Below are 59400 nucleotides of genomic sequence, written 5' to 3' on the forward strand. Positions count from 1 at the left end.
GATTCAAATCAATTCAACTCGGTTTGATAGAGCAAAGATAGATCGATAGATTGAGGACTGAACTGTGGGGTCTATTTTGCCTTTTTCTTGTCTACAATACTAGATCCAATTCTGACGCAATACCATCTTTGGTTATGTTATAGTGCCTGTAAAAGCTTTCTTCAGGGTCTAACAAACCATGCCGAGGGTGTTCTGAAATTTCAATCATCAATCCTCGACTACGCTACATAGGAGGGTGAACACCGCTTCCTAGTGCTGACCTACAGACACGCTGTTGCTCCCTACACGTTTAGGAGTTTGAGTCTAAATTTTAAACCATTTTCTCCTTTTTTTTAACCAAGCTCTGCGTAGTCGTTTTAACGAGTGAGTGTAATCATTTTTGGATATATCTTTGGACAGAAGCTCTCTTGACGACTGTGCCCGCGGACTGCCAGTTCTGCAATCGTGCTGGCTGGTGGAAAGATGTATAAGGCATGTGAAGAGGTTGTTCATCGGAAATTTGACACACCCGTTTCACCCGAAACTTGACCTGCTCATCTGTAATGGGTGGAAGTTAATTTTACTAAATTAAATAAATGGTGCCTAGCTGCTTAAATGGTTATGGCCGTCCAAGAAGTTGCGCCAGTCGTTTCTTCATTGTGCTAATTGGCGCCAATTGGTACCACCAAAGGAATTCAAATCGTTTTCAATTTGCTCCTTCCAGCGGAGTGGGCGCCGCTCTTTTCCTCTGCTTCCTTGGGAGGTTCCGATAAGATACATTTATAGCGGGAGCATCATCTTTCGTTCGCATAACTATGTACATATGTTGATGTGTACTTTTAGCTCGTACCATAGTGTACCTATACCAAGTGTGTTCACTAAGCGATAAACGTCAAAACTACAAACAGCCTCGCTCACCTGATGGAAATCTCAGGTCTAGAGTCGCATTTTTGGTCTCAACGACAACATTTTTGACTACCAATCGTATCGACTTTTTCAATTTTTCAATCATTCGGCGCACTCGGTAATGGTATCCATTTTGAATTCGCTGTCATTCCGAATCCAGCGAGTGCCTGTCAGAATGCTTGACAGATAAGTCAACACACTTGTACTTGTACACTATGGCTCGTACAGCTCATGATTAAGTCTTATTCGTTACTCGCCGTCGTCAAAGCGTTGAATTCCGTAAATCTTTCTAAGAAATTTTCTTTCAAGCACTCCAACTTAATCAATGTCAATTTAATCAACTTTGTTTATTTACTGGCTTTGAGTGTTGATTCTTTCGCGCTGCTATCTTCATGAAAGTCATCACACACAATTTATATTTCATGACTGAGGCATACTGGTTTTATAGTATGGCAGGGCCAGAAATTTTCTCTTTAAGCTCCGAGACATCTCTCTGATATCCGTTTTTATTTTCAAAGTAAATTTTATATCACAAATACCTTGTAATTATTGCCTTCTCATTTCTTCATTTCCACGCGAAGTTATCTTTATCTCCGTTATGTTGTTGGTGTCTTTGAGGAATCGGTAGTAGCATGGCAGAACGGTACAAGGTGGTAGCATCGTAACATACCTACAAACATAAATAAAAATCCCATGTATTCTGTTTTTGTAAATTCGATGGACAAATGTCAAAATCGTACTGAGCCGGAAGTTGATGTATCAAATCAAATAAAAAAGTTTATAATCAGCTGTTCCATGCTGCCACCTTGTGTCGTTCCGCCATGGGTAGTAGTCAAAAAACACTCCAAGCGAGCGAAACATAGATAAATATGTATATACTTTGATATGCATTTTAATATTATTAAGAAGTTTATTTTGTTTTTAAGATGAAGTTCAGATTTTATTTTTGTTTTTCTATTAAGAAAAATATCTCTAATTTTAAGAATGATTTGTGATAGACTGAAAGTCTGGAAAATAATTAGTAAATGACGTACTATGCACACTATTTTGTTTCATTATGCCCTATGTTAGGTTAGGTTGAACTGGCCGGTCCACGAGGACCTCACATAGACTGATTGAGTTCGTAGTGTTCTAGAAGTTTGTTTTAACGACCAAACTGAAAAACTCTATCAAAAACCAGTACTTATGTTATAAAATAACTCCGTCCTCTTGGTAAATACTAGAAGCTTCCTAGGACTTAAGACACTTGCCGCTTCTAGATCTGACAGCTGTATCACTCCTAATAGCTGGAGTCTTAGCATGGCAAGTGCAGGGCACGAGCACAGAACTTGCTCGATCGTTTCCTCCTCCAACCCGCACATCCTACATAAAGGCATGTGACGCCAAAAGGCAGTGTCCAGTCAAAATACCCGTCATGAGTCATTATGCCCTAAATTTTAAAATAATTATAATATTAAAAAAAAAAGTATGTAAAAAAATATACTGTGAGGGGTATCAACTGTCTGTCTATGAAACCGTGCGCGCGAGTACAGATGTTACAATAATTGGCGCGAGTATATGAAGGTTAAGCAACTCACTCAAACTCGCAATTGCCTCATGACCATGGAAACCTCTCAAATAAAACGATTTTTCATATAAGTTTGGAGGTTTACACGGCTTACGAGCTTTTGGAGCATTAATGTGTTGCCCTTTTATAAAAACGTTGGATTATGGTGAACGTGAAATAAAATTTCAATAAAGTTTATCCAAAATGTATGTATATTAGTTCATTTAATCATAGCGGACAAAATATGTTAGGTTTCGGATTCTAAGTCCTGGCTGCGACTTTCAATACCTTGCTAAAAAAAAGTAGGCCTGGATTTAAGGGCGCTTCATAAACAGCACAATTACCCTACATTTCTTACTTTTATTTTAAATGCACAGACAACTTCTGTTTTTGAAGAAGACTCAGAAGTTGTTGAGTAATCGATAGCTCGATACTGTACCTAAACAGTTACTTGTACGAGGTAATAGACTACAAAAACTCCTACGCCGATGACTGCACAATAATGGCCACAGGCCCAGGCCCAAAGATCGATGCGCTATGCAATAAAATAAACGGCTACCTCCCTGATCTCTCCAGTTTTTTCGCCTCGCGAAACCTGGCATTATCACCGACTAAATCTTCCGCGACCTTATTTACAACATGGACGCCCCAAATGTCGACCATTTTGAACATCCACGTCGATGGCACTACGCTACCGACTGTCCGACACCCCAAAATCTTGGGTGTGACGTTTGATCAGGATCTACATTTTGGTGAGCACGCAGCCGTAATTGTTCCGAGAATTCACAGCCGTAACAAAATCCTCAAATCCCTCGCTGGCAGTACTTGGGGAAAAGATAAAGAAACGCTCATGACTACATACAAAGCAATTAGCCAGCCGATTACGTGCTACGCGTCACCCATATGGTCGCCAAGCCTAAAAATCACCCACTGGAAGAAACTACAGGCCTGCCAAAATACTGCTCTCAGAATCGCCACGGGCTGTCTTCTTATGTCCCCAGAACACCATCTGCATAATGAGGCGAGAATACTCCCCATCAGGGAGAGAAATGAGATGCTGACCAAACAGTTCCTGTTGAATAGAAACCTGGGCATCCCAACAGACATCTGATTGATGAACCAGCACCGCCTAGGGGCTTAAGGAGTCATCTCCGTAAGCATTTTGAGGAAATACGGCACCTGAGAACCCAGCCGTATGAAGTGAAAAACACAAGCAGGTCCTTGGTGAACTCCATAAACAGGCGTCGGACCTTTATGCCGGGAATTGCCCGGTGAATCCAGTACTTAACGAAAATTATCCAAAACTTGCGGAAGAGGAACGTATACTCCCCAGGGAAACGCGTGTCACTCTTGCTCAACTTCGTTCTGGATACTGTAACAGGTTAAACTCTTACCTATCCAGAATCAACCCCGACATACAAAATGTATGCCCCGCTTGCAATGTGTCCCCACATGACACCAACCATCTCTTCAATTGTAATGTGGAACCAACGCCTCTAACACCCCTTTCCTTATGGTCCACCCCTGTTGAAACGGCAAGTTTGCTTGGACTCCCGTTAGAGGATATTGATGACAATTTGTGGTCGGTCGCGGCTATTAGGTGGGGCGAGCATTGCTACAACAACAACAACAACAAAAACTGCTCGGTACTTGAGCACAGTACTCGAGTATGTACTCGTAGTTACTCGTATCGGAACAACGTTAGGTTTGTGAGAGTAACAAGTTACACCAGTTATCCCTGTTTCATGAAAACTGATGGCAATTGCGAGCTCTAAAATAGATCAAGCCTTCTTTCACCTGTCTCTCCCAACTTAGCGGAGGGCTCCTCCTTCCTCTCTTTCCAAATACGGGTGCCGATAGGAGTAATTTTTGTGCTTCCTTCGAAAGGCGTCGTCAACATCATGTACAGACCCTACATCGTACAGAGAGCATTCCGTTATCTCGTCGTCTGTTGACACCGTCCATGATTCTAAGCCATACATCAGAACAAGTGTGATGAGACATTTAAACAGTGTGGTTTTTCCTCGTCGGGTGATTTTCAATTGCCTACTAAATCCAAAGCAGCACATGTTGGCGAGAGTTATTATCCCTTTCATTTGCAAGCTGACATTGTTTTCGCTGCAAATTCTGGTTCCCAGACAGACAAAGCCCTTCAAAGTCTCGTATTGGTATTCGTCGAAAGTAAAGTGGCTGTCAAGGCGCGTATGCGTCGATTCACTCACCCACTTCTTCCTGTACTCATCCACCGTAATTCACATTTTTTACCTGTATTCAACCCTGAGAAGGCTGAAATTACTGCGTACACAAATTGGAATATTTTTGAGATTTTTTATCTACCTGGTTTGTTATATTTACTTTTTGGTATGCTGACTCGAGGTCAATAAAAGACAGGATTTAAATTTAAAACAAGTAAGGAAGTCTAAGCTCGGGTGAAACCGAACATTACATACTCAGCTGCCGAATTACAGCTTGCAAAACTTGTAAATTACCTCCTGTTAAAAGTGGGCGGTGCCACGCCCATTGTCCAAAATTTTACTAATTGACTAATCTGCGTCATAAGGTCAACCCACCTGCCAAGTTTCATCGCTTTATTCGTCTTTGGTAATGAATTATCGCACTTTTTCGGTTTTTCGAAATTTTCGATATCGAAAAAGTGGGCGTGGTTATAGTCCGATTTCGTTCATTTTAAATAGCTATCTGAGATGAGAGGAACTTACATACCAAATTTCATTAATATACCTCAAAATTTACTCAAGTTATCGTGTTCACAGACAGACAGACGGACGGACATGGCTAAATGAATTTCTGTTTTCGCCCAGATCATTTTGATATATAGAAGTCTATATCTATCTCGATTAGTTTATGCCGTTACGGGGTACCGTTATGCGAACAAAATTAATATACTCTGTGAGCTCTGCTCAGCTGAGTATAACAAGTAAAGGTGTCTAAGTTCGGGTGTAACCGAACATTATATACTCAGCGTGAGCTTCAATTGTACATTTCATTTCAGATAAATTACTTTTCTACATAACATGTGGCACCGCCCGTTTAAAAGAAAAATGTCTCCTCATTTTCTCTTACAGTAAAACTTGATAAGTGAAATATCATTGATTCAAAACTATTTTTTGCTAAGTTATAGCTTATTATTCTAGTATACGACCCTTTTAAACTTGTTTTATATCTAAGTTGCCGTGGTCTTTAACCTATCCCGTCCATTTTTACTAGAAATATTTCCTGCTATAAGGAAAATATGTGTATACAATTTCATTACGATATGTAAATTTATCTTCGAGTTATGGCTCCCGAAACATAGAAAATTGCTTAGTCATAAAAGGGGATGTGCCACACCCTTTTTCAAAAAAATTTGTGTTTTCAAATTTAATGTTATAATTCAGTTTAGAAAGTAAAATTCTATTGATACAAAGCTCTTTTTTGCTAAGATATAGCTTATTATATTCGTCCACGACCCTTTTAAAAATCTTTTATATAAAAGTGGGCGTGGTCCTTAACCGATTTCGTTAATTTTTCTTCAGAGCATTCCTTATAGTAAAGGCAACCTCTCGCCGAATTTTGTTACGATAGGTTTAACGATTTTTGATTAATAATATATGTAAAATTTATTTTATCACAAGTGGGCGGTGCCACTCTCATTTAAGAAATTTTTTTCAAATTTTTATATAAAGTCTCAAATCAGCCCACACGTCAAATTTCAACATTCTAGGTGTATTATTTACTAAATAATCAGGTTTTTTGTGTTTTCCAAAATGTTATATATATATAAAAAGTGGGCGTGGTTATTATCCGATTTCGCTAATTTTCAATACCAATCTACTTTGGGTCCAGATAAGCTCGTGTACCAAATTTGGTGAAGATATCTCAATATTTACTCAAGTTATCGTGTTAACGGACAGACGGACAGACGGACGGACGGACGGACATGGCTCAATAAAATTTTGTTTCGATACTGATGATTTTGATATACGGAAGTATATATCTATCTCGATTCCTTTATACCTGTACAACCAACCGTTATCCAATCAAAATTATAATACCCTGTGTACAAGTACAGATGGGTATAAAAAAATGTGTGTACACAAATTTCTCTATGATAAAAAGTATGACATTTTAGAATCGAATACACGTAAGCTCGGAAGAGGCTCGTCTAAACGGCAAGTATCTTTTTAACTCAGAGGAGTTAACAAACAAGTGACAACAGACAAATGCCTTCATATGCGGGGTTATTATTTTTTTGCCACTCATTTTACACTTCTTTTAATAGCCATCTGCTTTAACTTGGTTAATAAAAATGTGTTAATAAGGAGTTTTTGCAATATTTTCAATCATCTCATAGCGAATGCATATGTCAAAGTCAATAAATATTGATAAATATTACTTAATCAACTAACAGTTAAATATTAGCAAACCAAAAAATAGATGTGTTGTTGTTTACCGCTTTGCTGTGTGTAGAGTTGACCGTATTTCAAAATGCCTATGTCGCTGTTCATACACGGGTACAAATTGCCAGCGATTCGTGTGCGAGAGCGCGAGGAGGACGGGAGACGGCTACGAGCAACTTAGTCTCCAAAATTCTAAAGAAAACCCCGCATAATGTTCATGTTTTAGTTGTGATTGATTGTACGAGAAAGTCAATTGACACTGACTCGGCTTCCACTCCGTCGGACGAGGTGGAAAACGATTTAAACTCCCTTAGTGCTAACAATTTGCGTCAGTTAGCCCAACGAAGAAGCGACTGGGGGATTCAAGGGGTTGTGTAGCGCAACATTCTCAAGGGGTTGCAGCGCAATATATAGCTTCTCCAACCCAATTGTCAACCTCACCTACCCGCGACCTGTTCATTAACAGACGAGGCTCTGGCGACCCCAAGCTGCTCATGAAATTAGGGGGCGGGGAGGGAGGGTTGGCCTGAAGGTTTAATGTGGTCATATAAATCGTTCCCGAGAGGGTGGGCTAGTACCTTAATGGTGTTTTGTTACCGGAGCGTACCGGATTATATCCGGCAAAGGACCATCAACATCGATAACGGGGAGTGTTCGGGGAGTGTCTTTATCGTTAATACAACAACAAGCGACTGACGCGCATTTTTGAATGGCCATAGCCGTCTAACGGTTAAGCGCTAACTAAGTAAGTAAGTTATTGTGGCTGGAAACTGAACTGCCCTCGATATTATATACCTTTTATTGGGACAAACTTTGCGTTTCTTTGTCCATTTTGAATGTCTGTTGTTGTTCTTATTGTAGCAGTTTTGAATGTCTATAATATACACTAGTTAATAACATAACATATGCAACAGGTGCTCCTCACATTTCATTGCATAATTTTTTTTGTTATTTATGAATAGTTTTATTTGGTATTCTCATCCTTCAAAAACAATTTAACCTTCTTTCAAGCTACCGTTATTGGTCTGCTTTTATCATTCGAATAAAAGAGTTGCTGTTATTTGCTGTAGTTTGTGTTTGGCCATTGTCATTAGTTGACATTTCTTCAAGTCCATTAAGTACTCAACATTCCGCTTGTCAGATATAAGAGACATCAGCTAATTTATCTTAGTGTCGCCTCATTGAGTGTTGCAGCAATTTGAATTTTTAATGAAGTGACTTAGTTTAGATTTTATTTGCATGAGTTAAATGCTTAAAATAAATTATTGTAAAGATTAATAGACAAACATGTCGCAGCTTCAACCTTGGTGGAACTTCTCCCTTAATTTGTGCGGATTGCTGAAACACTATGTTCTTCCCCACCAGGTCTACAGGTGGAATATGCTGAATGGCAAGGACTCCATAGTATAAGATAGGCTTTACAATCGCTGGCCGACCCATTCGAAAAAATTTTATTTATGTTGCTATTTGATTGAAATTTAGTACAGGGGTGCCTCTTCGACCCTTTCTTTGCAGTAGGTGGTCCAGAAGCCAACCTATTCCAAAAAATAGTATTTAGGCTAATTTATTGTATATAAGTCAAGATCGATTAACTAATTGTAAAAATTGTAGCTGCGTTAGTTTCGCAGGTGCTTTGTAACTGAGCTATAGGTTCCTATGTGATCCCACTTCTGAGATATACACAAAAATGTCGACCAGGAGACCCAGAATGTGTTTTCACAGTAGGGTATCAAGTAAGCTGTTGTAATGAGGACTGTAAGAAGGGGCAGTAGTTATGAAGAAGCGCGAGATGGAAATTGAGAGGTATACGAAAAGCTATAGGCAGAAAAAAGAAAAAGAGAAAAAGGGAATATAGGCAGGAGTGGGAAGAAAGGTGAAGAAAGAGAAGGGGAGAGGAAGAAAAACAGGTTAGGGAGAGGATAGTAAGTGGCAGGTACAAATTGATATTAAAATGTAGTACGAGATGAAGATAGGAAAGAAACGAACAAGAGAAGGGAGGGGATGAAGAAAAATAGTTGGAGAATATGAGAAAATGAATGCAATTTTAAAAATTTTATTAGTTCAAATAGTTTCTAATGGTTCATAAAAATCGGTCGATCAGATGATATTCTATATATGAGGACATTGAGAGGTAGAGGGAGTGAGAGAGGGTGTGGCAGTGGGAGTAGGTTGGAAGTGGGAGTAGCAAAGGGAATGGTAGTGCTAGTGTGAGTACGATTGTGGGAACAGGAATGGGAATGGAAGTGGAAGTGGGTGGGAGATAAATGGAATTAGGTTTTGAGGATTGAGAAGATTAAGAAAAAGCATGGAAGTTAAAGTAAAAGAGAGTTGGATAGAGAGTGAATAGGTACAGCGAGGCTTACTCTTTAAACGTAGGCAAACCAATTTTCGGACAGAACAAAGTCTGCCGGGTACTGTAGTACTAATAGAAACTGGCAGTTCTTAACTTCTTCTACGGTCCAAAATGTTGAATCACGTTTTCATAGTTGGTGAGCCTTAATGAATCCACTTTGCAAGAAATGGTGTCGAACAGTAGGTGAAGTATTCCCGGCAATAGAGTGTGGGCTGAAGCTAGACATCCTGACCTTCCTTTAAAAAGAACAAACTCTGTTTTGGCTGAAAGGGTCAGTCCCAATAAGAGGAGTCGATTCGTCACTTACTTTCAAATTCACAGACTGCGGACTAATTGACTCAGACGATAGTCTGTCAGTAAGCAGTTCTGTTGGAAATAGGCGAACGTTATTCCACCCAACACCTTTGAGGGCATCAATACCGAGCTACTCTTCTAATTTTTAGTGTGCTACTTTTTTCATTTTTGCTTCAAATAAGGGAACCGACAGGCTTTATGCTGACTCATTTGACAACATCTGCTAAAGCAAATGAATTTTGCTGAGAAATGAGCGACCGACCTGTTATACATATTAGAAAACATTCTGAGTATCGTTTGCAGTGGCAGAAGTATCGGAAGTATATATTTGGAAAGCATTGGAACACTTTTTTGGGCGGGGCCAAAATTGTTCAGATGATTAAGCGCGTTATTAAATATTTAAGCGATGCTGCTAATACAAAAGCATTTTTTTGATATAATAAGCCAAAAAAAATCTTAAGCAAAAAAAAAAAACAATTGATGTTAGCTTCAAGTGGGGGTGTGTTTCTTCTTAGAGATACAACAGTGATATGCCAGTTAACCAGTTTCGGTGACAAACGTGTGAAGGCAATTAAGTCATGGAGTTTTGTGTATTTTGTATGAGTGTTTACATTACACAGACTTGTTTGTTTATAAATGAATTAATCTATTTAAAGCGGATGCAATGCTGCTCCAGATATGATTAATGAATAGTGAAGTTGCTTAACTTCTATTAAAGCCATGGATAGGTTAACTATTTTCGTCATGCTCAATTACTTGCCAAATTATTTCATTTAGTTAAAGTAAACGAGTAAACGTAAAAAATAAGAAAATTTTTTTATTAAAAACTAGCAGTAGGCTTACAATTCGTGATTCCTTTACGAAAACGAATTAATTTTGGAAATATTTTAAGACGCCACCACAGAACTTTGGAATAAAAAGTCGCACAATTTGAATGCTCCTGCATTCAGTTGTGCTCTCAGTGATCAGGTGTGCGAATCGAGTTGTGAAATAATTGGGAGTCTGTTGCGATTGCAGCCTTTCAACGTCTAGCTTTCCTAGTGTTTTTTGTTCCTTGGCTTTAGCGGCGCAGAGACTGGCGCGTAATTTGGCTTCGACAAGATATTGATCCGAGTCAATGTTAGGTCCTCGGATCGTGCGCACCTCTAAAACACTGAAGGCATGCTGTCCGTCTATCACAGCGTGGTCGATCGGATTGCGTATATTGCGATCGCTGGACAGCCATGTAGCTTGATGTATATTTCGTGCGGGATATGACCATGTTTCGAGCACCGGTGAAGTCGATCAGCTTCGGTCCATTAGGAGAGGCCTCATTGTGTAGGCTCAATTTTCTTACTGTGGAGCCAAAACATCTTTCTTGCCCACCCTGTCGTTAAAACCACCAAGCATGGCTTATACCACCGTCTTTATCCTCTGTCGATGCATGGGTGCAGATGAATGTTATATTAAACGATATGTTCGTCCACAGGCGTGAATGTCATTACTTGAGGACAAAGTCTCCCACAAATCCGACGCTTTTTTGCATGTCCACTCCAGTAAATATTACAATTTTCAATTTCGTTCCTTACTTGCTTCGTCCATCGCATTTCTTGGCTGACGGTGATGTCGGCATTTGCTTTCACGAAGACACCAACCAGCCGAGAATATGCGGCAATCTCATTAAGGGAACCGAAAGTGTTGTCTTCTTATCCGAGGCCTTAATTGTTTTTTCATTCGAGTGAGGTTTTATGTGACGGGTACCAAGCTCATCGCACAATTCGCTCAGCGGCGATGAAAGTATTACTTGCACGTTTATATAGCGAGTCGCTTGATCCAAGACAGACACTCGCTTGCATCCGCATCTTGTGGTGGACAGACTATGCTGATGACATCCCCAGCCAGCCCTTGAACCGATTATGTCAGAGTGCCATAACCAGGCTGTCTCCTTCTCACATTATCTGACTACTAAACGCATGTTCAGTGGCTGCTCAGAGGATACTTGGCCGCAAGCGACCGGAAGTAGTGAGCTGCTTGAACCCCATGTAAAAGGACATTCCCTGGGTAATGGCTGTCGGAATCTTTCTCCACTTGCATTAATTAAAAAAAACTAGAGCTTACGATTTCTCGAACAAGTTCGATAAGAGATTCCTCGCGAGATTCTCGAATCTCGAATTACTCGTAAGGCTCGTGAGATTCTCGAATCTCGAATTACTCGTAAGGCTCGCGAGCTTCTCGACATTCAACTTAATCGATTCATTGGCTGTTTTATATAGAGCTTACGATTTCTTCTGGAGCACAAGCCAAAATGTCCGGAAAACCACAAGTAAAAAACCCCGAAATGTATAAAATATTGCCAATGCAGCGACTGAATTAAAAGTCGAGAAGATCGCGAGTATTACGAGTAATTCGAGATTCGAGAATCTCACGAAAAATAAAAATCGTTGAAATCGTTGAAAAATAAAATATTGCGTACAAAATTATATGTATTAATTATATATAATTATTATATTATTAATTATATATATTACTTATTATACTCAGTTGAGCAGAGCTCACAGAGTATATTAAGTTTGATTGGATAACGGTTGGTTGTACATATATAAAGGAATCGAGATAGATATCGACTTCCATATATCAAAATAATCAGGATCGAAAAAAAATTTGATTGAGCCATGTCCGTCCGTCCGTTAACACAATAACTTGAAAAAATTTTGAGGAATCTTGATGACATTTGGTATGTAGATTCCTGAGCACTCATCTCAGATCGCTATTTAAAATGAACGATATCGGACTATAACCACGCCCACTTTTTCGATATCGAAAATTTCGAAAAACCGAAAAAGTGCGATAATTCATTACAAAAGACAGATAAAGCGACGAAACTTGGTAGATGAGTTGAACTTATGACGCAGAATAGAAAATTAGTAAAATTTTTGACAATGGGCGTGGCACCGCCCACTTTTAAAAGAAGGTAATTTAGAAGTTTTGCAAGCTGTAATTTGGCAGTCGTTGAAGATATCATGATGAACTTTGGCAGGAACGTTACTGCTATTACTATATGTACGCTTAATAAAAATTAGCAAAATCGGAGAAGGACCACGCCTACTTTTAAAAAAAAATTTTTTTAAAGTAAAATTTTAACAAAAAATTTAATATCTTTACAGTATATAAGTAAATTATGTCAACATTCAACTCCAGTAATGATATGGTGCAACAAAATACAAAAATAAAAGAAAATTCCAATATGGGCGTGGCTCCGCCCTTTTTCATTTAATTTGTCTAGGATACTTTTAACGCCATAATTCGAACAAAAATTAACCAATCCTTTTGAAATTAGGTAGGGACATAGATTTTATGGCGTTAACTGTTTTCTGTGAAAATGGGCGAAATCGGTTGATGCCACCCCAGTTTTTATACACAGTCGTCCGTCTGTCCTTCCGCATGGCCGTTAACACGATAAATTGAGCAAAAATCGGCATATCTTTAATGAACTTAGTTCACGTGCTTACTTGAACTCACTTTATCTTGGTATGAAAAATGAACGAAATCCGGCTATTACCACGCCCACTTTTTCGATATCGAAAATTACGAAAAATTAAAAAAATGCCATAATTCTATACCAAATACGAAAAAAGGGATGAAACATGGTAAGGTAATTTGATTGTTTTATTGACGCGAAATATAACTTTAGAAAAAACTTTATAAAATGGTTGTGACACCTACCATAAAAAGTTCTGCAGGGTGAAATAAAAAACCCTTAAAATCTTGGCAGGTACTACATATATAAATAAATTAGCGGTATCCAACAGATGATGTTCTGGGTCACCCTGGTCAACATTTTGGTCGATATCTGGAAAATGCCTTCACATATACAACTACCACCACTCCCTTTTAAAACTCTCATTAATACCTTTAATTTGATACCCATATCGTACAAACTTATTCTAGAGTCACCCCTGGTCCACCTTTATGGCGATATCTCGAAAAGGCGTCCACCTATAGAACTAAGTCCCACGCCCTTTTAAAATACTCATTAACACCTTTCATTTGATACCCATATCGTACAAACATATTCTAAAGTCACCCCTGGTCCACCTTTATGGCGATATCTCGAAAAGGCGAACACCTATAGAACGAAGGCCCACTCCCTTTTAAAAATACTCATTAACACCTTTAATTTGATACCCATATCGTACAAACTTATTCTAGAGTCACCCCTGGTCCACCTTTATGGCGATATCTCGAAAAGGCGTCCACCTATAGAACTAAGTCCAACGCCCTTTTAAAATACTCATTAACACCTTTCATTTGATACCCATATCGTACAAACATATTCTAAAGTCACCCCTGGTCCACCTTTATGGCGATATCTCGAAAAGGCGAACACCTATAGAACGAAGGCCCACTCCCTTTTAAAAATACTCATTAACACCTTTCATTTGATACCCATATTGTACAAACAAATTCTCGGGTCACCCCTGGTCCACCTTTATGGCGATATCTCGAAACGGCGTCCACCTATGGAACTAAGGATTACTCCCTTTTAAAATACCCATTAACACCTTTCATTTGATACCCATATTGTACAAACAAATTCTCGGGTCACCCCTGGTCCACCTTTATGGCGATATCTCGAAACGGCGTCCACCTATGGAACTAAGGATTACTCCCTTTTAAAATACCCATTAACACCTTTCATTTGATACCCATATCGTACAAACGCATTCTAGAGTCACCCCTGGTCCACCTTTATGGCGATATCTCGAAAAGGCGACCACATATACAACAACCACCACTCCCTTTTAAAACCCTCATTAATACCTTTAATTTGATACCCATATCGTATAAACACATTCTAGAGTCACCCCTGGTCCACCTTTATGGCGATATTTCGAAACGGCATCCACCTATAGAACTAAGGCCCACTCCATTTTAAAATACTCATTAACACCATTCGCTTGATGCCCATATTGAACAAACAAATTCTAGGGTCACCCCTGGTCCACCTTTATGGCGATATCTCGAAACGGCGTCCACCTATGGAACTAAGGATTACTCCCTTTTAAAATACTCATTAACACCTTTCATTTGATACCCATATCGTACAAACGCATTCTAGAGTCACCCCTGGTCCACCTTTATGGCGATATCTCGAAAAGGCGACCACCTATACAACAACCACCACTCCCTTTTAAAACCCTCATTAATACCTATAATTTGATACCCATATCGTACAAACACATTCTAGAGTCACCCCTGGTCCACCTTTGTGGCGATATCTCGAAACGGCGTCCACCTATGGAACTAAGGATTACTCCCTTTTAAAATACTCATTAACACATTTCATTTGATACCCATATCGTACAAATGCATTCTAGAGTCAACCCTGATCCACCTTTATGGCTATATCCCTAAATGGCGTCCACGTATAGAACTATGGCCCACTCCCTCATAAAATACTCTTTAATGCCTTTCATTTGATACACATGTCATACAAACATATTCCAGGGTTTCCCTCGGTTCATTTTCCTACATGGTTATTTTCCCTTATGTTGTCACCATAGCTCTCAACTGAGTATGTAAAGTTCGGTTACACCCGAACTTAACCTTCTTTACTTGTTATATTATTAATTATTATATTATTATATGAGTTAAATGTCATTGTAAAAAAAAAACAAGTGTATAAAAACTGTCCATACAGCGATTCAGTAAGAATGTCGAGAAGCTCTCGAGATTTACGAGGACTTCGAGATACGAGAATCTCGCGAGAAATCGGAAATTCCCCTTCTGAGCATAAATTCAATTCGTTTACACTAAATAATGTGATGGAACCATTATTATGTTATTAAAAAAAATTCTGAGATTTTTTAATCCCGAATTTTCCCCTGCGGCGATTTTTTTTTTTTTAATTTTCAAAATTAATGCTATTAGATATTTTAAAATCGTATCCAATCTCTGATTATAAACAAACAGAGGATCTTTGTTTGAGTAGTTGGAGAGACCTAGTTTTCAAACTGCAACCTGTATCACTGCGATCTTATTATAACAAGATGGCTCCAGTTTGCGAAGATGAAGAATACGAGTATCCAATCTACACTACTGATCGCTGGTATTTTATAACCAGCTAGATGTCTCCCTATTTGTGCAGCTGGGGAGACCTGCCCCCAAATTTCAACAATCGCTAATTCTAAAATTCCATCGCCAAAAATTCTAAAACAGTATCAAGTGCGTAGAACAGTATGCAACTTGTAGAACCATATGGTCATAAGGTATAACCGCCTAAGTCCAATGTAAAAGTATGAGAGTACCTACTTCTCCTTCAAAACAAGAAACCAAGTATAAAGTGATGCGAAAATTCTCTCTAATTATTCTTCATCAAGCTTGTATTGGAGGGATTGCCGGGAGTGTACCATAGGAAAATGTCTTTTCAGGGGCCAGACAGACGCTCACTTGCAGTCGCACCTCATGGCAGCACACATTAGCTGTATTACAAATACCTCGAAAAGGCCTCGCAGTGGTCCTGCCAGATTGTCCTCTTCTCGGTTTAGCTTATGAGCAAACTATCGGCTGGGATTGTTCCCATTAATTTAATTTGGCAGGCCGCATAAAAATTATCCGTTCGTTTCAGCCTTGTACACAAATTATTTAGTTTAGTAACTACTTTGATGTCATTTTCTTTAAATAATTTCTCTAACTTACTTATATAATTCTTTTTGTTTGTTTCGTTGCAGGTTTCATAAGTTCTGATTTTCCATTCATAAACTCGTGACAGCTGAATAGCCAAAGGCAATAAACGATTAGACGCTCCATCTAGCAATGAAACGCGGTAACTGAGCGCGGCGATGTGGACTATTTAGAAAACAAAAATCTAACAAACAGAGCATGGGAAATGAATGAGCAGTAAATGTTACGGAGAAGTAAGAACAAATTACAACGAAAAAAGTACAAAAAAAAAAACAGTAATAGCCCGAGAATAACTTGTCAGCACATTGTGGTAATAAGCAAATAAACATAATTACGACCATAAACCCATACACCACAAGTGTAGCAAACGGTTGGTGGAAGGCATAAAACAAAATACCAAAATCAACTGTATTTAACTTAGCGGTTCATAAAAATCAGTTACAAATGTCGTTTAACATGTTACAGCTGCCGGTAATTTTATTGCTATGCTGTCATCGTGCTTGGGCAAAAGCTGAAAGAGCGGCTGTCAATGTAACTTATGCATTAAAACTGAACGCAACACCAACACCTGTGCCTTTGTTCGTCGTGCCGATAGTTTCATCATCGGAAGCAACACTTTTAACCACACATCGTTTATTTCCGCCGTCCACATTCTCAGCGACGGCATCAATGCGGCAGGAGCGCGCACATTTACGCTATGATGACGAAGTAGCGGATGTAGAACCCGCGCAACCATATTTACCCTACACAAATACCGTTAAAGCACCAATAACAGCGGGCGCTGCTAAAGCTCAAGCTGGACGGACGCAAGATAGCTTGCCAAAGAAACGATATAAAATAATGGCGGTTCATACAAATTGCACGCGCAATCTCTTCTCGATGCGCATTGATTTGAATCGCGAATTCCGCGGTATTGTTTACGCCAAGGATTTTCCATTGGAATGTAGCGCTCACGGCAAAGCAAAACAAAATGTTACACTGAGACTGCCTACATCTGGCTGTGGGGTGCGCGCAGAACCACGTGCAGATGGTGTAATGGAGCTTTCAGTGCGCGTAATGTTACAAATGGAGCAAAAGCTACGTCAGAGTTCGGATATATTGCGTACAGTGCGTTGTAAGTTGCCATCCACAGCGATGGGTATGATGATAGGCCCGATTGGTGAAGGCATAGCTGTAAAGAGAACAAAGGGTAAAACAGGACTAAAACGCAAAGTAGTGCAGAATTATAGGTAAGTTTATTTGGATGAAGGAGGGTAAAGTTTAGTTAGCGATGCTAATGCACAGCTGTGTTTTATTTTTGCTTGCCTTACCAGAAACGGGCGCATGCGCGCAATTAGTAAAAATAATGCCTCCTCATCAACAAATGGAAATGAAGATTTCACTGACGAGCAGCAAACGGATGCGCCTAATGTTGAAATACGCACATTAAAAGAGCAACAAAAAAAACTTGACAAAACGATGTTGGCAGAAGAAGGTAGTGGAGAAGGAGGCCAACAAAAATCGGAAATACTTGCGACCTCTATAACTGGCGAGTCAACTGTAACTACGTTGCCTGAAAATGTCAGCGCTGCTGATAATAACAGTAATACCCTTCACAACGCAGACGCTTCAACAAATGCGGTAAATAATGGCGCAACACCACGCGTGCGCATTTGGCTTGAATTGGGTGGCCTTGATGGTTCCGGTGCCGTTGAAGTTGGTCAAGCTACCACATTAACCGTACGCGCCATAGTACCAGGCACAATGGGTGTGCGTGTAGTGGACTGTGCGGCGCTTGATGGTTTGGGTGAATCAAAGCAGCAGTTATTGGATGAACGCGGTTGCACCATAGATGAACAGGTAAGTCGGGCGTTAATTAATTAAATTTTATTTATTTCTTGCATGGGTACAAGGTTACACTAATCCATACATATTACTCAGTATGCACTCATGCGTTAAAATAAAGGATGCATAGTAATGTAAGTTTTCATGTTGGTCAAGGAAATTTAATCGTTTCCGTTAAAACACTTGGAAATATTATTGTTAAAGCAGTTATCAAAATAAATATAATTTCGTTTTTAAGCGAAACAAAAAGATGCCGTTAAGGTTGAAACGTTAATAATAACGTTAAACTTTAGCAATACCACAGAAAGCGCTAACTGTATGTGTTAGAAACTAATGTCGGCGTCACAATAAACATCTTCATATAGATGCGTCCAACGCAATTTTATGCGTGAGGAGTAGATTGCACGTATTTTTATGTAGAACGTTAGATCGAGCGACAAGAAGAATTCGGCAGTGGCTTTGACTATGGGTGATTTCGCACTCTGCAAGTAAAATTATTTTTCCCACTCTTTGGTACTTTTCCAACGTTTTTCACAATTAACAACTGCATTTTAACAAAAGAATAGAACGTTTATAGCAGCGCTTCCGAAATTTTGTATGCGGCGAAATAAGTTTTGCTAAGTCTGAAGTTCCTTTGTACTCACAAACGCGTGATTGCTGCGATCTTACTGTCATTAATTAGATTGTGTTGAACACATCATTATCGAAAAGTGCATTGTAACTCGGCCATAATTTTAAAAGAGTTGGCTAGTCAGATATCAACTATGATAGTTCCGAGTGCTATTTTAATGAACTTTCATTACTAAAAAGCTTTCAGACGAAAAAAATGTCAATCATTACTTTGCAAAACTTTTTGTACCAGTCCTTATATATTAGCAGTAGCAATTAACGAAATTAGATATACTAAATTACAAAAGCAATATAACTTTCATTATTAATTTCTACCCTTTGGGGTTTGACTTGTTTCTGAATCTTCGATTATCATATGAATAGAAAGAAGTATCGTTTAACCCTGCCCCAACACCGTTATGCCAGTTGTCATTTACCTTAGCAGCGTAAATTAGTGAATTATTTATTTAATGCTTCAGGCTGATTCATTTCGCACCTAATTTTTGTATGCTTGCTTTATATAATTTTTCAATGGAAATGATATTATTAAAAATTATTTTTGTTCGAACTGCGTTTTTATTACATACTAGGGCTCTCAAAACTATTCGAATAATTGGAGTTTTCGATTTTAGATATTTGTATATACGTTTATTAATACAATTTCATTATTCGAATAGTTGATATGTTTTGATTATTCAAACAACACTGTGAGTCATTAAAAAAATATTTCAAGTTTTCCGAATAAATCTTAAAGATCTAAGAATGACTGCATGCACTCCCGGAATCGTGAGTTAAGGGTAAAAAACGGTTCTTCGTACAATTGGACACTTACGAGCCTGTAACATTGTTGGTTATAAACCTATTTCCCGGTTTATGTGGTATATCTGTACGCACTAGGGATGACGATACCGGTCTTTTAAAGTTCCAAAAATCCCGGAATTATTGGTCTTTAATTTTTTAATTTGTAAACAATTGTCATCTCAGGAAACTTTCATTTTAACTCCGATGTCAAACAAATGTTGTTGTTGTAGCGATAAAATCACTCCGCGACTGTTTTGGGAAGTGTTAGCGATGCTGATCGTCCTTTGCCGGACATGGATGCGGTACGTTCCGTAAACAAGCACCAATAAGTACTAGCAACGAAAGGATCAGCCGAACTCATTAATCTAACTTAAAAACTCTCACTGGGTACTATACGGGACACTGTATCACCCAAGCAAGTCAAATCTATCCGATACTCAAATTGGTCGTTCTTCCCTATCTCTGCGAATGCGTCGCTCTGGCAGGCACAAACTCCCATCTAGGTGGTGTGACTCTTAAAAATTCTGAAGAGGTACTTAGATACATTAAAAGCACCCACATACAAAATTATGCTGAAAGGTCATGCACAATAGATCTGCATAAAGGTCGCTGTGCTTACAGGCCTGATAATAAAAATGTTAAAGATACAAGCGCGACCATCTCGGGAACGATTTAATATGACCACATTAAACCTTCTTGGCCAAACCGGCCCCCACCCCTAGTTCCATAAAGAATTTGGGGTAGCCAGAGCCTCACTTGCTTAAGGGACAGGATTTGTATCCAGTAGATTAGGTTGACAATTATGTTGGAGAAGCTAAAAATTGCGCTGGCAACCCGTTGAAAGTGTTGCGCTACACAACCTCTTGGATCATTTAGGTATTTTAGTCGCCTCTTACGACGGGTATACCTGTCTCGGGTATATTCTAAGCCCCTTGGGGGAATTTCAAACAGTCACAACACAGAAGTCTAAATGAAGCAAAAGTTTAAACGTTTTGGAATCATTGTTAAATCTCCATTATATCGATATTGCCCCTCTGGTCCTTTACTTAGTAAGAAAGGTTTATATTTGAGAAATCATAGGTGAATGTATTACAATTCAACCTTCCACGCTATTTACTATTCGCAGTTTACGATAGTATAGGGCGTTCCAGTCTTATTGTTGTTTTAACTCTGCCTAATTATGCTAAACGGTATAACAGTTTTGTAGTCTTTCCTACCCCCCTATGAAGAGGGACATAACAATCATTTTGTTGCTAGCGTTGTATTAGCATTGTCAATGTTGGGGATATGCGGTTACATTGATTCAAAAATTTCGTTGGATTTATACCCCACAATACTGACCTAACTCTTTACCATCACTCGCGCTTAGTCTTTAGGCAGATTATAAATATGATCAGGGAAACAAGCGCCATAAAAGCAGTTTGTTATTGTTTAGTTTCTTGTTGTTTTTCTGTGCTATTTTGTTTCTTTCTTGATTTGCTGGGTAGCAGTGATTCGCATAGTTGAGTAGATTAAGAGGTCACAATAATTAGCCAAGAGTGAAATATTTGCCATTAGCATATTTGGAACGTTTCCCTCCACAAAACCACATACATATCCTCCAGACAAACAACAAAGTTTTAACCATCATTGTGCCACACAATAAGGCATCGTTCCCCCTTGCCTTGATTAAACTCATACGTATGCATATACATATGTACATACATACGCGTACTGAAGAAATGGGCCATAAAAGGTTCTATTGTCATGGCACAGTAACTTGGTAACTGGTCGGTTTGCTAGCGTTTGCTTGATGAGCTTATGAGCGCGCGCTCATTTACATTTGCATTGCCGCTTTATCGTCGCACAGTGGGCGAATTAGTAAATCTTCCACTTTTTCCTCGTTGAGCTTACCAGTGCGGATGTTTTTTGGCAAATCCAACAAACCTGGCCAGCCGTTTCTTCTGCTTCATAGCTGATGCTAGTGGGATAACAAATACTTAAAAAAGTAACACTAACCTTGCTATGGACCTGATGTTCAGAATGCACCAAAATCAACCGATTGTTGCCAACAACTCCTTCTTCTCTTGCCAAGGTACTGCCGACATTAACTTGAATATCTTCTAGGGGCCTGCATTCTATGGCCGTGATTGTGAACAGCAATTTTGAAGCACGTCTCTTCTCGGTTTTGATGCCCGATCGCGAAACACAGCCTACGACAAACACTCAATTAGTTGAAAGAATCATGTGGCCACACGAATAGCCTTCCCCCTTTTCAAAGTAATATAGAAGCAAGCAGTAAGATCCCTACTGTTTTCGCTGGCCCTGAATTAAAATAAAAATAAAAAATTATTAAGCACTTCCTTTCTATAAATGGACAAAAGTCAGCGAAAAATTTCTCCTTGTATAAAGACATATTCTTGCTAAACTTTGATTTTTAAATTTCGACATAGAAATTACAAAAATATTTATGAGAAGTAAAAATATAAAAGTGGAGCCCATATTACTTGGATTGAAAAGTTGGTAGGAAAGGAGATATTATTTGTCAATCCCTTGCGCTCCACCTTTATATTTTTACTTCTCATAAATATTTTTGCAATTTCTAAAGTTTAGCAAGAATATGTCTTTATATAAGGAGAAATTTTTCGCTGATTTTTCTCCATTTATATAAAGGAAGTGCCTAAAATTTTTTTATTTTTTTATTTCCTTTTCTTACATTTTCTCGGTGTATTAACCTATCTGTTAGTTTTACGCTTGTAGCTCAATGAGAACTTACATAAAAAACAAATCCCAAAATTCCCTCCGTTCCGTTTGCTTTTTCTAAATATCTTAGTCCGTATTTATTTTTGTATTGTGTCATCGGCTGTCATCGAGTTCTGAATTAAGCTCTAAATTTTTAGCCTCTAGCTCATCGAGAAGTTACTTAAAACGCGGTTTCAAATTTCCAAATTGTTATCTAATTTTTTCAATCCGTGCGCCACCTAACGGATTTTTTTCTCCTTTTGTTCCTTTGTCACGGTGTCTTAACCTGTCTCTGCCGTTTCATGTTTGTAGCTGCATGAGAATTTACTTTAAAATCGATTGCAAGATTTGTATGAAAAGCGGACAAACATTCAACCGACCTAATATAAAGGAAGTAAAAGGACTTGGCGTGATATACATACTTCCGAGGTGACTTTTTTTTTGCTGTGCTGATTTGCGAGAGCTTAACTTCGCGAAGGGACGAAGACGCTCCCGCCAAGAAAGTATTTCACTCGACACTGCAGTCGGGAAACAGAGGAAGTGGACAACTTCACTAAGTTGGGAGAGGCAGGTGAAAGAAGATTTGACTGCTTTTGGTATTTTCAATTGACGTCAGTTATCGCGAAATAGAGATATCTAATTCACCCACTTAACCCACTGTGCGCCATGCGCTAAACACTTACAACAATGATGATTCAGCAGTTAATAACATTAAAAAACAATAAATAAACAATTTTAGACGCGCGTAGATGAACAGATTAAACTCTAGTGAATATACATACATTCATACAAACCTGCAAATGTACATACTACATATATAATGAAATAAAAGTGATTGTGGTTGGCGTATGTACGTTAAATGAGTTCTCATTCTCAGCGCGCGGCGTACACCTTTATTGTTTTGATTTTCGCTTTCATTTTGGTTAGGAGGTCAAACCTGTCAGCTGTCAGTAATATTTTTAATTTAGGGCTTTTCATCTTTATTTATATTCTTGTGGATGTTGTGTTTACTCATCTTGAACTTAAATTTTATTTGTTTCACACATGTGAAATTTTACTTTTCATATTCAACTGCGCAAGTGTCAACCCAGGATACAGATTTGTGATAGTTGTAAATAAAAGTTGACTGCATATAAGAAGATTATTTGACATCAGCAAAGTTAAAAGCGTGTCCGATTCTGATTGCGGCCCAACCGGGCTCTAATGTGCCCGCTTTCATTCACTGTTCTTTTTGAACAGCCCCTTAAGTCAGCCATAATATAAAGGTTACTCTGAGCGCTAAATAAAACCTTCACATAAGTTACTTACTCTAGCTCCTAATGAGGATGCTCGCGATAGCAGTAGATAACATCACAGAATACCTTTTCCAAATGCAGGCCAATGATAACACCGTAAGGACTAACGCTGTTTACATGTATTAATCGAGGAACACACAAATAACAACGTCAGCTTAGAAATCCAGTGAAGAATCAGTCTAGGCAACAAATGCTACTTTCGATTGGTTAGGCTATTAAAAAGTGGAGTCCTCTCTCGGAAAAAGGAATCATGCTCTACAAGTCACTTATCATACCAGTCATATAGCAGGACGCTGACAACATCAGATGAGGCGGCTTCAGGCGTGTTGGACAGAATAGTTTTTCGAAAGATCTACGGATTTAACGATGACCTGTACGAGATTTTTCCAGACGTTATTCTTATCAGAACCCGCCCATGAAAGCAGAGGAAAATGGAGACCTCACTTCGGCGAAGGTTAGGTTAGGTTGAACTGGCCGGTCCATGAGGACCTCACATAGACTGAATAAGTCCGTAGTGTTACCAGAAGTTTGTTTTAACGACCAAACAGAAAAACCCTATCAAAAACGAGGACCTATGTATGTTATAAAATAACTCCGTCCTCTTGGCAAATACTAGAAGCTTCCCAGGATTTAAGCCACTTGCTGCTTCTAGATCTGACAGCTGTATCACTCCTAATAGCTGGAGTCTTAGCCTGACAAGCGCAGGGCAAGAGCACAGAACGTGCTCGATCGTTTCCTCCTCCAGCCCGCACTTCCTACATCTGCTATCACTGACCAAGCCTAATTTAAAGGCATGTGACGCCAGAAGGCAGTGTCCAGTCAGAATACTCGTCATGAGTATACAGTCCTCTCTTTTTAATGATAGAAGCAACTTTGTTAGTCTAAGGTTGTAAGACCTGCACATAATCTTCGACACTTAACAGCCCCGCGCTTGAACCCATGCCTTTCCTGCTTGGTCGATCATGTGCACCTCTCGCCTTCGCTTAATTTCGCCCAGCCTAATTGGGACGTCTACGGAGCAAGCTTCAAGCTGTGGTATGCGAGATTATTGCCTTAATTCCTGCTTGACTGTCAATATAAAAGTTAACACGATTGCAGCTTGGGCTATTTTTTCCAGGGATTCTACTGCTTTGGTTACGGCTACGATTTCCGCTTGGAACACGCTACAGTAATCCGGCAGCCTGTAGGATCTGTTTATTTTCGGATCAGCACAGTATACCGCAGACCCTACTCCTTATACTACTTTGGAACCATCTGTGCACACATGTATCGCCTCGTCCGCTATTTGAGCACCCTTGCGCCAACCGTCCACCTTCATTTTGGCCTTAAGATCGCCCGATCACTTCGGGGAAAGGACGGATTTAAATTCCCTAGTATTGCCAGTTGGCGCCAGTAAAAGCAACGAAGAAGATACTGGCGATACTGGGTAGATGGCCAAAACAGTTCAAATGTCAGCTTTCCAACATGAATGGGATATGCAGGGTGGTAGAACTGTAACAGCGGAGTAAGGGACCCTGCGCCTAACCTACTAGTTGTGCACTACCTCAGAACTACTATAATCCCCTAGCCAAATAAGTAGTTGGTGTTTTTAACCTGAAGATGCCCTACGAGATCTAGAAGGTTCAACGTGATCAAATCACATCGTTGCCGGGATGGTCGGGCTAATGGCAACAACATTTGCTATTATAAGTAATTTCTGAAATTGCTTGCTTTGGGAAGTGTTGGGTACTACCCAACAAACACTGAAGTTTGATGATATTAGAGGAAGATTGGACAACTGCCCCCCTTCTCGAATCTTTAATGTTAGAGGGCATACTGGTGAAACATATCGTTCTTAAAAAAATTGGGATCTAATTATCAAGTCGATAAAAATTATAGTTATCCAATCTAAATATAATGTACTTTCCTATATATGTATGTCTTTAATGCGATCCTAATGTGAATTGAATTTTCGATATTTCTCGAACCATATTCGACTCGATTACTTGTGTAGTTTTCTAACCATTTTCTCGAGTCGAGATTACATCTCTAACGTGTCTCATAATACATCCAACCTGTCTCATAATAATTCTCAAATGTTAGAGACTGTGTTTGCTGAATAGTTGCCGGAACGAACCGGATCTATATGCGGCAAAGGTCTATCAGCTTACTTACTTAATTGGCGCTTAACCGTTTAATCGGCTATAGCCGTCGAACAGGGCGCGCCAGTCGCTTCTTCGCTCTGCCAACTGGCGCAAATTGGTCACACCAAGGGCGTTTAAATCGTTTTCCACCTGGTCCTTCCAGCGGAGTTGGAGCCGCCCTCTTTCTCTGCTTCCATAGGCGGGTTCTAATTAAAACACTTTCTTAACCGTTTGGGAGTAAGCAGAACTTATGGCGCGGGTGTTCAGGCCAATGATATCAATGTCATCAGCATATGCCAGTAATTGCACGCTTTTATAGGTCTATCAACACAATATCGTTAAAAGAGCAAAAACAACAGTGTCAGTATCTGAATAGTGTATGAGCGCGCTGCCACCCAATCTAACCAAACCTAGGTATCAGTCTCATGTTAACAATATCAGTTTGCTATAGTTTTTCGAAAGATCTACGGGTTTTATGATGACGGCTACGAGCTTCTTTCCAAGGCTAATACATTTTTTTCAAAGCTGAAGATCACAAATACAGCAGATTAGTTCACAGGCAGTTATACTATCAAAAGAGAAGCCAACCAGTGTAGAGAAGATCACAGAAATAAGTTAATACTGCCAGCTGATATTATTGGTAATTAAAACAATCAATGCGAAGAATCTTCCGTCACGCTTTGTTGGATTCGAGTGACGGAAGACTTGATGTTTAAGCGACCAAGCGTATGATGTAATTTCTAGGTAATAGAATAGGAATTTACGTCAACGAACTATCGAATATCATACCGTCAAGCAGTCACAACAATGCACTGTAAATGCTCATAAAAGTGTGAACGAATGTTAACGAACCCATTGCTGGGATATACAGTATTTACGAAGCCAGTGAGTGAGTTTACGGTAAATACCAGTACACATGTGTCAAGTTCAATGCTTTTTCCGCAATACATAACTAAAGACTCGTTAAAACAAAACTATAAACATTTTTAAGAAAAAATAGCAAAGCGTATATTATAATTTTCCGTTTGTATTTGTAAGATTTATCAAGCGTAATTGATGTGTGAAAAATTTCAAGCTTCACAATAATAAAACAAAAGAGCGCCACCAGATAGATGCAAGTAAATTCAAACGGATTGAGTTACGTTGACGGAAATGGAAGTTACAAGATGACGGGGGAAAAAACTACCATTTCACGCAAAGATGAAACTCCATCCGCACTATGACAAAAGATATATAAGATATGACTTTCAAGATATAATGAAACAATAGAACAATTGAATGGACGGAAGTTCGTATGGAGTTCAGTGAATTATTTATTTTTTAAACGGTTTTATTTAGGTTGACTTGACAAGCTGGTTGGGCGGCACTAATTTTGTAATTGAAATTTAAGTAACTTCCCGATAAGCTACAAGTTGAAACTTGGAATATATTTCAGAACCCGATGACAATGCAATAATAAGAAAAAACTCCGATAGATGGCGGATGGATCCAAATATTTCAAAAAATCGTATTTTTGGTATTTGGAACACATAATACATACAAGAATAGAAAGCGACCTAAGAAAAAAATCGTCGCTAGGTCGCGCAAGGGTCGAGATATTCACAAAAATCGTATTTGTTGTACGATTTGGCTTATACTTGGAACAAATATTACATACAGTCCGGTAGAAGTGACATAAAAATATTTTGTAGTTCGAGGAAGGAGAAGAATACGTGGCGCAGAGTCGAGTAAAGTCTTTGGAAGGATTATTTATTGAGGACTTAAATTGTAACAAATTGTCAGGAAAAAGTCCTTGTAATAATGAGTCACTAAATGAACTAAATAGAATGAGAAATAATAGGCACAAAGACTAAAAACTTGAAAAAAAAAATTAAAAACAAATTTTTAAGTTAAACGGTTTTATTGAAAACAAACACTCCGCATCAATCTATGGCGTTGATCAGACAATTAAAGCGCTGGACGCATCAAATTTCTATTGATAGTCATAAGTGAGACCAACTAAACCTTAATAAGGTTTTTAAAGATTTCACTCGCCCAACGCTTTTATTAAGTTGTCTGATCAACGCCATAGATTGATGAGGAGTGTGATGAATAGTACCTTGGACCTACCCAATTATTTTCTAGCTTTTAGTACTATTATTTCTTCATGCAAGTATTGTTTTTAATAAAACCGTTTAACTTAAAATTTTTTTCTTTAATTATTTTATTTATTATAAGTATTATTATTAGGTTGGACTGGGTCTATGAGTATATACTGTTGCCAGAAGTTTGCTCAACGACCAAACTGGAAAACCCTATCAAAACCAGAACCTATTTATAAAATAGCTCAATTCTCTTGGCAAAAAAAGCTTTCTAGGATTTATGCTACTTGCTGCTTCTAGATGTGGTAGCTGTGTCACTACTAATAGCTGTAGTCTTAGCCTGGTGAGCGCAGGGCACGACTAGTGATAGAACTTTTAGAAAAAGCATCGATACCGGTACTCATATAAAATACTCGGATCAAAGTATCGATGCTAGTACCCACACTCGATAAAAGGTATCGAGTGAACTCGATCCAAGTGAGTACTTCGGAGCGTTTACCAAAAGCGAAGAATCTTTTTTCAAATCCCACTCCCACAAGAAGAGGCCTTGAAAAGATTTACAAGATATAATCGAAACAGCTTTCACCTTGCCCGTCCTAATGTTGAGTTGTTTAAATTTTTTCCCAAACAATTAGTAAAACTAAAAAAAATTTTTTCTAACAAAAAATAAACGGGGTCGCCACACGACAGTGGTTTTGCAAGCACGGAAAATCGTTCCAATATACATCACTCCGAGTGTATTTCTCCCATGAAAAGCAACCCAGTAAAAATGCATCTGTCCTGTAGATGCCGTTCGGAATAGGCATAAAATATGTAGGTCTCGTCCCCTCAATTTGTAAGGAAAACAAAAAATAGAACGACGTAAATTAAATCAAGTAAATTATTTTTTATGACATTAAACGTTTGTGTGTGGAGAGATTACCTAAATAAAGGGGTATCAGGACGAGTTTCCTTTTTTTTTTAAACTTTTTTACTTTGCTCTACCATATCTTTACTGGTAGTATTTTATTAAGATTAAAACTGTTAGCCTTTTTTTAGTTTAGATCCTTATTTGCTTTTGATCGAATCTATATACATAATTTCAAGGACCACATTTCCGCCAAATTGCAGCTTACAATACTTTTGACCATTTTCGTCGACGATGCTGTAAAACCTAATAACTCCATCCACCAAAATTTCGCAGTATAATGAAAAATATCTATTGAATGACAAGTTAAAATGTATTGAAATTTTCATAATTTTGTTGGAATTAGTGATTCTAGACAATAAACACGTAATTTTTTGTTACCCCCACATGTAGAAATCGTCTCCCATTCCAAGTTTATCATAAAGTCGGTTTAAGCTAAGTGCAGAGCGATCAAATCGCTTCGTCGACGATCTCAGTTTATGCTCAAGTTATGCTGTTAATGGACTGAAGTTTTTTGATCATTAAAATATAGACCAAAGGCACTTGGTCAAGTATGTGGGAAAAGTATCGAGGTAAAGTATCGATACTTTATTTCAGTACTTGGAAAAAAGCAGCGAGTACGGAATGCTCGAGTATTTTTTGGAAAAGTATCGATACTACTCAATTAGTACTCGTATCTTTCTATCACTAGGCATAACCACATAACGTGCTTGATCGCTTTTTCCTCCAAACCGCACCTCCTGCATCTGCTATCACAGACCAGGCATAATTTAAATGCCTGTGATGCCAGTGTTCAGTGAAAATACCCATCACGAGCCTACAGTCCCCTCTTTTCAAAGATAAGAGTAACTTTTCTTAATCTAAGGTTGTAAGACCTACACATGATCTTCGAAAGTTCGACACTTTGCAGCCTTTTGCTCGGTTCCACGCTTTTTTCTGCTTCGTCGTTCATGTGCAACTCTCGTCTTCTTTTAATCTCGGCCTAAGATCTCTTCGGAGGTTATCGCGCCTTAAATTTTTTTTAGATGATTGAATGGTCGACGGGGAAGAGAGGGATGAAAACGAAATGAGTGGTAAAAGCCCAACTATGATATGTGAGTATGTATGCATAACAGACGTTAGACAAGTATGTATGAAAGCTGCTATATGAGTTCATTAAACTTATTAACACATTTTGTATGGTGTTGATGTTGATGATACGCTTCATATAATGCAACTAGTAGTGAAATAAATTAAAAAACGAATAACAACTAAAAGTGATGAAAATAGCGCTGCAAAGCGTTAAAATGTGGAAGAAAAACAAAAAACAAAAAAAAAAACGCCTATAATAAATTAACTACCGTTTTTTGGTTTAATCTACAACTTGGTAACCATTTCATAATTGGCAAGAAACAATACAACTGTAGTCGAGCCAAATTAATGATCCTTATAAGACATTATGAACTAACGGTCTAAATTAAATTGTTACTTATGTATGTATGTACATAAATTAATAACTGTAGTGATCTTCCATAGTTTTTGGTAATACATTTTATTTATTTTTTATTTTTAGGTTATGCCTCCATTGAATAAACACTTCAAACCCGTCGACGAAGGTTGGTCCAAACAACAACCAGACGATTTGATGGAAAAAACATTTACGGCCACTTTTCCAGCCTTTAAATTTCCCGATCGTGAACGTTTGCATGTGAGCTGTGGCGTTCAACTTTGTAAAGGCAAATGCCCGAATGTAAGTACAGAATTATAAATATCCCAAAAGAAATTGTATAGATTTACATGAACACAAATACGGCACGTAATGAAGCAAGTATACTCTTGAGTAAGCTGAATGACCAGAAATGGAAGTTTTGATAGGCTATTCCGTGGCTGACCTCAATGACTTTCGTTCACATGACATGCGCGTCAGTCTTTTACACCCCAGCCTAATAAAAACGCACTGCGTCAGTTTTCTTTCAAAACTGTCTCATGCACACAAAACTTGTATGAGGGTAAAGCTTTCATATAGGCTTGCTCTTATATAGGCTTGACTTGGCTTGGCTTGACTTGGCATTGTACTTAATTTTTCCAAAATTGAAAAAAAAAAATCAAGTAAATGAATTTGTCATTGTGCATAAGACAAGTGTGATAACTTCTGCAGAGACGTCAAAATTACAAATAGAACCGATCACCTGATTTTTAATTAACTATCGGGGTCTCATTCTGTATCTCTTTATCACTCGCTGAAGATAGCCGGCCGTATGCGATGCCATATTGAACATCCTGTCTACCGAAGAAGATTTAACGATGAGCTGTACGAGCTCTACGCAGACATCAACATAGTCCAGCGAATTAAAACGCAGCGGCTGCGCTGGCTAGGCCATGTTATGCGAATGAAAGGTGACGCTCCTGCCAAGAAAGTGTTTCTATCGGAACCCGCCTATGGAAGCAGAGGTAGAGGGCGGCCCCCACTCCGCTAGAAGGACCAGGTGGGGAACGATTTAAACTCCCTTGGTGTGTGATTGGCGCCGGTTGGCAGAGAAAAGAAGCGACTGGCGCGCCTTGTTGGACGGCCATAACCGTTTAAACGGTTAAGCGCCAAATAAGTATCTAAGTAAGTAAGTCAAAACATTAAAACCTAGCCATCTTGAACATCCTGTCAGGCAGTTGACGGATTAGATATCACACTTGTCTTATCCACAATGGCATTTATTCTCAAATAACGCCAACATGATAATAAATACGACCTCCGCTTGCACAATTTTGGTCATGTTTTTAATCCACCTGGGAGCCGGCTAGTTAGGTGTTTGCCTCCTTACTCGACTGAATGGCAGCATTAAAGCCCCTCTGATACTAAATCATTCCTGCTTCTCTCCAATATTTGCCCAGACATTAGTAAACTATTTTGTACTAGAAAGAAACAAGTTCACTTTATTTCTTTGAACTAAGAAATTTAAGCTTTGCTTACGGAGTACGGAATTTACTACTTAGGCCAAAAGCAAGAATGTTACCCTTACCAACGTCCGTCCTGTTGTTATTGTAGTGATAAAGACACACCACTAAGGTTGCGGAGTGATATCGATGTTGCTGGTCCTTCGTCGGATATAGATCCGGAACGTTCCGGTAACAAGCACCATTTAGGTGTAAGCCCGACCACATCGGGAACAATTTATTATTACCACATTGAACCTCTAGGCAATCCCGCCCCCACCTCTATTTCCATGAAGAACTTAGGTCTCCAGAACTGCGGCTGCTAAAGAAACACGATTTACCACGGGTAGGTGAGATTGAAAATTAAGTTGGATAAGCTATAAATTATGCTGGCAATCCCTTGAAAGGTTACGCTACACACCCCTTGAATAGTTAGGGTATTTTAGGCCCCTCTTACGACAAGGGTACCTGCCGCCGGTATATTCTAATCCCCCAAACCCATCCGTCCACACCACGTGCAGTTTTGGTGCGCCTACATCACTCTTCCGCGAAAAATCTGCTTTTATTGAGACTATTGAGCTTAACATGGTCACCAATGTATCTAGTTTATGCCTTTGGCGTGGCGTTAGATCACTATAGGAAGTCTCCTTAACATCTATTAATAAAAGTGTCTAAGGCGAACTCTTTTGGCTCTATGAATTTGTATTGACCTAACGGTCGATTTAAGTACTGATCCTTTAAATAATTTCTTGCAGATCCTCTTTTCTTATTCGTACATATCTATGTGAATTGAACTTCAAACTGGTACCTATCATCCCGCCATAATATTATTGGCAACTCTTCAACTTTCGTGGTTCGTGTTGTTAATATCAGTGAATGACCAAAATCTAAAAAAAAGTTTAGATATTACTTTCGTAATTATTTACACGCACTCGACAGAAAACAATCTATAGACGTAATATTTGCTTGGACGCGCATTTTTGTGTAAATATTTTGTAATTAAATTGTAAATACTTTAAACAACGATCCCTACAAAAACGTGTTTGAAAACAAAAGACACCAACAGCAACAGCCATAGTTTTCGTCTGGCTTTTATAAACCATTTCAATTTTTTCACGAGTTGAATGGATTTTGTATTTAGTGTAGCTTTTGACATATGCGTGGGGAGAGAGAGGCATATTTGACTAAGTATGTGCGGGTAACAAAGCGTTACATTTTTTTACATTTTACAAATCAGTAGAGCGTTATGATATTTACATAGGCGAGCGTGCATGCACAAATAGAGTGTTTAAGTTAGCTTTGGTCTAGTTGACGATTCCGATATTTCGTATTTGATGAGCTTTCTTAAGCCTTTTCTTATATGTAGAGAATGAATATCATGTAATGCAGCTCCGAAGGTGACGGGATTTCTAGTGTCGCCAAAAAATCTGAACCAATATCTGATGTCAAGCTTTCGGAGGTTTCAACTGCTAAATACGGAACTATCGAATCTCCAGTTTTTCGGTATCTACATCCCTAGGGTACATCTATTTTGTAACATTACCTAAAATTCTTGCGTGCCAAAATCAATTAGCTCCAGCTTTAGTGTTGGTGCTGGGCACGCATGCGCATTGCACAAAGAGTTTGCAGCACAGTGTTGAACAATAGCCGCTAGTAGTAGATACTTTGCACATTAGATCATGAGCTTGTTGAAGCTTTAAACGCAATGTAATCGTTCAGCGGGTGCCGGAAAGTAGCACTCATGGTGTTGATTTTATAACTGTTGTTCGCACATATGAACTGTAAATATGAGTAATTAAGTGGTGCATTCTCTGCATATAATCATGTAAACAAATTAGACCATAGTAAAATAAGGAAAACCAGGAAAATGGTTTTTGCTATCACCTTAGATTTTTCTTTCCAGCCGAAGACCCTGGGCTCACGCCCCGATCAAAGCAAAACTAAAATTTTAGAAACAAGTTTTTTAATTAGAAGACAATTTTTGTAAGCAGGGTCGCCCCTCGGTAGTGATGTGACAAGCACTCCGAGTGTATTTCTGCCATGAAAAGCTTCGCAGTAAAAACTCATCTGCCTCGCAGATGGTGTTCGGAGTCGGCATAAACTTGTAGGTCCCGTCCCGTCAATTTGTATGAAATATTAAAAGGACCACAGGCTTAAATAAGAAGAGAAGCTCTGCCTAAAATACCCACGGAGATTATTGCGCCCGGTGATTAACTATTGAGATCCCATTAACCGCATCCGTCAAAGCGATCCAGCAATTTCTACGCCTATCAGAAGTACCAAATGTAACTAAGACTTTTACCATCCATGATTCATCCAAATGCAATGCGTTATTCTTCCTTCCTGTGTTTTAAGGCCCACTTTCGTTCTCGACAAGAATAATTTTTCCGCCGGACCATCCGGTCACAAACCACAGCCTTGCCAGAATCGTCGCTGGACTTCATTAAGCTAAATGATGTCGATAGCTGGTTATAGCCCGCTAAAGTTCATTAATTGGTCTAAGAAATTCTCTTGATTGTTGCAAGGGCCACCTCAAGTTTTGTTGTCTTCGTGCATGACTGCGTGCTATCTGATAAAAGACTTAAAGGACCAGATTTCCCTATGCTTCTTAGACGATAGTCAAGAATACGTTCTATGGCGGAGCTTTTTTTTCATTTGCATAGCATGGCCTTTGTTTGCATGTGTCTTTTCTCTTTCTAGACTATATTAATGACTGCATGAATCTGGTGCAGCTTATCATTAAATCTTCTTAAGTACACGCCAACGCTCTCAAACCTTACACTGAAAGAAAAAGACTGGTAAAATCAACCGAAATATGGATAAATTCAACCGAAATTTCTCTCAATTTTTATCCATCGCAACAAGATATTGAATCAACTTCGCACAAATCGTTGATTCGTAATTGACCGTTTTAGTAGTCAAATGAACAAAAAAAGTTGTTGCGACAACTTTGTAGAAAGTATCTATGTTGCGGCATTTGCAAGGCAGATGAGTTTTCACTGAGATCTTTTCATGGCATAAATACACTCGGAGTGCTTTCCGAACAGTGCCGAAGGGCGACCCCGCTTAGGAAAATTTTTTTCTAATTGAAAAACCTTATTTCTAAAATTTTTATGTTGCTTTGCCCGGGGTGTGAACCCAGGGTCTTCGGTGTGGTAAGCGGAGCACGCTACCATCACACCACGGCGGCCGCCATATACGACGTAAATATGTGCATATATATAGTACACAGCATACATAAGTACAAAGTAGAGAGCGCAGTGAGCGTAAACTTCTCTTTGAAATTTGCTCATGTATTGACTGTGGATCGCTGTTGAAATGACCAGTGAGTTCAGTTGTGTTAACAAACAAATCAGTTAGATTGACTAGGAATCTGTCAATTTTACAGGATTTTGTTAACTTAAGAGGGACAATTTCTCTTCTGTTGAAATGACTAAACTAATTTGTTCGCTTGACAAAGAACTCGGTCGAATTAACCATAATTCGATCAATTTCACCGAATCTCCGTTAAGTCAAGAACAACAGAACCGATTTGTTGATTTTACTAGCACCATTTCTTTCAGTGTACAACGTTGGGAGTGTTTCCCATTTGCTCTCGATTATTTTGCGGCTTCTACAATACTTCAAATCACTGATATATCGAATAAATACACTCAAATGTATATAAAATGCCCCTTATTAACAACACTACTATGGTATTAGATTTGTTACTGTGTTCATGTGTGCGTCCTCTCCAGTGCTGTCCCATCTACTTACATTGCCGTTGTCGTACAGCAGCATTTATTTACTAGTGGCATAGGGACGTATCGAAACTGATCAAATCTGCCACTATGTACATTAGGGTGGGCCGATTTATTAACCGATATCGCGCCATCGATTTTTCGATAGGATTTGAACTCAGGAAAAAAAGTTACACTACGCATACCCGAAAAAATAATTTTCGAGCTTGCGAAATTTAATTTTTTGACTTATTTTCGACTTTGATTTTTAAGGTTTTTTTCACGACCTACTAAAAAATTTTCATTTGATTGTAAAATTTTCATGTATACCCGTCCGACCCAAAAATGTCCTCTAGTCAAAAAAATTTTATTTCGCAGGCTCGAAAATATTTTTTTTTGCGTATACGTAGTGGAACCTTTTTTCATGAGCCCAAATCCTATCGAAAAATCGATGGCGCGATATCGGTTAACTTTCGTCCATACAAATCGGCCCAGCCTAATGTACATACATATATCACATACAAACGATTATTCAGAAAAAAAGGGGTTTTCGCCATTTCTTCCTCTTTTGAACACCTACAAGTTTGAAATTTCATGGATGTTTGAAGAAATTAAAATTTTTGATATGGTCTGATGTTCAGTAAAAAGTTTCGAGGCCAATTACAATGTTGCAAATGTAACCTTTTTGTTTTTGTTCAGTATTTTTATACTCAGTTGAGCAGAGCTCACAGAGTATATTAACTTTGATTGGATAACGGTTGGTTGTACAGGTATAAAGGAATCGAGATATATATAGACTTCCATATATCAAAATCATCAGTATCGAAAAAAAATTCGATTGAGCCATGTCCGTCCGTCCGTCTGTCCGTTAACACGATAACTTGAGTAAATTTTGAGGTATCTTGATGAAATTTGGTATGTAGGTTCCTGGGCACTCATCTCAGATCGCTATTTAAAATGAACGATATCGGACAATAACCACGCCCACTTTTTCGATATCGAAAATTTCGAAAAATCGAAAAAGTGCGATAATTCCTTACCAAATACGGATAAAGCGATGAAACTTGGTAGGTAATTTGAACTTATGACGCAGAATAGAAAACTAGTAAAATTTTGGACAATGGGCGTGGCACCGCTCACTTTTAAAAGAAGGTAATTTAGAAGTTTTGCAAGCTGTAATTTGGCAGTCGTTGAAGATATCATGATGAAATTTGGCAGGAACGTTACACTTATTACTATATGCCTGCTTAATAAAAATTAGCAAAATCGGAAAACGACCACGCCCACTTTTTAAATTTTTTTTTTTTTTAATTCAAATTTTAAAAGAAAAGTTAATATCTTTACAGTATATAAGTAAATTAAGTCAACATTCAACTCCAGTAATGATATGGTGCAACAAAATACAAAAATAAAAGAAAATTTCAAAATGGGCGTAGCTCCGCCCTTTTTCATTTAATTTGTCTAGGATGCTTTTAATGCCATAAGTCGAACAAAAATTTACCAATCCTTGTGAAATTTGGTAGAGGCTTAGATTCTAGGACGATAACTGTTTTCTGTGAAAAAGGGCGAAATCGGTTGAAGCCACGCCCAGTTTTTATACAAAGTCGACCGTCTGTCCTTCCGCTCGGCCGTTAACACGATAACTTGAGCAAAAATCGATATATCTTTACTAAACTCAGTTGACGTACTTATCTGAACTCACTTTGTATTGGTGTAAAAAATGACCGAAATCCGACCATGACCACGCCCACTTTTTCGATATCGAAAATTACGAAAAATGAAAAAAATGCCATAATTATATACCAAATACGAAAAAAGGGATAAAACATGGTAATTGTATTGGTCTATTGACGCAAAATATAACTTTGGAAAAAAACTTGGTAAAATGGGTGTGACACCTACCATATTAAGTAGAAGAAAATGAAAAAGTTTTGCAGGGCGAAATCAAAAGCCCTTGGAATCTTGGAAGGAATACTGTTCGTGGTATTACATATATAAATAAATTAGCGGTACCCGACAGATGATGTTCTGGATCACCCTGGTCCACATTTTGGTCGATATCTCGAAAACGCCTTCACATATACAACTAAGGACCACTCCCTTTTAAAACCCTCATTAATACCTTTAGTTTGATACCCATATCGTACAAACACATTCTAGAGTCACCCCTGGTCCACGTTTATGGCGATATCTCGAAAAGGCGTCCACATATAGAACTAAGGCCCACTCCTTTTTAAAATACTCATTAACACCTTTCATTTGATACCCATATCGTACAAACAAATTCTAGAGTCGCCCCTGGTCCACCTTTATGGCGATATTTCGAAAAGGCGTCCACCTTAAGAACTAAGGCCCACGCCCTTTTAAAATACTCATTAACACCTTTCATTTGATACCCATATCGTACAAACAAATTCTAGAGTCACCCCTGGTCCACATTTATGGCGATATCTCGAAAAGGCATCCACATATAGAACTAAGGCCCTATCCTTTTTAAAATACTCATTGACACCTTTCATTTGATACCCATATCGTACAAACAAATTCTAGAGTCACTCCTGGTCCGCCTTTATGGCGATATTTCGAAAAGGCGTCCACCTATAGAACTAAGGCGCACGCCCTTTTAAAATACTCATTAACACCTTTCATTTGATACCCATATCGTACAAACAAATTCTAGTCACCCCTGGTCCACCTTTATGGCGATATCTCGAAAAGGCGTCCACCTATAGAACTAAGGCCCACGCCCTTTTAAAATACTCATTAACACTTTTCGTTTGATACTCATATTGTACAAACGCATTCTAGAGTCAACCCTGGTCCACTTTTATAACGATATTCCGAAAAGGCGTCCACCTATAGAACTAAGGCCCACTCCGTTTTAAAACACTTATTAACACCTTTCGTTTGATACCCATATTGTACAAACGCATTCTAGAGTCAACCCTGGTCCACTTTTATAACGATATTCCTAAAAGGCGTCCACCTATAGAACTAAGGCCCACTCCGTTTTAAAACATTTATTAACACCTTTCGTTTGATACCCATATTGTACAAACGCATTCTAGAGTCAACCCTGGTCCACTTTTATAACGATATTCCGAAAAGGCGTCCACCTATAGAACTAAGGCCCACTCTGTTTTAAAACACTTATTAACACCTTTCGTTTGATACCCATATTGTACAAACGCATTCTAGAGTCACCCCTGGTCCACTTTTATAACGATATTCCGAAAAGGCGTCCACCTATAGAACTAAGGCCCACTCCCTTTTAAAACACTTATTAACACCTTTCGTTTGATACCCATATTGTACAAACGCATTCTAGAGTCAACCCTGGTCCACTTTTATAACGATATTCCGAACAGGCGTCCACCTATAGAACTAAGGCCCACTCCGTTTTAAAACACTTATTAACACCTTTCGTTTGATACCCATATTGTACAAACGCATTCTAAAGTCAACCCTGGTCCACTTTTATAACGATATTCAGAAAAGGCGTCCACCTATAGAACTAAGGCCCACTCCCTTTTAAAACGCTTATTAACACCTTTCGTTTGATACCCATATTGTACAAACGCATTCTAGAGTCAACCCTGGTCCACTTTTTTAATGATATTCCGAAAAGGCGTCCACCTATAGAACTAACGCCCACTCCGTTTTAAAACACTTATTAACACCTTTCGTTTGATACCCATAGTACAAACGCATTCTAAAGTCCCCCTGGTCCACTTTTATAACGATATTCCGAAAAGGCGTCCACCTATAGAACTAAGGCCCACTCCCTTTCAAAATACTCATTAACACCTTTCATTTGATACCCATATAGTACAAACAAATTCTAGAGTCACCCCTGGTCCACCTTTATGGCGATATCTCGAAAAGGCGTCCACATATAGAACTAAGGCCCACGCCCTCTTAAAATACTCATTAACACCTTTCATTTGATAGTCATATCGTACAAACAAATTCTAGAGTCACCCCTGATCCATCTTTATGGCGATATCTCGAAACGGCTTTCATCTATAGAACTTAGGCCCACGCCCTTTTAAAATACTCATTAATACCTTTCATTTGATACCCATATCGTACAAAATAAATTCTAGAGTCACCCCTGGTCCACCTTTATGGCGATATCTCGAAACGGCGTCCATCTATAGAACTTAGGCCCACGCCCTTTTAAAATACTCATTAATACCTTTCATTTGATACCCATATCGTACAAAATAAATTCTAGAGTCACCCCTGGTCCACCTTTATGGCGATATCTCGAAAAGGCCTATAGAACTTAGGCCCACTCCCTTTTAAAATTATCATTAACACATTTCATTTGACACCCATATAGTACAAACAAATTCTAGAGTCAGGCCTGGTCCACCTTTATGGCGATATCCCTAAATGGCGTCCATCTATAGAACTATGGTCCACTTCCTCTTAAAATACTCTTTAATACCTTCCATTTGATACACATGTCATACAAACACATTTCAGGGTTACCCTATGTTCTTTTTACAATATGGTGATTTTCCCTTACTTTGTCTCCACAGCTCTCAACTGAGTATGTAATGTTCGGTTACACCCGAACTTAGCCTTCCTTACTTGTTTTTTTTTTTAATTTTTAACTAATGCAAGTTGTGCATTTGTTTCTTATGTAAACTTTCGATTTCATTTGAAAATATTACACTTAATGAGTGCACATATTAAATACCGTTTTTTTGTTTGTTTTATTTATTTTCAGGTGAATTGCCGCAGCGCTGACACATTGCAGCTGAGTGCTGATAAACATTTGGCTCGTATTGAAGTTTTCAACTCTTTGGCGGTGACAGCGCCACAAATTGAGGTGGATCGATTGCGTTATGATCGTCGCTATAATATGAGTGGTAAGTTGAACTGAGATTCATTGTGACTTCCTTGACCTAAATCATGGTCCACATGGTACTCGTCTACAATCCTACGTTGATATACTCTTAAAACTTAGCCCACAGGCATTCACTCGAAAGGCCTAAACTCTTCATCCGAGTTAATATCTGTCATGAAAAAACGTCTCACTAAATAATATTGGCCAATGGCATATAAAGATGCTACAAACTTCAGAGACTCTTAAATTACTTGAGCTTCCCTTAGAACTGTTCGTCTTTTCGTGAGTAGGTACTGCTTATCAGATAGGACTCCGTGCTGATCCTTCTATTTATCCGCCGATGAATTTAATGCTAAATAGTATTCTTGAGGGTCTGGAAAAGTCCGCGGCTTGCTGTTGTTGTAACATTGTAAAGCCGATGTGACTGCCTTCAACTAAATAAAGCATTGGAATGCCTACTTAAGCCTATTATGATATCACCGACTAGAAGTCAAGTTTTTATTACTTAATATTTTTATGAGGTTGGAAAATTTAAAGCGCTAAGATCTACATACACATAGCGCAGACAGTCTTATTTTGTAGCACAGTTTTGACCGAAAAAATATTCTGTCGCGCTTGTCTCTACAAACGTCAAAAAAAAACATTTGTGCGCCTAGTGTGAACAGAGAATTTATAACGGATAGTAATGAAAGTGCGTCTAGAAGTGATAAACGGAACTGAAAATTTCAACGACCACTGCAGCAGGACGGGTAGAAGTTCTGAACTGCGTGCCAGAGTCCTTGAGGCCAATCACTGCTGAAACGGATTATAATGTTAACTTGTGGATAAAGCTAACTTGCTGTCAATGGTAGGAACGGACCATTTTTACCATCCGCCGATGAGGATCTTCTTTCACGACTTTTCCAGTACGGAACGCTTCCTCTGAAAATCTCATTAACTACATTTACTGATGGTTCGAAAATAAATAGAAGAATGGAAGGTGTTGTCTTATTGAGGAAACGCTTTAAATTCCTAATTTTGTGTTATTTTTCAAGGCTCAAATACAACAGATACTTACCTTCGACTGTGCTTCAGACTACCTAGTCGGGAACAACATCCATTTGCCTATTTGTACTTTTTGGGTCAGCCCAGCGTTTTTCCAAGAGGATAATTCCATATGAGCTATGAAACCCATGCAGATTTTATCTAACATCAGTTAAAATATATCTGAGTGCCTGATCCACTCCGGCCACGTTTTCTTTGATATGCTGGCCAGAATAATAAGCAACACTCTCTGACAAAAGACAGTGATAGAAACTGGAGTTACTTTTCCAGAAATGTTCCATAAGCTATATGTAATAGACTGGGTCGATTTATTAACCGATATCGCGCCATCGATTTTTCAGGAAACGGACGATTGCTCAGGAAAAAAAGTTCCACTACGCATACCCAAACAAATAATTTTCGAGCCTGCGAAAAAAAATGGCGAAAGGGTAAATTTTTCGACCAAAACACTCCCCAAAACCCAAAAAATATTTTTTTTTTTCAAAAAACTGTTATCGCCGATGTTTTTACAACAGTCGGTTAACTTTCGTCCATACAAATCGACCCAGGTTAATATGTATACCAGTCCATTGTCGAATATGAAGCAGAGTTGTTGTTACAGTACTTCGCATTGCATAGTCGGCACGACTAGGAAGGGAGAATCCAGATTAAATGGCGTTACACTAAATTTCCTGCCCTTAGTCGAGTAAAACACCGAGTTATTCCGATACGTGAAACCGTCTGCCGTGGATATCGAATAAATAGAAATAAAGGTGGAACTGGCAGTAAATAGATAGTAAGAAGGGGATACGTGATTCAATATGGGTGGGCCGTGATTCATACGCTGTCAAGGACGGCCCCTGGTAAAAATTTCCTGAAGATTCCACTTAAAAAAGGTCTCTTTAGATGTGGGTTCTTCTTTTTAAATTTTAAGTTTCTATTATATAAAATAAGGATGATTTTCTTAAACGGTTACCTAGTCTTTAGTTTTTGCGGTATATGGGTTGATCAATGGCAATAATGTTTTTAGCATGTTAACCATACATTTTTTAACAAATTAAATTTTTTTTCATTTTAGCCGAAGAATATCCACCTCATGTTCGCGACATACACAGCGACGGCACTCTCTGCCTCTCCGTCTCTAAGTTGGCCATCTCATTCTGCGTGTTGGGTCTAATCTTTTTGGTTGCCGTAATTGTAGCGATTTATTCGCTCATTCGAGTCCGTCGTCGCTGCACAAGTAGCACGTGTAGACTGACGCCACCCAGCAGTGGCTCGGGTCATGTGCAACGTGCTGAACTCTGTACATCGATGTTTTCTTCAAGGTAACATATTTAATAACTTTTTTTTATTTTTCTTCAATGCTTTGTTTTTGTTTTTTTTTGCTCTTTGCAGCAGCGAATCGGCGCAATCAGCACGCTTCGGTAGTAAATTGTTAATGCCCTATTATCCGAATACGTTGCCCTATGGAAGGGTATATTAATTATTAATCAATAAGAGAAATAGTTACTCAAGAATAATTGCATCAAACTAAATACAACATCAAATACGACGATTGCTACATAATAGCACTGCAGAAAAAATGGGAGATAGTCGCTCACATTGATCGTTCTACCTCCGAACTAACAAGAAGTAAACAAATACAAGGCGCTATATATCCCGAGGACATGTAGGCCGATCTTCTCTTCCATGTTTTATACCAACACCGTACAGGATCTGCGAGCAGATGGATTTTTGCTAAGAAGTTTTTGTGCAGACATCCGTTCATTCGTATTTGTTTCAACAGGTTTTGATGCTGCTTTTCCCCGGGCGTTGGACCCAAGATATTTTAAGAACCACCTACGACTGAGACAGTGGAGAACGCGTTCTAAAGTTCTGCTATGAGGAGTAATTGCAACTTCGTGGCACATCACAATGTTAAATATTTTAGTTGAAAACACTGCATGCGGACATATTTAGAACTACATAGTACAGTATCCTATGCGAAAGTGCTGCGTTAGTCATTGTGGATAAGACAAGTGTTACAACTTCTGCATAGACGTCAAAATTATAAATAGAACCGATCACCTGATTTTTGATTGACTATCGTGGCTTATTCTGTATCTCTTTCTATCACTCGCTGAATATAGCCGAACGAAAATCGACACTGACGATAGCACAACGCCGAAACCGGTTTGTCTCAAAACCAAATTTGACAAGGGATGACGGAAAATCGTTCCAATATACATCATATTACACTTATTTTATCCACAATGGCGTTAGTTTCGAACTAATTCCATTTTCTGCAGAAAAGTAGCGATCGACCTCTCCTTAAAAATTTAATTTGGTTGACTATCAGCTGCGCGTCTAATCTATTACAATAATCATTTTGACACCTGACAGCTACGAGTAAAAACTAAAAATTCGAATTGATTCTACAGTGGGGTCGATAGCCACTGAAATCGAGAATCGTAATAAGGTTGAATATTTATACATTTTTTAGTAAATAGCGTTAACTTACACTTTCACCGTTATCTTAAGACTGATTTTTCTGCAAAATTTCACAAAAAAATTACTTTAATAAGTCAAAATAATACAGGGCGGTTTTGTTATGTTGAACATAAAAATTTATCTGCCCTATATATAAAAATGGTGTATAATATTGAAGTTACATGAGATTGCCAGAGTCCCATTAAAGAAAAATTTCGTATTTATTTCTTGTGTGAAAAATAGTAGTAGCCAAGTTATCTGACATTATCTTTATCTCTCTGTGCTCTATAAACCGACGTCACGTCCCTGCAAGACACAAAAGTCAAAATTCAGTAATGCATAAGAAGAAACTGTGTTAAAATTACCATATTCGAAATGCTCTTAAGTTAAAGAAATTTCAAGTTCCATTAAAAAACCTAATACAGTCACTGTTGTTCGCGGTATTTAACCGAATCTGTTCTTACAGGGTCGTTGCATAAGAAATAATGAGACGTACATTAGACTGGGTTGGTCCCCATACAAAAAAAAAAGTAGCTAATGTCCGCCCTTAAATTTAAAGATTATGTTGAGAGGGTTTCGGAAATATTATTTTTTTTATTTTTTTTGATCCTTCGAAATACAGCCGAAAAGGTTTTTTCGTTGTAACTTGGTTATTTGACGTCCGATTTTTAAAATTGATATGTCATTATTTTGGCCTTGAGAAGCTTCACATTTCCGTTTAATGCCCTTTTAAGCTATGAAGTCGTTTTCACATGATTAGGTCAGCCAAGAAAATTTTATTTTTTTAAAAAGTTGCAGGATTTGCATTGAAAAGTTAATAAAGATATGCCAAATATCATGAATAGGGGAAGTCGAAGTAAATAAGTGAGTCAAACCTGTTGTTTCGTATTTATAATAATAACACTATGCGACAAAATCAACTTTTTTCTGGGTATTGGACAAAACCCACTTTTTCGTAGAGATTGAGGCTTAAGTAAACAAAGTACTATCTCCGTTTTTGGAACTTAGCCTCCAAAAATAAAAAAATAGGCTTTCGAAGCTCGAAACTCTACATTTAAAATTTTTTTTGTTAACGCGTTCAGCAAATTGAAAAAGTAGAAATGTGGTCGAGGTCCGCTCCTTTCCCTTATTTGAAGGGCTGAATTATTTTTTTGAGAAATTTAGTATAACAGCTGTTATACGAGGTGAAAAGTCAGACTCATTTTTACTTTTTCAATTTGCTGAACGTGTTAACAAAAAAATAAAATAAAATTTTGAAATGTAGAATTTCGAACTTCGAAATCCAATATCTATTAAGTTCGAAAAACGGAGATAGTACTTTGTTTACTTAAGCCTCAATCTCTACGAAAAAGTGGTTTTGTCCAATACCCAGAAAAAAAGTTGATTTTGTCGCATAGTGTTATTATTATAAATACGAAACAACAGGGACTCACTTATTTACTTCGACTTCCCCTATTCATGATATTTGGCATATCTTTATTAACTTTTCAATGCAAATCCTGCAACTTTTCCTCCAAAAATATCATGAGTTTCAGGTCTAAGTATAATAAGAATCAGGTAAAATAACTGTTGAAATAAATATTGAAGGTGCTATAACTTCTTTGTTTATTATTTTAGTAATATGGTTTCAAAGCAACATTTTCTTGAATTTTTAAGTACTTTCGTTTGGTAAGGAAAAAAGTATACATTAGGGGGGGGGGGGGGGGGGGGGGGGGGTAAAATGTTGTTAGCTGACCTAATCATGTGAAAACGACTTCATAGCTTAAAAGGACATTAAACGGAAATGTGAAGTTTCTCAAGACCAAATTAATGACATATCAAGTTTAAAAATCGGACGTCATATAACCAAGTTACAACGAAAAACCCTTTTCGGCTGTATTTCGAAGGATAAAAAAAATTTTCCGAAACCCTCTCAACATAATCTTTAAATTTAGGGGCGGACATTAGCAACTTTTTTTTCGACCCAGTCTAACGTACATATATTTTTTGACGAAACCAGTGCTCGTCTGTGCATGATTGCTAAAAAAACTGTAGAAAAAGGTAGCAGAAAGTGTATGAGTTTTCTTGATACACTAGAAACGAATTTTTTTTCCAGCGTCTGTTTTTGTATGGAATTATTTATTTCTTTCTACCGCTCTTAAACTAGATTATTTTGAACATGGCTCGTAGGCGTTCATAAAAAAATAAAAATAGGTTTATAAAGCTTTTATAATTGAAAATTTTTCAGGAAAAGTAATTTTAAAAAAGCTTTATAAACCTTTTGTGTTTTTATTAATAGAAAAATTTAAATTTAACAGTATTTATTTCAATTACTAAAAATGTCATTAAAAGGAAAATTTTATCTATATACTTATAAATAAGCGAATAGCAGCAGTGTTTTTTTATTACACTTATATACATCTACATTTGCTACTAAAAAAAGCTCATCGACAATTGCGCATTGCCCAATAAAACATTTGGCTGCACGGCACTGTAGCATTGCCGTTAAAGTAGCGTCTCCTCCCTCGTCCAACCTTTTCTTGATTCTTATCCGCAAAAATTAAGTAAATATGCATTATTTAAAATTTGTTTATAATATTTACACATAAATACTTACATTTCCACTGTTGATATTTCATTTTCTAATTAACGATGGTGAAACAGATTAAAAAAGTCGCTTAAATCTATAACATGAAACTTGGCAGTACTAATTTAAAAACACCTATACACTTTATATGTAAGTCTGGATAAAATTGTGCACTTAACAGTCCATGAAAAGTTTAAGTGCAGATGTATATGCACGTAATAAAAAACACAGCTATCATTCAATTAAAAATAATTTGTATATGCACTAATTTAAACAAAACGTTTTAAAAATGTATACGTACTTACATGCCAACCTAATAAAACCCCACTGCGTTTTTTTAGCGCACGCAAACAACCGGCATTTTTTGCCCTAACCGAAATAAACATGCGTTGCGACAATGTAAAGCATGTGTGCAAACGTCAAACTGAAATGTCACGCAGTAAAAAAATTGGAAATCGGGGAGTTAGGTTTTCACGCAGCAAATTCAATTTCGGTTGCTCTCAAACAAGTTGTATGTACATGAGACATTGTTGACAGAAAATGACATGCGTGCGTTTTTATTAGGTTAGCATCTTATACATATGGCACATGTGAAAAAATTAGTTTTAATATACCTTAGTTTGATAGTATGATACTAAGTAAACTTTTAGAAAAACTTTCACTATAATAATAATGAGAAAGAATTTCGAAAATATTTTCAAAAATTGTGTATTTTTGCGCGTGCAAAATGTTTTTTTGACATTTCTTTCTCTATAGCTATATAAGTTTAAGATTAAACAAAAATATTTACGTAAATGTAAGCATATTTTGTTTAACAGTTCTTTAAAACAAAAAAAGTTGAATAATAGATATTTGTATTTGAATGTTACACTTATATTAAAAAAAGATGAATAAGATATTTAAAAGTTACACACGAAAAAAAATGTTGCTGTAAAACCACACTTTGTTGTGTTGTATATAAAAACCAGAATAGCGTAAATTTCATCCCCAAGAAGTGCTTAAAGAACTAAGCTAAAAATAGAATTTAAATTGCAGCTTGCTGTTCACATTTGCCATTACGTTATACAACGAACAACAGCGTTAACTCCAAAATTTGTTTTTATATCACACCGAAAAGTGTAACAAAGTACAATTACACCACACTTTTCCTCATTACTCTAATTTGGTGCTAAATTTGAAAGTGCAGCAAAATTAGTTTTGATATTACCCCGAAAAATGTTAACACTGCACTAAATTTTTTTTGAGTGTGATTGTTAAAAATTTTAACTGTAGCGTTTCTTTTTAAATTTTTTTAAAGAATTCTTTACATACAAAAATAATGCAAGTTCCTTATAAAGCGATTATGAAGTAATTCAAACTAATTTTTATAATTTAAAAATATTGCAAATCTAATTTTCTAGCACAAAAATTCCAAAAGAGTTTCTATGTGTAATTTAATGCTTTTTAGTGGTGTTGGCCTTAAATTTGGAACTACAATATTATGTTAAACAAAACAATATTTTTATATGTAGTTTACTTACAACGAAATACAAAAAAAAAACTAAATTTTAAGTAATTTATACGCAGAAATTAGTAAAAGAGGTGAACGATATTTTTATATGTAGTTTACTTACAACGAAATACAAAAACAAAAAAAAATACAAAAAAAAAACTAAATTTTAAGTAATTTATACGCAGAAATTAGTAAAAGAGTGTAAAGAAATTTATGTTGTTGGCTTTGAAGCGACATTTTCTCACAATGTACAAAAGCTGAAGGTTTAATGAACTAACTTTCAATCAAATAGTAGATTAAACTACAAGTTGGTAACAACATATAATTAACGGTTAAGGCGCCACGTTTCGGTACGTTAATCGGTTTATCGATGACTACTGTCGATTTGTATATATCTTGAACCAAATGACAAAGTTTTTGTATTTACAATATATAGGTATTTATCTACTTGTATATTAAAACACAATTTGATACAAGGTTCCATCATTAACGGTTCAAGAGATATACACAAATGGACAGTAGTTGTCGAAAAACCGACTAATCCACGCAGCGCCTTAACCGTTAACGATAGGACTTTGAATCAAATGTTGCCTTAATCTACAGGTGGGCAGCTATATAATGCAACAAAAAAAATGTTGATACTTTGCTTGTTTCAAGAGATATACACAATAATCGGTTTAGCGACAACTATTGGCGACTAAAGCAAAATCCCAAACAAAAATTTTTCCCATATATAGGTAACTATTTGTAGATTAATCCACAATTTGATGACAAGTTCCATCATTAACCCTTCAAGGGCAACATTGGAATTTATTGTTACACAAATGACCCAGCACCTAAATTGCTCTATATCTCTGAAACCAATCGATAATTTCGAAATTATTTTTTTGCATTATATAGCCACCTTTTTATAGACTAAACCACAATTTGATCAAAGGTTCTGTTACTAACGGTTTAACTTCTACGTGTGATTTATCGGTTGATCTATCAGTGCTGACTACTTAGGGCTTTTTGTATGTATCTCTTGAACCGAGCAAAATTTCAAACTTTTTTTGTTGCATTTTGTAGCTACTTAACTGTAGGTTGAGGCACAACTTGTCTTAAGATTCTATCGTTAATGGTTGAGGCGCTACACGCATTAATCGATTTTTCGATTATTACTGTCCTTCTCTTGCATTAAAGCAAATGGTAAAGTCTTTGTTTCTGCGATATATAGGTAGTCACTTGCAGATTAATCCACAATTGGATATAAAGTTCTATCATTAACCCTTCAGGGCAAAATGCGAATTTATCGGTTCACAAATGACCCAGCACCTAAACCACCCTATATCTCTTGAACCAAGCAAGATTTTGTAAACTTTTTTTCGTGTTGTATATCTAATTACTTGTATATTGAGACATAATTTGATTCAAGATTCCACCATTAGAGGTATACACAAAGGGACAGTAATAATCGAAAAACCGATTAATACCTGTAGCGCCTCAACCGTTAACGGTATAACCTCGAATCAAATAATGCCTTAATCCACAGGTAGGTAGTTGTATACCGCATTAATATTTTTTTTATGTTGCTTGGTTCAAGAGATATATATAATAATCGGTTTAGCCGCCAATAGTTGTCCCTAAACCGATTATTGTGTATATCTCCCGAACCAAGCACAATTCTAAAAAAAAATTGTTCTAATATAGGGAACTATTTGTAGATTAATCCACAATTTGACGTCAAGGTACATCATTAACCCTTCAAGGCAAACATTGGAATTTATCGGAACACAAATGGCCAAGCACCTAAATTGCTCTATGTCTCTGGAACCAAGCGGGAATTTCAAAATTATTTTTTGCATTATATAGCCACCTTTTTATAGACTAATCCACAATTTGGTCCAGGTTCTATGACGAACGGTTCAATTTCTACGAGTGATTTATCGGTTGATCGATTAGTGCTGACTACTAACGACTTTTTGCGTATACCTCTTGAACAAAGCCAAATTTCAAGCAAGATTGAGGCACAACTTGATTTAAGGTTCTATCGCTAAATGTTAAGGCGCTAGGTAGATTAATCGCTTTTTCGATAACTACTGTTCCCTTGTGTATATCTCTTGAACCAAAGAAAATGGTAAAGTTTTTGTTTTTGCAATATATAGTTACCCTATCGTTAACTCCTCAGGGCAAAATGCGAATTTATCGATACACAAATGACCCAGCGGCTAAATTGTCCTAGATTAATCAGCCCTATTCTGCATTTCGACTTGGATTGGAATTTTTTCGATTTGGCAATTTTGGTATTCTGTGTTCCAATCTCTTTCGATCCAACTTCGAATCGTTCGATTTTTTGTATTCTGCATTTCGATCGTAGTTCCGTTTTTCTAAGTTGCAAATTAGTTGGCGGAAAAATATTTTATTTTTATTTTTTTATTAATTTATAACAGAATTTTAACAAAAATGTAAGTAAAACTTGTTAAGAAACGTAGAAGGCTTGATTATGATTGTTTTTTATGTTTCCAGGTCAAAAACAACATGTCGATGTCGAAGTCCTTGGACGTATTTGCTCCGCAAAAGTATCTAACACATACTTCAAAGCATCCTTGTTAAGTCGAAAGTTTTTTTGAGCCTAAATAAGAAAATAAGTCATTAAACTTTACCACTTTTAAGTTCAATTTCTTACAATTCGTCACTCATCTCAAATGGATTACACAAATCTCGCAATATTTGCCTTTCTATTCTCGCCTGGCAATTTTCGTATGCGTTACTTTCCAACTTCATAAATAAAGCCGTGGCTATTGATTCCATTATAATAGACAGCTATAATTTGTGTCTGTTCGTTGGGTCCAATTATATGCCAAAGCAAGCTGCCGGCGTAGAGGAAGGTGAAGCGAAAACGTAAACAATCCTTGCGGAAAGAATAAATAAACCTTTAAAAAGTATTTTAGGCCAGTGCAATGAAATTAGCATCATTAAAAGGTAATAGTCTAGTTGAGGGGTCGACTGCTAATACGCGTCAAAAAACATCGAGAGAGGTGTCAAACGACGCGTCTTGACATCAGTATTAATAATCCGAAGGCGGAAAATAAAAATTTTAACGCGTTCAAAAGATATTAACGAAAAACCGAAAAAAGACCCGCGGGTACCTCCGAAACCGGGGGTCGGATCCATAGTATTTTTGCGCAGAACACCTTTCTACGTTGGCGGCCTTCGGCCGCGCTTATAAAAAATAACCCTGGGCTACGCCATGCCAAGTCCGGGTGTGTGGTGTAACCGTGGCTACCGCCACGGTGATGCACAATTTTTTTTGGGGGTACTAACACAACAACAACCACATGGAAATCGCCAACTTCAACTGCAAATATCTCCGGACATGGATAAAATTTTTCTTTTCCGCCATCGGATTATTGTTCTCGAGATTAATACGCGTCTTTTGACACCTCTCTCAATATTTTTGGTAGCGTATTAGCAGTCGACCCCTCAACTAGACTATTACCCATTAAAATTCAGAAAATGTCAACTATATTCGTGCAGGAATCCGTTTTAAAAAAACTTGGTGGCCACGGCAGGGAACTGGCCAAAAGAACGACAAAAACACACTTATAATTATGAAAACACTTCACTCAAAAAAATATAAAACTGCGGCAATATATTCTATTGCTTTTTTTTGTACAAAATGGCGTGGATAATAAAATATAAACGTTTTTCAGTGTTTTTTACAAATTTTCATTTTGTCAAAATTCCAAAGTGATTGGATCACCTGATTCGTATTTGACTATCGCTGTCTCATTCTGTATCTCTTTCTATCACCCGCTGAGGATAGGCGCCGCCATATTGAACAGCCTGTCAAAACGCTGAACAGCCTGTCAGGCAGTTGACAGATAAGAAGAGATCACAATGTCATCATTCACAATGAAGAAAATACGCATGCATTTTTACCAGGCGCGCATAATCGACTAGGCGGTAGCGGATAAAAAATTCGCCAAAGGCACTAAAGGTGTCGAGCGAACTTCAGCTTCGAAATGTGTTCAGAGTTTTCGTTTATTTCGGCTGCATTACCAGGCGATCATAAATTTTAGCAAGTGGCTGCGCTTTGCCATCATATGTTTCTGCAACAATAACACGTGCACATACGCACACATTCTTACGAAAACTAACATCGACCAACCCTTCTTCATAAGTAAACAATGGTATGTATGTGTGTTTGCAAGCATTGGATAGACACTTTCTAACTTTTCTGTGCGCTTATTCCTGCAGGTGTAATATAGCCACAGATAGATTAAAAAATTTTGGGTTTAGGCGGATAATATTCTACGTCGGTGGCCTGCGCCGTTTTCTTGGCGTTTCAATAAACTAGCGCAGGGAATTTTCCATCGGTTGCGCTATAAAAAGATTGCTGCTAGAAGCGTTAACTCACATTTTCGGATCAAATGGCTTAGTTTTATGTGGCCGGGTCTCATCATAGTGCATTGGCAGTTTCCTCATTTGGCTGTGGGACGAATCTCTATCAAGCATTTGTCCACTGGGATGCCCTGGTTGGTTCCGTATGAACCACCGTTCAGCATTTCATTATGATCTTTATTAAATATTATCAGTGGTAATAAGGAGCGTTTCCGAGGTAGTTCGCGTATTGTTACAGATAGTTGTAACTCTATATAAATAAAAAACGCTTTAACTTTTAGTACTATATATTTTTAGTTGTATTGCGTTCAATGTAACAACGCCGTTCTTTCTTTATTTGTTTTTAACTAACACATTTTTAGAAATTAAAGGAATCACATCTAATTAAAAGGTAAATTACATAAAACACAAAATTTGGTACAATGGTATTGCTATAAACAAGCAAGCAAAAAAGTTAAATAATTATAAAGGGAAAAAGGATTTTAAATTTGTATTTTGGATACGTATTTCTCTGTTGATTTGTGGGCGCATAAAAAATGATTTCACATTTATATAGCTAACAAAATTTGTGTGGGGTAAAGGAATTTCTTAAAACTTCGTAAACTTGTATGAATACTGTTGAAATCTGTTACTTTTAATTTATTTTTGTATGTATATACAATTGAGCTAAATATAAGATAGTAGTTAACGCTTGCTGGCATATTTTAAAAACAAAATAACAAACATGATACGATTGCATTTCGTTAAGTTTTTTGGAAGTTAACATATTTTTAATATAACTACTGTAACAGTTTTTAAGATACTCGTTTTTAGCTTTTGACTTATGCTTGTTGTAATAGCGTTATATAGCATACATATGTATGTTTGGCATTTTATAGCTTAAAAGAGTACATCATCATCGCCTTCATCCAAGATATTAGCTTGTTGACGGTAATCGATACCTTTTTCCAAAAGTTCTGCTTGAATTGCTTCAGCCTTTTTACGCGCAATACGTTTCTTGTCTTGAATCTTTTTCAAACGATAGAATTCCTCACGTTCCAACTCATCCAATTCGGAGATGATATAGGACAGCGTGCGGTCAATGCGTGGAATGATGACTGAACGAAAGAATTAGAAAGAAAGAATCGAAAAATTAGAAATCTCTTAAAACTTAAGGTTCACTTGCAGAACTTGGTAAGTTCGAGTTAATTTTGCAGCTCTGCAATTGGACTTAAATCGGCACAGTGGCCATAATTAGTTTTATTAATGCGTAATTAAAAATTTGTTTGAAGTACGTCTTAACTTACAACATTCTTGAGAAACACTCTGTCTATAAGAATTGGTTCAAAAACGCCCTTCCACAATACTGCCGCCCTTATAAAGAATGTGACGTATCTGCATTTTTTTTTTTTTTTGAAGATTTGTTATTTACATAATTAGGCGTCAAATTGGCGCATAAAGCATTAAACTTTGAGTTTCTTTTTCTCATAAATAAAAAGATCACATCCAAATAAGTCCAAATTACACATTTGTGATCTAAGCATATAATTAGAGTTCTTTATATGAATATATTTCATTTGAAAACGACATGACGTATGTTTAATTCTATAAAAAGGATTGATATCGATATAGATTTATAAACAAGGAAGGAGCAGTTGAGAAATTAAATCCTTGTCCGTCAAATGGAATTCCACTCTACAAAAATCAACACCAGATTGGTATTGGTATTGGAGTATTCGAGGGAAGCTCTTAAAATCTGTATAGAAGAAGATTTATCGACCACCGCAGTCGGTTTAGCAGGAAAAAGGTAGCTCCATGAATTAAAACAATGTTTCGAATTGGAGAAGCCGAAAAGAAAGAGATTGGAAAATGATGTTGAAATATATGTATGTTGTTTTAAACATAAAAAGCTTTTTTACCAGGCATGCTTAACGAACGAAACGATATCATTTCGTTACGATAATCAACGTTAATAAACGACACGAAGTCACTTCGTTTCGTTTATTAACGTTAAGGTCGTCAAATTAACGTTAATTTGGCGTTCTTAACGTTAATAAACGAAACGAAATGACTTCGTTTCGTTTATTAACGTTGATTATCGTAACGAAATGATATCGTTTCGTTCGTTAAGCATGCCTGTTTTTTACAAAGGATTTTGAGAAACTGTTGGGGTATTCACGTAACGTCTGGAAATTTTTTTTTTTATTAAGGTTGATTTTTGAACCAACTTCGAACATTGCGTAAAAAGCTTTAAAATGGTATTGTACCCATTCGAATTTAGCAGTTCATATCTTTTTAAATGGAAAACGAGGTGTAAAACATTCCTGAATTCTCTTTTTGCAATTGATTAATACAAAGATAACATGAATATTTTTCAATCCTATTTTTGAGGTTGTTACTTAATTGGATTTCCTTTGTGTTAAAATCACTATGCATTTCGATTCACTACTCCATCTTTAGTTATTGCTGAGATATATTGTATTAAGATAAATTATATTGAGAATTCTCCAATGTGACATATTTTGTACGTCTTATGGAACGTTTGGCGTTTTGACGGAATCGCTGGAATTCTTTACAGTACGACATTTTTGACTGAGTTATAAGAGAGCGTTTTAATGAAGAGCTGTTTTTTAACCAGCTATCGGCGACATTCTGGTGGTAAAGGGGGTTAGAATATTTCGACTAGGCATATCTATCATAAGAACCGAGTAAAAGACCAGAAGCTAGGAGGAGAGACGGCGCTTGCAATACATTGTATCAGTACCGGATCTCACGGAGTTCATATCCTGCAAAGTACTGGTCATATCCGCAACACTCGCCTTTACTCTTCGGCGGGTGTTTAGAGCTACAAGAAAATACAATGCGTACATGAGTTTAGCTTTTACAACAAACAAAGATATTCGGTTTCTACCGTTGGTTTTCTAAGGTGTAGGCTATTTGTCAAATCAATTTCGGTATAAGGATTATTCAATATGTTTCTTACCATGCTCAATGGCGTTAACTCTTCTATTTGTGATTTTAATCACTTCATCCAATGTGACGAATGAAGTTTGTAACGATGCCAATTCAACTAAAAGCTTTACAGCGCTTTGGTAATTTTTCTTCAATTTCGCCAACTGTTGACCACCACGCGCCAAACCAGCCAATTCGTATGTATCTGAGCCATCCTGATATGATTCAAAAACTGGTAACGTTACACCAGCAACATTATCTTTCTTTGTGCGAATCTTGATCTGTGCTTTGGTTACATTCTGTAGAACTACTTGATTAAAATCGCCTGTAGTGAACTTGGCTTCGGCCAGAGAAAATGCGGCTTCCTTCATAATCTCCCCCATAAGAGTTTTGGTCTGTAAAAAGAGAATTAAGTTGAAAAAATGTTAAACTATCACAGCGTTGCCTTACAAAGTACATACAACTTATCACATAATGGTCATGCGTAAAGTAGTTGCTCCTTTTCACCAGGTAATTGAATGCTTACAACTACAACTTACCTCAATAATTTTACCCAAAATCATACGGAAACGCATTTGTAGTGCATCTGCCTTCTTCTTAAGTAAACCATGGCCTTTTTGTGCTCCAGCAAGACGTGATTTCATCAACATCTGTGCACTGAAAATGCAAAATTATAGAAAACAAGGTTTTAGCAAATTACAACCTAATGTGGTACACGCGGATATTTGTTAAATAGCAATTTGAATGTATTTGTCGTGGTTGAAACAAATAGATGACTAACCCACGAGATGGGAAAATCGGTAGCCTTTCCTTTCCTGACATTTTTTTAATTTTCTCAATTAATGTTCCACAACAATTTCACTGAAAAATTTAGTTCACATACGAAGCACAAAACAAGTCAAATCAGATGGGTCAGCTGACAAATGTCATATGACCCCCAAATGCAAGTGCCATCTACAGGGTAGCATGACAGTGTGAGCATAGCGCCATCAAGAGGTGAAGTTTGTCGAGCTGGACACTGAGTTCATAATCGCTGTGAAATCAAATTAACATTTTTAGTTTTAAAATAAAATCACGAAAAATAAAAATAAATTTTTATTTAAAGTAACATAATTTTATGGCTAGAAAAATTGGTAATTCTGTACGGAAACATGTCACTCTTAATACACATTCGAAAATATCAAGAGGGGTATCAAACGACGCGCTTTGGATCCAGGATCGCGAATACGGAAAAGTCGAAAATGAATGCAAAGCGTGATAACTTCCGAAGAGATCTAGGCCGAACTTCTCTACCAATTGCAATGTGCTTCTTTTAAGTTTTTCTTACAAATTGGCCAAATTGGTTGTGGGTCCCATGTTTTATGCTGACTTTAAACGGCACTTTTCGCTGAGAAGATTTTCTTGGCAGCGGTACACTCAGAGTGTTGTGAAATTACTGCCGAGAGCGACCCCGCTTAGACCCCCAGCGGGTTAGGGGGGGTCAGAATATACCCGCGGTAGGTATGCCTGTCGTAAGAGGCGACTAAAATACCAGATTCAAGGGGCTGTGTAGCGCAACCCTGCAGGTTGCCAGCGCAACATATAGCTTCTCCAAACCCAATTGTCAACCTCACCTATCCGCGGCGAATCCTGTTTCACTAACAGACGAGGCTCTGGCGACCCTAAGCTCCTTATGGAACTTGGGGTTGGGGAGGGAGGGGATGGCCTGAAGGTTTAATGTGGCCACATAAATCGTTCCCGAGATGGTCGGGCCAGCACCTTAATGGTGCTGTGGTACCGGAGCGTACCGGATCTGTATCCGGCAAAGGACCATCACATCGATAACACTCCCCAAAGCCTTCGGGGAGCAACCTTATCGCTACAACAACAACAACAACAACAACCCCGCTTAGAAAAACTTTTTTTCTAGTTGGAAGAACTTGTTCGATGTTGCTTTCCTTGGGACTTAAGCCCAGGACCTTCATGTGGTTGGACCTAAACTTACACATTCAAATTTTCGGTGTTGGCTTGTCCGGGGCTTGAACACCGGATTTTCGGTGTGGCAGGCAAAACACGCTACCACTACACAAAGGCGACCGTCTTTGGATAATCACAAAAAATTCTCAGGATTCTGGGACTAGCGTTTTCAAATCCCGAAACCAAATAAAATATTGACTGTCGACGAAAAGGCAGAACGGTTTTACTTAATGCTATTTGTATCATATATATGTATATAGAACATTCAGTGATTAGCAAACCCATTAACTCAATATCCCAGAGAAGTGCGCCCTCATGGCTGGCAAGTGGGCGATATTGTGCTACATACTCGAATGACGATTTCAGTTTTTCTGACTTAACAAAATGGATGTCCAACCGTTAGGGATGAAAAACTAGTCATTAGTCCGGGAAAAGCAACATCAAAATTTTAGAAATAAGGTTTTTCAATTAGAAGAAAATTTTTCTAAGCGGGCTCGCCCCTCGGCAGTGTTTGGCAAGCACTCCCAGTGTATATCTGCCATGAAAACTTCTCAGTGAAAACTCATCTCGCCTCGGCGTCGCAGATGCCGTTTGGAGTCGGCAAAAAACAAGTAGTTCCCGGCCCGCCAATTTGTAGGAAAAATTAAAAAAGGAGCACGACGCAAATTGGAAGAGAAGCTCGGCCTAAAATCTCTTCGGAGGTTATCGCGCCTTACATTTATTTATTTTTAGTCCGCTTTTATCTGGAATTACATACATACTCGGTGTGGCAATTAAACTCCGGGAATTAAGTTATAATTTAATAACTAAGGAAGTCTAAGCTCGGGTGAAACCGAACTTTACATACCCAGCTGTAAATTTGAAATGTTGTTGTTATTTGTTTTGTGCTTAATAGCGTTACAAGGCTGCCCAATAATATATATAGATATGGTTCTATTCTGAACTAATTTTCGTTTAAAAGAAGCAAAAATGATACAGAGGCTAACACCAATGACCTTGAGCGGGTAATAATGCAGTTTTCCTTCAGATATGGGGATTTCCCTACTGTTTATTTTAAAATAAGGATATAACAGAACAATAAACACAAACACACAAGTGCCACTGTACTAAAAAGCGTTAATAACGAGATTTTCCAACTTTTACAAGAAATAGCTTATTACCTGCATCTACGCACTTTTACAAAATCTTTTATATAAAAGTGGGAGTGATCCTTAACCGATTTAGTAAATTTTTCTTCAAAGCATTCCTTATAGTAAAGGCAACCACTCTGCCGAATTTTGTTACGATAGGTTTAACGATTTTTGTTTTATGATTAATAACATTTGTAAAATTGATTTTATCACAAGTGGGCGGTGCCACGTACTATTTAAAATTGTTTTCAAATTTGTATCAAGAGTCTCAATATCAGTCCACACGTCAAATTTCAACATTCTAGGTGTATTATTTACTAAATAATCAGTTTTTTGTGCTTTCCAAAATGCTATATACATAATATAAAAAGTGGGCGTGGTTATCTCCGTTTTCGCTCATTTTCAATACCAATCTATTCTGGGTCCAGGTAAGTTATCGTATTAACGGACAGACGGACGGACGGACATGGCTCAATCAAATTTTTTTCGATACTGCTGATTTTGATATATGGAAGTCTATATCGCGGTTCCTTTATACCTGTACAACCAACCTTTATCCAATCAAAGTTATAATACCCGGTGTACAAGTACTTACTTACTTTACAAGTACAGCTGGGTATAAAAACTGGCAAGTTGAAGTAGATAGAACGTTTAGTAACTTTTTAGTGGCGTAGTGAAATTGTGTGACGTACATTACAAGCAACGTGTCGGGATTAAATTTTTAGTGAAATCTGCCGAAAGACCCCCAAACCTAGTCACTTGATATGAGACTTGAATATTTAAGTGTGACCCTGAGACGCGTTCAAAAATTCAACAGCGGGTGATCATGAGATGCGTAAACAAAGTTAACAGTGGGCGGAAAAGGTGGGGAGCGGCCAACGAAAGCGGGGATGTCAAAGTCACATCTGAAGGCAATGTTGATTGTTTTTTTTTTTCTATATCCACGGCACCATTCATAGTGAGTACGTTCCTGCTGGACAGACAGTGACTGGAAAATTCTATGTTGGCGTTTTGGAGAGGCAGCGAGCACGTGTTTTTCGTAAACGACCCAAACTCGCTAAGGATGGCTGGACCTTTCATCACGGCAATGCACCGTCCCACCACTCGTTCGTTGTGTAAGAGTTTTTGGCAAAAAAAGAAGGCATATCAATGGTGTCTTACCCACCCTATAGTCCTATTATTGCTTCCTGCAACTTTTTCCTATTCTCCAAGATGGAGTCGCACCCCAAAAGAGCTCATCATGGCGGGGTCCAAGAAGCCATAACCGTGGTGCTAAACGGGCTAATTTCGGAGGACTACCGAGAGTGCTTCCCATCATAGGAGAAACGTTGGAATCGTAATGTAGAGGTAGAGGGAAACTATTGTGAAGGTCGATAGTAAAATTTCCCAAACTTTATTTTCTTGTCTTTTATAAACAAATTACCGGAACTCAATTGCCCCACCTCGTATAAGATTTGTCAAAACCTA

The 59400-nt window shown here is 37.7% G+C and overlaps 2 protein-coding genes and 2 long non-coding RNA genes across 5 annotated transcripts; 2 read left to right on the top strand and 2 right to left on the bottom strand.

Moving 5' to 3' along the window:
- The first annotated feature begins 16584 nt into the window (after nt 1–16584).
- Nucleotides 16585–45132, top strand: cyr (cypher). Its single transcript, XM_067780904.1, has 6 exons — nt 16585–17367; nt 17452–17977; nt 30052–30228; nt 39864–40005; nt 42085–42331; nt 42402–45132. The coding sequence occupies exons 1-6, from the start codon at nt 16595–16597 to the stop codon at nt 42487–42489; spliced, it is 1953 nt and encodes a 650-aa protein (XP_067637005.1). The 5' UTR covers nt 16585–16594; the 3' UTR covers nt 42490–45132.
- A 4644-nt stretch (nt 45133–49776) lies between these two features.
- On the bottom strand, nt 49777–51291 carry LOC137247748 (uncharacterized). 2 transcript variants are annotated; one of them, XR_010951887.1, is made up of 3 exons: nt 51012–51291; nt 50199–50423; nt 49777–50144 (listed from the first exon to the last, which is right to left on the bottom strand). It is a non-coding gene; the product is annotated as an uncharacterized lncRNA (long non-coding RNA). The 2 variants fall into 2 exon arrangements; XR_010951886.1 differs by having other exon boundaries at nt 50199–50445.
- Nucleotides 51292–51411: 120 nt separating this feature from the next.
- On the top strand, nt 51412–52411 carry LOC137249439 (uncharacterized). The gene is made up of 2 exons (XR_010952384.1): nt 51412–51705; nt 51773–52411. It is a non-coding gene; the product is annotated as an uncharacterized lncRNA (long non-coding RNA).
- Nucleotides 52186–55770, bottom strand: LOC137249436 (V-type proton ATPase subunit D 1). The gene is made up of 4 exons (XM_067780919.1): nt 55629–55770; nt 55387–55504; nt 54879–55242; nt 52186–53013 (listed from the first exon to the last, which is right to left on the bottom strand). The coding sequence occupies exons 1-4, from the start codon at nt 55667–55669 to the stop codon at nt 52796–52798; spliced, it is 741 nt and encodes a 246-aa protein (XP_067637020.1). The 5' UTR covers nt 55670–55770; the 3' UTR covers nt 52186–52795.
- Nucleotides 55771–59400: the final 3630 nt, after the last annotated feature.

This window comes from Eurosta solidaginis, chromosome 4 (genome assembly GCF_040869045.1).
Source record: "Eurosta solidaginis isolate ZX-2024a chromosome 4, ASM4086904v1, whole genome shotgun sequence".
NCBI lineage: Eukaryota > Metazoa > Arthropoda > Insecta > Diptera > Tephritidae > Eurosta > Eurosta solidaginis.

What these genes read in the sequence shown, in the direction of transcription:
- cyr (XM_067780904.1), top strand. Translation starts at nt 16,595, where the DNA reads ATGTTACAGCTGCCGGTAATTTTATTGCTATGCTGTCATCGTGCTTGG. An exon ending in GTAAAGGCAAATGCCCGAAT is followed by an intron (nt 30,229 to 39,863) that starts GTAAGTACAGAA and finishes ATTTATTTTCAG; the next exon opens with GTGAATTGCCGCAGCGCTGA. An exon ending in ACATCGATGTTTTCTTCAAG is followed by an intron (nt 42,332 to 42,401) that starts GTAACATATTTA and finishes TGCTCTTTGCAG; the next exon opens with CAGCGAATCGGCGCAATCAG.
- LOC137249436 (XM_067780919.1), bottom strand. Translation starts at nt 55,669, where the DNA reads ATGTCAGGAAAGGAAAGGCTACCGATTTTCCCATCTCGTGG. An exon ending in TTTTGGGTAAAATTATTGAG is followed by an intron (nt 55,243 to 55,386) that starts GTAAGTTGTAGT and finishes CTCTTTTTACAG; the next exon opens with ACCAAAACTCTTATGGGGGA. An exon ending in AGTTAACGCCATTGAGCATG is followed by an intron (nt 53,014 to 54,878) that starts GTAAGAAACATA and finishes TCTTTCGTTCAG; the next exon opens with TCATCATTCCACGCATTGAC.